The 70,145-nt window shown below is 53.5% G+C and overlaps 1 protein-coding gene across 3 annotated transcripts; it reads left to right on the top strand.

Moving 5' to 3' along the window:
• Nucleotides 1–23,813: 23,813 nt before the first annotated feature.
• Nucleotides 23,814–43,779, top strand: EPHB3 (EPH receptor B3). Of its 3 annotated transcripts, XM_004424637.2 has the most exons (16): nt 23,814–24,363; nt 32,977–33,041; nt 34,218–34,890; nt 37,233–37,388; nt 38,168–38,518; nt 38,685–38,809; nt 38,989–39,148; nt 39,226–39,334; nt 39,721–39,773; nt 40,836–40,958; nt 41,080–41,327; nt 41,783–41,998; nt 42,110–42,259; nt 42,350–42,543; nt 42,644–42,799; nt 42,906–43,779. In XM_004424637.2, the coding sequence occupies exons 1-16, from the start codon at nt 24,249–24,251 to the stop codon at nt 43,012–43,014; spliced, it is 3,003 nt and encodes a 1,000-aa protein (XP_004424694.2). In that variant the 5' UTR covers nt 23,814–24,248; the 3' UTR covers nt 43,015–43,779. The 3 variants fall into 3 exon arrangements, with proteins under 3 accessions (XP_004424694.2, XP_087296033.1, XP_087296032.1); XM_087439907.1 differs by lacking the exon at nt 38,168–38,518; XM_087439906.1 differs by having other exon boundaries at nt 41,783–42,259.
• The last annotated feature ends 26,366 nt before the right edge of the window (nt 43,780–70,145 follow it).

Below are 70,145 nucleotides of genomic sequence, written 5' to 3'. Positions count from 1 at the left end.
TAACATAAAAAAACTCTCCTTTGTGCAGTAGTTAATGTTTGCTGCTATAATTGATGAATCCCCAAATCCCACTGTCTTTGGGCTCCAAAAATGGAGCCCAAAATGGATGCTCATGATTTGTAGTCAGTTCTTCTTCAAGTAGTGATTTAAATATGTATTGTGGCCTCCACCGTTTCCATAGCCTGGCTTCCAAAGTCTTTACACTTGTCTGCATCAAGCCAGCCGCAGAGATTGTGCATGGGAGTGAAACCAAGCACGAAGAAGTTAAGAAATCTTCCTTGGGCTAGAAGAGAGCAAAAACTTGGAGCTAAGCTTTGCTAACTGCAGCTGTGCATATTCAGCATAATCAACTGTTATTCAAAACTAACCAGGTCTTTCTGTCCCTCCTTAGTATACGAGTGAGCTGTCTGTCCCAGGAAATCAAGGTCTAGATATGAAGATTCAGCCTCACAAGGTCAAATGCAGGTTGAAGATGAAAACTAACCAGAGAAGTCCAGACAGTCAAGGGAAAAGAAATTCAGTCTTCAAGGCCAAATGCAAGCTGGTGGGAAGATGCCAACCAGCGTGGCCACATGCTCCCCTTCCCCTACCTAAAACGCCAGATAAAAACCACTACCTTTTTCTCTTCGAGGAGGTGGATCTGAGTTCTAACTCCCGTCTGGCTGCCTTTCAATAATAGTAAACCTCTTTCCTTGCCACAAGGCTAGTGTTTTAGTTTTTTTCTTTATTGGCCCTATTATGTGGTGGGGTAAATGAACCTGTGTTTGGGTTTGGTGACAGGAGGGTTCTACAGGCCAGGCCTGGTAGGGCACCCATTGCTTCTGCTCTCATTCTGTTGGCTTGAATTTCACTTGGCTACATCTAACTGAAAGGGAGGCTGATAATTGTAGTCTAGCCAGGAGCCCTAGAAGAAGATGAAAAGGATTTGATAATAAGTTAGTAGTCTCTGTCACACAGTGCTATTAAAATCTCATATTAGCTAACAAGTGTTAAATATTTACTATTCACTAGCAACTGTTCTAGAGCTTTATGTTAATCTTCAACAACTCTTTGAGGTACATACTATTTAATCTCTATTTTATAAGTGAGGAAACAAAGATAGAGAGAAATTAAGTGAGTTGTCCAAGTCATACAGCTCGTAAGAGGTGGAGCCTGGGTTTGAACTCGGGCAGCCTAAGACCAGAGCAGGTGGCCATAACCATTACTCTCTGCTGCATCCATCTAGAGATTGCATAATATTCCAAATCTTTGGATGAGACAAATTTTATTTAACCATTTTCATATAGTGAGAGATTTAGATCATATATCAATTGAGGCTCCATAAATAATGCATAGCTGAACATCTTAAAGTTTTTTCCCCCTGCATAATGGATTGATTCCTTAGGATTAAATCTTTTTTATTTTTAAAATTTGCTAAATTAGGCAGACAAGACTCTGCTTCCTCTCTGAATTATGCACTGCATACAAATGACCTCATTATTGACAAGACATTCATCACTGGATATTAAATGCTTTGGTTCAGCTCTCTCCGTTTGCAATTATTCTCTACAAAATATTAATCTACTTTTGTTGATATTTGGCCCTGAAGATACTTGAGCAGACAGAGTTCCTCACTTTATACAACAGAGTCACGAATTTTTCATTGGAAAAGATCTCACAGCTTATCTGGTCCAATTCCTTAGCTGATGGAGAAAGACAGTTCTAAAAATGGCGGGACAAAAATAGAAGTTTTATAAATTGAATTGCATTTTTTACTTACTAATGGAGCTTGCTCTCAAAGAGAGTCTATGAGAAAAGCTTCAGTAAGTGAAAATTTAGCTTGTGAACAATTAGTGGCCGTTAAAGTCAAGATGCAAAAAAGGGACAAACCTGTGAGCTGATAAATTGGACCTCGGCTTTGGAAGTGACTGGGCTGTTACAAAATAGTAGTTAACATTCACTGAGTGCTTACTGTACACAGACACCTCATGTAGGTCGTTGCATTTAATCCTTGCAGCAAACCTATGGGGCATGTATTATTAATGTCGCAGTCGTACAAATGAGGAACCTGGGGCTGGGCGAGGTTAAATACAACATCACTTTTAAAAGCAGAAAATCACCTCCAACAAAACTCATGAAACCCCATTAACATCCTTTGTATCTTTTTAGATTCTTCGTTTGCCAGGGTTGGGGGTGGAGTGGGGATTCCACTCAGGTAGATAATTCTGAAATCCTAAAATTCTCTTAGTTTCTCAGGTAAAACAATGGAATAGGATAGAAAGTTAACTAGTATGGTGAAATCTAACCTTTCTTGAAAGCCCAGTGCGGGGGATGGGCTTCATAATGTTGATTGATTGATTGACTGATGACCTTTCAAGAAGGGACGACCCATGGGGAAGTCTACTGTGGAGTTTCTATTCTCTGTCGCTTGCTCTCCCACCAGGTGACTGGGGATCCCTCCCTCCTGCTTTCTCTTCCTTCACCTTCTCCCACAGCCTCCTCCCAGCCTCTCCTGGGCTCAGCCTTCCCTGCCTATCTCGGTCCTTCCTTGTCATTCAAGCCACAAACACATGGAACCTTCTTGAACTTCTCAGAAGGGAGAGAATGGCTTCCAACAGGCTCCATCTGTTTAAATGAGAAGTTCCTTCCAGGATCCCAACCCTTATCCTAAGGCTCCCTTTCCTCGTGTGGAACAGACGTGTGTCACGGGGGTTGTCTATTCCCCTGACGATGGTCCTTCAGTCTCAGGTACCACAGGAGGCTGAGCTCCCGCTCCGAGGGGGGTCAATGGGGGAGGCAGATTCCAGGATAAGGATGGGTGGGTTCTTTCTGGTCCTCCTGTGGGCGCTGCATGGAGCTGAAGACAGCCAGATAGTGGATGAGAACTTGGCGTAAGGATAAGGTCCTACATTTGGGGCCCCATGGTCTCTGGTGTCCCCACCTAGATTGTGGCAGCCTTCTCTGGGGCAGGGGAGAAGATTCCAGGGAAGACAGTGTCAGAGTGATTGTGCAGTGGGGTGGGGGCTGTGTGGAAAGGGGCCTTGCTTCCGGCCAATTGAGCCAAAGCCCGTGCAGCCCAGCCAAGGCCACTGGGACATTAGCTCTTGGGGCCGGCACTGGCTGAGGTGCTGGGAGGCCCACAGGAGGTATCACATGGGCTGCTTTCCTCAGGGAGCTCATAGACGCATATGTGCGGGCTTGCTAACGCACACCATATTCTCACACATAAGGCATAAATGACATGAAGACACCCAAGCACCGTAAAGAATTGGCTGACTCAAGTGCCACCGTGACTCAATGAGCTTGGCTGGTACTTGTGGATGGAAGATGGTGGGCACGTGTGGGCGGATTTCTGGGGTGGCCTTGGAGTAGTGGTTCAGGCGAACTAGTTACGGGACCTGGATTCAGTCCGTGGTAATGTGACTGTCTTGTTGGGTGACCTTAGCCAAAATGCTTAACCACAGTTTCCATATCTGAAAAGTGGGTGTTTTCTTGTTTTGTTTTATTTTTGGTAATTAAAAGAGAAGATATGTGTGAAAGAACCTGGCATGCAGTAAGCACTCCAGAACGTTAGATGAGCCTGAATCTGGCACATTCTAGGAGGCCTCCTGGTTTGTCCAGTGAACTGCCTGGCTCTGCAGAGCTCCTGTCAGGAATATTTCAGTTACCACACCAGGAACTGGTGACCCAGCTGCCTCCCGGGAACAGAAATGGTTACTGGGGACAAGGGAGGGAGGGCCATTTATTTTTCAAACTGTGTCCATATACATTTATTTCTTGTTTCAAAAAATAAGTAAAATTTAAAGTTTTCAAAAAGAACATTCTATATCGTATTAGTGTTTTACGGTTATCAAAGCATCCATATAGAGATGGTTTTAATTCAGACTTCAAAACAATCTTGAGAAGTAAGTAATATCTTCATTTTATAGATGAAGAAATAGAGGATCAGAGAGGTCAACTGACTTAAGAGCCCATAGCTGGTTAAAGAGGCAGAGTCGACCCCTGAGCACAGGGCCCTGTAAGCCACATGGCTTCTAGTGTGACAATTAAGAGCCTGAGACTGCATCCCAGGACTTCCATGGCTTGATCTGTGTTCCTCTGTGAGTCCTGGGGTGGGGAGGGGAGGGCTCTCTGTGCCTCAGTTTCCCTCTGTGTCAACTGCCCTGATGCTTCATGAAGAAAGACGTGGGATAAACTAGCTTCCACCACATTTCAGTCATGTAAGCCCCTCCTCTGTGCTGGCGAGGGAGAGCCCAGAGGTGAACCGATCAGCTCTGCTTGTCCGTTATGGGAGGATGGGGTCTTTGACCTGCCACCTGCAGCAGTATCACCTGGGAGCCTTCTGTGCCCCCTGAGGGCCCCACGCTTAGCCTGGAGTGGGCTGGGCCTGGCATCATTTAGATGCCATTGTGCAGCCAGGGTTGAAGGCCACTGGGTTGGAGGATTGTAGTTGGGCTGCTGGGCAGCACTGGGGCCCACCTGAAGTGAGGGTCGACAACTCCACCTTTGCCTGCATATGGTGGTGTGCTGTGAACGTTAACAAGGGGCTCTGGTGGGGGGAGCCTGGTGGGCTCTGGTTCCAGCACACCACTGGCTGCACTAGTGTAGGTCCTCATCAAAGCTCGAAAAATGATGACTAAGCTCACCTCATTCCCCCTCCTTAGATGGAAACTGAGTCACAGAGAAAGCCTGAGGCTCTTGCTTAGGACCACAAACGCAACTGAGGAGAGACTGAGACTGAATCCAAGTCATTCAGCTTGGAAGGTCCTGGGTTCAGGTCCAGCCTCTGGTCAGCTGTATGACCTTAAAGAAGTCAACTAAGATCTCTGCGCCTTTTGATGAGATAAGGATGATAACACCCATTTCTCAAGATTGTTTTGAGGCTTGGTTTGACTATAAAAATCTACCTGGGGGTACTTTGAAAATCTTAGAACCCTAATACAACATAAGGTATTCTTAAAGAAAAAAAGAAAAAAGAAAGGAAGGAAGGAAACACCTGTCCCTCCACGCCCTCAATTTAGTACTAGTCAAGCTCATTAACTTACTCTTGGACTTGCAAAGAGACTTCTTCACTTGGCTTGTCCTGGGTTGAGGTTGATTCGCTCTCCCTCTCTCCCTGGTTCCTGGAGTTTCCATACCTCCACTCTCTGTAACTAGGAAAAAAGAAACACTCAGTCTGCCCCCATTGGCGTTTCTCCACTTTGGTGGGTCATTTGACCCCAAAGGATATAACTGTTCAACCAGGGTTAACTGCCACCTGGGTTATGAACCTCTCTGATTCTTATGATTTCCTCTCTGATTCCTCTTATGAGCCTCTGTGATTTCACTGGCATCCTAGAAGGTTGGAGTTCAGGGGAGTACCTAGACGTATAACCTAGATGGAGCTTAGAAAGGGGAATCAAGCTGTCAGGTCCATCTGTAACCTCCATCTCTGCACTGTGGCTGTTGTGCCCATCGTGCCGGCACTGGGGTGCCCAATGACCAAGGCCAGCTGATGTCAGTTGGCTAGGTCATTTTATCTACTTCGTTGTTCATGCCTCTTCCGTAGTAGTTGCTCTCTGGTGGGTGTTAACATGTGATACAGAGATCTTCACACTTTGGCCCACTCTTGGATGTCCACTCACATCCTCTGCCCCAGTACTCCTGGTCCTCATCTTCCAGTCTTTTTCTTTCCAGGCCCCTGACCATTCAGCCATGCCATTAGCCACTGCCCATGCATTGTACACATTTTAACTTCAGGACACTTCTCTTTCTACACAAAGAGGACAATGAGATGCACCATCTGAAACTCTGCCTATTTACTGGAGGGTTTTCTTCCTGTTTTCTCAAGGCCACCTCTGAACGAGGCTGCAGTGCAGCTACCATCATTTGCAGTTTGCACATTCATAGGTAGCAGACCCATCTGTAACCCAAACTCAGGCTTTCTCCTCCTCCTTCAGCTGATTGGACAGGAAGGCAGACGGCCATGGGCATGAGCTGAGGGAGAGGCACTGGGACAATAGTGGAGGGGACAACTGTGCCTTCTGGTCCTGCTCATGCTCAGTCCTGGCTGTACCATCTCCATCTTGCAGTGGACTGATGCTGGGCCTGCCAGACCTTACAACTTGGAAGGTCTGACAAGACCCAGCTCACGATGGGCAGTTCTGGCTGCACAGTCACTTTGTGCCCCCAAGGAAGTTTGTTTTGTCTTGTTGGCTGGTGCATAGTTCTCTGCTGAAGATGGCATGACCTTGCTGGAGAACCCGGAGGTCTCACTGTGAGTCTCCTGTGGGAGATTGCCCCCAACCCCACAAGGCAACTTTTCCCACTACTGAAACTTCAGCACCATCATGTTGGCTGGGTCCTATGGCTCCGGTGACAGAGCTGCTTGCCTCCCAGGTGACACAGGGCCACTTGCAGACATTAGAGTGGTGCAGCCTGAGTGGGGGCTTCCTCTTCCTTCTCAGGTGAAGCTCTGCAAACTAAATGTGTTAAGTTCTTAGAAAGAGAGACAGAGACAGAGAAAGAAAATGAAGTTGCTCTTTGCCAGCCTGTCTTCTGTTATTTTGGATCTTTTTATGTACATATCTCCCAACTGACTGTGAGTTCCTTTGGGGCAGAATTAGAATCACAGCTCCTCTGCCTACATAGCTCTGTGATCCTGGGCAAGCCACCTCTGAGCCTCGGTGTCCCCTTCTGTAAAATGGGGATAATGTTGGAGCCCATGGCACAGTGGTGCTGTGAGCATTGATAGAGAGAAGGCACACACAGGCCCCTGGCACTGTGTCTGCCCATAGCACTCCTTAAAGGCTGGCTACCAAAAACAGTAGGGAGATTTCTCAAAAAATTAAAAATGGAAATACCATATGATCCAGCTATCCCACTACTGGGTATGAAATCAACAATCCAAAGAGATTCATGCACCCCTATATTCATTGCAGCATTAGTCACAATAGCCAAGACATGGAAGCAACCCAAGTGTCCATCGGCTGATGAATGGATAAAGATGTGGTATATATACAATGGAATACTACTCAGCCATAAAAAAAGACAAAATTCTCCCCTTTGCAACAACATGGATGGACCTTGAGGGTATAATGTTAAGTGAAATAAGCCAGACCAAGAAAGACAAATACTGCATGGTTTCACTCATATGTGGAAGATAAACTAACACAGAGACAGAAGGAATAGATTAGTGGTTACCAGAGGGTAACCAGTGGTTACCAGAGGGGAAGGGGGTTGGGGGGTGGGCGAAAGGGGTAAAGGGGCACATGTATATGGTGACGGATAAAAATTAGACTACTGGTTGTGAGCACGATGCAGTATATACAGAAATTGATATATAATAATGTACACCTGAAATTACACAGTTATAAACCATTATGATCTCAATAAAATAATTTAAAAAAAGAAAAAGGCTGGCTATCATTCTTATCCCCTGTGACCCTCTGACAAAAGATCCCCTACCCCAACCCCAGCACTCAGTAAGTCTGTGCTGATGTGTAAGTGGGTGTCGATGAGTTCATGTAACCCTTGAGTCACATGTGGTTAACATGTGTGCATTTAATAGGCTCCCTTACAGTGACGCTAATGATGTGTGGATTGTCTGGGGGCTGTGAGGGTTGTTTTCTCAAGTTGTAAACTCACCACTGCTGTGCTCCACCTTCTCCTCGGGGTCTCTAGCCTAGCTCCTCTGCAGGGGCTCTGCCCACAGCCGCTTCCTCACAGGCGCCCAAAGCCCAGGACTGCAGGGTGTGTCTATGTGGTTTGTGGGGTGTGTGCATATGTGTATGCGTGCTGTTTGTGTGTATGATGTGTGTATGTATGTGTGTCATTTATGTGTTGTGTGTATGTGTGTGTCCTATAGTTACATCCCCAGAAGCAGGAAAAAGTCACAGACTGACCCTGCCTGGGTGCCACCTCTTCACCTACCTCCTCATGGGCTCCCCACTCACCTCCCACCTCGTGGGCTCTGACCCCCAACCCTGCTCCCCCAACTTGACTGTGGGCGGTACCTGTGCCCTGTATCTCAGCATTTAACCCAAGGCTTTGGGTAAACAGGTGCTCAATACAATAGTACTTTGCTAATTGAATGTGAAAAAGCAGTCCTGAGATGGTCTTTTCCGGGCGGTGCTGCGCTGCCCTCTAGTGGATTTTCTCTGAACTTCTCAAGGTTTGTGGTTACGCTAGTCCTTGGACGGTAAAGCTCAGAAGACTGTCCTGGGAATCCTGGCTGGCTTGGCCTCCCCTTGCAGTTACGCTCCTGTCTTGTAGAGAAAGTGGCTCAGTAGGAGCTGAGGCTGTGTGGGGGCGAGGTTGGGGTCAGGCTGGGGAGAAGGTTGATGTCACCAGACCAGATCTGAGCCTTGGTGGCACAGAAAGGCAGGGTAGCAGGGGAAAGTCAGACCTCTCACTTTCTCCCCATCCCTCTCTTCCCTTCTTTTCTTCTCAGGCAGAAACGACTCAACAGATGTCCTGATTCTGTCTACTGAAAAAAAAAAAAGATTCCTGGGCCAGCCTGCTGGCGTAGCAGTTAAGTTCGAGCACTCCACTTTGGCAGCCTGGGGTTTGCAGGTTTGGATCCCTGGTGCGGACTGACACACCGCTTGTCAAGCCATGCTCTGGTGGCATCCCATATAAAGTGGAGGAAGATGGGCACAGATGTTAGCCCAGGGCCGATCTTCCTCAGCAAAAAGAGGAGGATTGGCAGCAGATGTTAGCTCAGGGCTAATCTTCCTCACCAAAAAAAAAAAAAAAAAAAAGAAAAAGAAATTCCTAAAACAAGATGACACATAAAGGTCAAAATTCTTTTCTATCAGGCTAATGCTTGCACAGTCACATCTAATCCATCAGCAAGTCTTGTTGGGTGTGGATGCAAAACACATTCCAAATCCATCCTCACCGCCAGACCGGTGCCCAAGCCATCCTCAGCTCCCATTTGAATTATCCCAATAGCCTCCCAGCCCACCCCCCGTGTTCTACTCTTACTCCACTACAATCCAGACTCCATACAGTACCAGAAAGTTCTTTGAAAATCATAAGTCAGATCATATTGCCACCCCCCCGTTTGCTTCATTTGTCCCTCATTTCACTTAAAATAAAATCCAGACTTCTTCGTGTGGCCTATAAGACCCTATGTGTGGAATGAAAGAATGATGGCATTCCAGACGGCAGAACCAGGACCAAATGATAGGAGTTTCAGAGCGTGAACTTCGACCCAAGGCAGGGAGGGATTTTCTAAGAGTCAAAGCTGTCCAGGCTGTCTGCCCAAGGAGGGGTATGGTCTCCCATGGAGCGTGCAGAGCTGCTGCTGAGAGGATTTCTGCTCGGGGTTGGCTGGAGGCTGGAGTAGGTGAACTCCTCTTTGCCTTCCTGCACCCGAATTCTGTGTTTCTAGGAATAAGAAATGTGAGGAAGAAATTCCCACTTTATTGGTAGTGGCGAGGTAAACAAATAGAATCTGGACATAGGCAGTAGCTCTTTAGGAAGTGTCAGCCTCTGCTCCTTCTGGAACACATCTTACAGCGAGGAGCTTAGTACTCGATGGGCAGCATTTTCGGTTGGTGGACACTTCAAATGTCACCCAGGCCATGTCTGTGTGTCTCCTGAAACCTCCTCTTCTTGGTCTCAGGTCTTCCTTCTTGCAGAGTTCTGAGCGCTCCTTTAAAAGCGTGCCGGAGATTGGGCTGCATGTTGAGGTCCTAAAGAAGGAAGGTGCAAACTCTGCTGTCAAGTTCATGGACTAGGTGGGCAGGGCTTGGACTGGTGGGGTAAGTGTGGGGGCAGAGTGTGCAGGAACTGCAGTGTGTGAGACCTCAACTCTGGCTGGGCATCAGCATCACCCAGGGAGCCATGTGGTTGTGGTAACCCAAGATTGCAAGGGGGGCCCAGGCTTTGGTGGTTTTTAAAGATCCCCAGGTGGTTCCAAGGTGACTAAGTTTGTGGACCCCCGGCGTAGCTGGGAAGAGTTTCATCTTTGAGACACCTGGATTAGCATCCCAGTTTTACCGCTTGACAGCTGTGTGACTCTGGCATCTCCCTCTCCAGTCCTGTGAATGAGCAGGAGGAGGACCAGGAAGGAGGGAGGGAGAGAGAGGGAGACAAGGAGAGATTTCTTGAGCCAGAGGACACCAGGGCAGAGGCGGGGTGTTTTTGCAAATGGGCACATTACACAGACCCAGCTGCACCCCAGGCAACGGGTACAGTCGCGGGCACCTGCTCAGCCCAGTTTCCATTTCTGGAACACCTGCTATCAGGGTTTATTGCAAAAGGAGCCAAGACGGCACCTTTATGTATGTAGGGAACACAATAAATCCTTATAAAACATTATGAAAGAATTTTCACAGCCACACTATGAGGTGCGTACTACGAGTCCCCCACTCCAGAGAAGGAAATGGGTGCACTGAGAGGTTAAGTCATGTGTCTAAGGCACCTGAAGGTAAGTACTGGACTGGAATTAGAATGCAGACCTGTCTCAGGCAAAAGACTAGAGTGAGTCTTGTTTACCCACCAACCAGCTTAAGAAATAAAGTATTACAGACCCAGTTGAAGCCTCTGTATTCCCCTCCTGATCCCCTTCCCTCTTTCCCCTCCCACCACTGTCCTGAATTTGGTGTCTATCATTCTCATGCATCTTTATATACCTTTACCATATATGCAAGAATTCATAAACAGTACATAGTATCCTAGCGCATGTTTAGACCCAGAGCGTCAGAGTCAAGAAATCCTCCTGCAACTTGCTGTTTTCTCTTAAAATTGTTTTTGACATTTATCCATGTTGATACATATATCTCTAAGTTATGTATTATCATCACTGTTTATTTTTTATTTATTTGCTTATTTATTTTTTGTTGAGATATAATTGACATATAACATTGTATTAGTTTTATGTGTAGAACATAATGATTTGATATGTGTATATTTTGTGAAATGATCACCACAATAAGTTTAGTTAACATCCATCACCACACATAGCTGCAATTTTTTTTCTCGTGATGAGAACTTTTAAGATCTACTCTCTTAGCAACTTTCAAATATACAACACTGTATTGTTAGCTATAGTCACCATGCTGTACAGTACATCCCCAGGACTTATTTATCTTATAACTGGAAGTTTGTATCTTTGACTCCCTTCACCCATTTCGCTCCCCCCACCTATGGCAACCACTAATATGTTTTCTGTATCTATGAGTTTGGTTTTTTTTAGACTCCACATATAAGTGAGATCATACAGTATTTGTCTTTTTTTATCTGACTTATTTCACTTAGCATAATGTCCTCAGAGCCCTTCCATGTTGTCATAAATGGCAGGATTTCCTTCTTTTTATGGCTGAATAATATTCTTGTGTATATATACACCACATCCACTTTATCTATTCATCCATCAATGGACATTTATGTTGTTTCCATGTCTTGGCAATTGTAAATAAAGCTTCCATGAACATAGGGATGCAGCTATCTTTTCAAGATAGTGATTCTGTTTCCTTTGGATAGATACCCAGAAGTGGAATTGCTGGATCATATGGCAGACCTTTTTTTAGCTTTTTTAGGATCCTCCATACCGTTTTCCATAGTGGCTGCACCAACTTACATTACCACCAACAGTACACAAGGGTTCCCTTTTCTCCACATCCTTGCCAACATTTGTTACTTCTTGTATTTTTGATAATAGCCATTTTAACAGGCGAGAGATGATATCTCATTGCGGTTCTGATTTGTATTACCCTGATGATTAGTGATGTTGAACACCTTTTCATACACCTGTTGTCCATCTGTATGTCTTCTTTGGAAAAATATCTATTCAGATCCTCTGCCCATTTTTTAATTGGGTTATTTGTTTTTGTCATCACTTTTTAAAATCCACGACTGTTGATGGACCTTTATGTTGCTCTCAATTTTTTACTATTATAGACAATGCTGCTACAAACATTTTTGTTCAGGTATCCTGCACACACATGAGAGTTTCACATGGGTGTATACCCAGGAGGGGAATTACTGGGCTGAGGGCATTTTGCTCTTCAAGTTCACTGCACAGTTCACCCTCATGCCAGCAGTGTGCCAGCGTTTCTGTTGCTCTGTGCCCTCACCCACACTTGGCATTGCCAGATCTCACATGGAAAAGCACACCTTCTTATTCTGTGCTTCATAGCCTTTTGTGGTAAAAACAACAGAAGCCTAGTTACCCAGGGAATGCATCTAGACTGTGTGCTTGGCTAGTGAGTCCTCAGCAAAGTCTGGATGGAGGTCGCTAAGGCAAGCTGTGCCATTATTAATTCAGAATATCCTGCTATTAAACATGGAGTGAGAGACATGAAGCACACTAGGAATTTGGACAGACTTGTTGGCCATCTCCACTGACAATCTGCTTCAAGGCATCATTCTTTTGTCTTGACCTTTTGTTCAAAGGAATAAATAGGGAGCCCACACTTCTAGGTTTGCCTGGGCTGGTCCCAGTTCTTGCCAGTTGTCCCAGCACCTCCTCTGACTCTTCAAAGTGTTTAGGTCTGAAAGATAAATTATATAGTCACCCTAGCTATAAGAGTGGCAATTCAGATCAATTTCCTATCCACAGATTTCTGACACTCCGCTGTGGTCAATGTGGATATGATTGAGGGCTAAGAGCCTGTGTGTTTCAAATTATAGGGGAAGAGTTGCAATTGTTGCTGCAACAACAAGGTTTAAGGTGGAAGTAGGAGCTCTCGGAACCTTTCAGAGAGGGAGCTGACCACAGCCCAGAAGTCCTTTCGTGGAGCCCTGGCCACGCTTCTTGGTCACTGCCCAGGGGACAGCCAGCTTCAGGGGCAGGTGGTGCCAGGTGGCCTGGCGGGTGTTCCCCCTCCCAGTCTCGTCAAGATCCAAATCCGTCCCAGGCCACCAGACAGCGCTCCCTGCCAGCCCTTTCATGAAAACGGTTCCTGGATGTGCTCCGTGAGTTGTGGCCAAGCTCTTGTGACAACACCTCCTGGAATAACAAAGGGATCCTTTGTGGGCAGCCGGCTCCAGCTAACAGCTTGTGGATGGCTGGACTCCCTTTGGCACTTTCTTTTCTAGACAGCTCCCCGACTCCCATCCATTCAGTTCAAGACAATCTGGGATCCCAGATAGATAATTGGGCCATTTGATCAACCTGAAGAGGTAGGTCAGGGCGGCCTTCCAACATTGAAACTTCCAGAGGAAATGACAGAACACAATGGGAGATCTGTGGTGGGAGACAGTTCAGGGCATCAGCATTCAGTGGTTGCCTTCCAGTATTGTGTCACCTCCTGAGTGAAGGCCTCCAGCTCAGCAGCATGCTCGTGTGACAAAGGCTTATCCTTAGAAATAAGTCCACAAAGCATTTCCAACTGAGAAGCCTCGGCAGCCTAGCCTCTTACCTTGAAGAGTAGACCCATTGAGGATCACTCCTACCAGTGGCATTTCAAGATTCCTCTGGGGGTCACCACCTCCACGAAGTCTTTGTTGAGCTGCCCCCACCCCCGCCTTGGCCCAGATGATAGTGTACCCTCTCGCTTTTGTGTCTCCTCCATTATCCACTATGAGTGTGTGTGTGTGTGTACACACATACATGCCAATCACAGCACCATTACTCCCTCAAAGACAATGACAATATCTTACTTATTTCTGCATTCCCCTTCATGCACTAGGAACTCAATAAAAGTTTGTTAAATGAGGAAATGAGTCAATCCTTCACCTGGAGGGGTTCAGTCCCAGAAGCACACTGGACAGAGGAACTCAAATGATATTGTCAAGTCTCTTTTTGCCCTCTGCGTTTCTTCTCTGTCTCATTTTCTGTTATGCAGACAGATTGTCTTCATCTCCAGACTGTTTGGCGACGTGGGTCACCAGCAAGCCCCAATTCACAGCATTTCAGCTCTGGGAAATGAAGGCAGCTCCATGGTCTCCCCTTAGTCCCTTGATCACCCCTGGGGCCATGGAGTGGGGTCCACTGGCTGGAGGGTCCACTAGAATCACATGATTGGACTGGGAGAGAAGCAGTTCCCCAAAGTGGGGGGATTGAGGTGATCCTGAAGAGATGAAAATAACAGACATCCAGAGCAATAGCACTGAAGCTTGAGGAATTCCCTGGCAGACAGATTCAGAGCTGGAGACCAGGACTGCTCCTGGGAGGGATGACTCTGGCACCTCTAGGGACCACAGCCAAGGAGCTTAGGCCCGGCCAGGATTTATAAGGACCATCCCCTCCTCAAGAACGACAAGTGGTTATATCTGCAGGCTCTGAACATCAGTCAACAGTAAGTGGGTGTTTATTGAGGACCTACTAAATGCCAGGCACCAGGTAGGCCTAGGGGGATCAGCGGTCAGCAAACCAGATATAATCCGTGCCCTCACGTGACTTGTCATGTACTGGATGCCCATGGTCCACTGAAAGGTCCCCACTGAGTCTCACCTCCCAACAGGCTTTGGTTCCAGGACAACTGGGCCGGGTGGCCATCATTCCAACAGCTAACATTCTTGGAACTGGGCTTGACGGGCACGGCCCCATTTCATCCTGGCAACAGTGCTATTTTGTAGATTTTAGAATTTAGGGTCAGAAACAGGCCCTAACTTAAGCAGAGAAAGAGAGAGAGGGAGAGAGGAGGTAGGTAGAGAGAGGGAAAGAAAGATTGGATAGTTCACAGAATTGAAGGAAAAGATGAACGGCCAGGCTTTGGGATGGGCTGGGACAGGACCAGGGCTTGCCATGGCTGTGTATGGACTCTGTCTAGAGGGCGCTGCTCCACTGGCTCAGCACCAGCTACCTCAGTCCTTGGGAATTCTCTCAAGAGTCCATTTCCTAGACTCCGACTGGCTGACCTGGGCCAATGCCCACCCCTATGATGAGGGATCAGCTTCTGTGATTGGCAACCTCACCATGTGGAGTGGAGGAGGGGCGTGTCACCCAAAGGTAGGGGGAGAAGGAGGAAGTATATTGGGGGCAGACAAAAACAACAGACTTGTACCATCAAGGTGCTGTCATTACCTCCATTTTCCAGGTGAGGAGACTGAGGCTTACAGAGGTTACATGGCTTGCTCAAGGTCACACTGAGGGTGCATGACAGGACTTAAACCCAACCTGCTCGATGGCAGAGCCCACACTCTCAATCTCTATACCAGGGACGGGTGATTGGTGGGGGCACCTCGCTGGATCACAAACAGAAATTTAACAGAATAACAGTGGATAAGAGTTTGGGGACCAGTTAGAAGCTTAACTGCAATCAAACAGGCAGCAGAGGAAGGACTAACTTATACCAAGGCAACAGCTAAGATAGATCAGAGGACATGAACGACTAAAGAGCATGAAAAGAAATGTTAAGTGGCTAAAGTCTGTCATGATTGATAAATAAGAGGATGTATGAAGGAAGGGAGGAGAGGAGTCTACACAGACACTCAGGTTCCTGTTGTGGGCACCTGGGGGATGGAACTGTCCTTCGCTGAGATACAGAACCCGGAGGGAGGAAGTGGTGGGGCTGGGGGTGGAAGGGAGAGGAGTATGATTTTGGACATGTTGGACTGAGGTGCCTGAATGACACCCAAGAGGAGACGTCCAGGAGCCAGTGGACAGACGGGGTCTGGAGCATGGGACAGAGCTGGTGTCCCCCAAGGGCACTGTGTGGTATGAGACTGACCAAGGCCTACGGATTTAACCTGGGGAGCACACATCTAGGGGTCGTTCGGTATACTTCCTGGGTTCTGCAATTTCGTAAGAAAATATTGGGAAGGTATCTCATTCATTACAGAGCATCAGTGCGATTCTTTCTGCCTATTCCTGCCCCGCCCCCTCTGCCCCGCCCTCCCCTTCCCCCCACTCTGGATAAGTCAGTCTTAACACTCCAGCGTCCACAGCATTTCCGGAGCACAGCCTTGCCTGGCTTCCGGAGTGGGCTTTATAACATCCTACATTTCTTCTGCATAGTACTTATTATATACATTGTAATAACTTAATCAGTAATTATTTTCCTTGCTAGACTGGAAGCTCCTTGAAGGCAGGGACCATGCCATTCTCGTTCATTGTTGTATGCCTGTAGGAGGTGAAGAACCTCCCCTCCCAGCCCTTTTCCTTGCCCCTCTTTTCTAGGGGTGCTGATTTACTTGGTCAGTTTCCAAGGCACAGACAGGGACAGGGTCACAGTGTATTAAAACTCACCCACATTCCCGTGACCCTTCTTCTGCTTTCTTTGCCTGTGCCACTGCATCAGTAGGACAGGCTGGGCTCTCTCCTGCTGGCTGGCGTCTTCTCCTCCCCCATCTTTCCACACGAGCACCTGGGCACTTGGAAGGGCTCCTCATCTGGGCTAGTAGTCCCCAGTAAGGCCCCGGTCTGCGCTGTACGGCTGAAGGAAGTGCCCCTCTGCTCAGAGAGAAGCCTGCCTTGGGGGAGGCGTGCCCTCACCAGCTAATACTAAAGTGGTGCGTTGCTTTCTCATTTATTTTTATCCTCACAGCCTTAGGAACTTTATGGAAAGAGGGATGACTGGAGGGCAAGATTTGGCCATTGCTGGGTCCTCTGGTCAAATTCCATCGACTAGACCCTTCAACTCATTTAACTCCTGCTCAGTGAATGAAGGAAAGAAGGAAGGAAGAAATGCACAAAAGAAAGCGGGCTCCTACCCTATAGTCTTGACCATTTGTGAAGATTTGTCCCTGGGAGGATCTGTCTGAGAGCGTTCAAATACAATGCAAACCCTGGGCTTTGCTCCGTGTACATAATCCACACACTGTGTGCCAGATGCTGGTGATGTTATGACAGTTCCTGGGCTTCATCCTGATGCATTTCGAAAGGCCCCTGTCAATCTGCCAGCAAGTAGTGGTGTAAACCTCCATAACCGAGTGGGATGGAAGGTCTGAAGGCCTATTAGGTATTCAGCATTTTCTTGGCCTGTGAGTAACAGTCTCTCAAACTGCCTGCGTGCTGCATTCACAGCAACTCTACAAGCTGTGTGTCACATCTCTTTATTCTACAAAAGGGGACACTAAAACTCAACAAAATTCTGTAATTTAGCATAGCACCCAGCACTAGTAATAATAATAATTAACATTAATTAATAATAGCAAATGGCACTACCATTTATTGAAGACCTACTGTGTGTTAGGTATTCCATTGAGGCTTTTACATATTTTTCTCATTTAATGCTCACAACTGTCCCATGAGGTTGGTGTTGTTATTTTAGAAATACGGAAATGGAGAATCAGAGAGATGAAGTGACTTGCTCAAGGTCACAAGCTAAGAGAGGTGGGGTCAGGTTTCTAACATGTTCTGTCCCACTTGGAAGCCCTTCTTTCTTTCTCTGTGCTTTCTCCTTCCAGCTGGGAGCAGGAGGTACATTGAGGATTCTGTGCGTTGCCATAGGGACCCAGACAGGCCTGACAAAATGCATTCTAAGAAGGAAAGAGCCGTTAGGTGTAACTCCAGAGTGGTAGCTTCAGAAAACAGGGAGAAGAAAATGCCTCACTTGGACCATGCCTGCTGGAACCCTGGGGAGATCTGGGGCCATTTCTGGCTGGGCTGGGAGAGACGCCCAGGATGAAATTGGCCAGAGCCAGGACCTGGGTAGATGCTGGGGAGCAGGGACAAGGGAAGAGAAGGGGCCGGGCATTCCCAAGACCCTTCCCCACCTGAGGCAGCTACAAGTGACCCACACTGCCCAGAGACCGGAGGCAGGGCCTGGTGAAGGCCTCTAGCTCTTCAGGGGAAAGCCCCCAGCAGGTCCCATTGACCCTGGTGGTCCTGAGTGGGCTTCTCTAGGGATCCTTCCTCATCAGGCGGGGCGGGGGGGGGGGGAGCGGAATGCTAGACTAAGAGGCATTGTTTTAATAGCAAATGTGACTGACTTACTCCTCTGCTTGAAACCTTAAAGCCCATCAGGGGCTTCCTATCTCCCTTGGGCTGAACTCCAAACTCCTTAACACGGCTGGTGAAGCCTTCTGCAAGGTGGCCACTGCTGATCCCACCACTGACTCCTGGATTGTCCCCTGCCCCCGCCCCCCCATACTTTATGATCCAGTAGTTCTCCCTACCTACCCCCAGCATAAGACCCACCTGGGGAGCTTTTAAAACACATCAGTGCCCAGGCCCTGCCTCAGGCCAGGATCTCTGGGGGCGGGCATCCTTCATTATTAGAAACTCCTCCGGTGATTTCAATGTGAGTCTATGGCCGAGAACCCCTCTGTGTCCTCTCCTGGCCAATACCTCTTATTTTCCAGGCCTCAGCCCTGTCTCAGCTCTGTGTCTGCCTCCTCAAGAAACCTTCCATGACTACTGTTGTGGAGTTCTTCTTGGCGGGGGGGCTGGGTGCCCATCCATGCCTATGCCCCATGGTGTCTTGGGCTTGCTTGACATTCGCCTTCCTCGTCCTCTGACTGTGACCTCCCTGAGGACAGGGGCCTTGTCTATTGGCTTACCGTTGTCCCCCCACACCTGGCACACAGTAACTGTTCAGTAAATGGGCTGAAATGTCAAATATCAAGTTAAAATCTGTCTCCCTAAAAATTTCCCTTAGTCCCTGCTATTCCCTCCTTCCTAATTAAACATGAAAGCCACAGTCTTTCCGTTTTGTAACTTTCCCCAAATGTGTATGGGCATTGGTCCTTAATGAGCACTTTTGGATCCTTCTGGGTCCTCGCTGTCCTCTGGAACAGGGAGCTGGCTCTCTGTTCCCGCAAACATTAGTGTTTCCCCAAATAGCTCCTAGAAAAGGAAGAGCTGCTTCTCCACAAGAGAAGACAGTTTGCAAACAAGGGCTGCACAGGCAGGCTCAAAGGCAGCAGGAGCGTCTTCCTCTCAGGGAGATGTTTAAAGCACCTCCACTTAAGATCACAGAGAGGTTTAGTCAATACTCCTCCACTTCCTCCTTCACCTTTCCTCAAGGGAAGCCAGAATCAAGCTCTCGTCAGAGGGTACCGCTGCAGAATAGCTTCCAGAGAATGGAGGGAATGATCCAGGTTGGATCGGAAGAAGATGAAGGCGAAAAGCTGCCAACAGGGCATTAATTGGCTTTGGAACAGCTAAGAGCCTTGCCTTGGCCCAGGCAACCCAAGGCGAAAGCAACTGTGGAGGAAGAGGCCCGCACCTTTCTCACCTCCTTTGAATGGGCGGCTCAGAAGTGGGGGAAGGAGCCAGGAATCCATAGGGCATGCTTATCCTGCCAAGTGCCCAGGGCCTGGAGGGAAGCCAGGCTGCCCACCTCCTGGGGCTTGGGAATGTGGCCGATTGGAAGGAAGCTGCAGCCTCCCCATCAGAGAGGAGGTGCTGACAGCGGCGAGTGCCCAGGCCCCGCGGGGATCCAGGGGGGAGGAATGGCTGCTGCCAAAGCACTGGGTGTGGACAACTAGTCTTTGTTGGATTTCTGGCTCCATTGACTTTCCTTCTCTGGGCTCAGTTTCCTCATCTGAAAACGAGGGTTTTGTTGGACCAGCTGTCAAAGGTCCCCTCTAGCCTCCCCTCCTGGGGCTGGTGAGAAAAAGGGGAAAACAGAGGGAGAGAAAAGTGCAGGACGGGGTGTGACTCAAGAGAAAGACGGGAACGCAGCCCCCAGTCTGGGGGGATCTGGCATGCCTGCACGTGGCATCAGGTTCCAGACTGGAGGCCCAGCCCATAAAGGAGGGGTGGAAGGGCTCCCCTACATCCTGGATGAGACATTGGATGAGGAAACTGAGGCCCAAGGAGATTTAAAAGACTCACACAGGTCACACGAGTAGCAAGCAGGGGACCTTGGCCACTACAGGGATGGCAGGTCGGTTGAACTTCATGGGCCAGCTCTGATGGATTGACAAGCGCTGTCTGCAGCATCACATTGAGGAAAGTCCATAATCAAGAAGCAATGTCTGCCCCAGGCTGGGGAAGAGGAAGTGGCAGCATGAATACCATACATTTGCTGTGCTTACGGATTCATTTAGTATCATTTAGTAAATTGTTACCGAGAGGCTACTTCTTGCAGGGCTCTGGTCCTTACACTGGGGATTCAGTTGTAAATAAGACAAACCCTCACCCTCAGGGAGCTTACATTCTAGAAGAGGAAACAGACAATATACATGTAAACAAATTACTAAATAATATAATCTCAGCTAGTGCTAAGTAGTAGAAGGAAAATAAAATAGTGCAATACGATAGACAGTGATGATGTTGGGGAGGAGGGAAGAGGCCAAAGTGCTCAAGGAGGTGACATTTAAGTGGAGACCTAAATTCTGAGAGGAGGCAGCTCTGTAAAAGCTGGAGGAAGGGCTTCCAGGTAGAGGGAACAGCCAGTGCAAAGGTCCTGAGGTGGGGCCTCCAAAGGACAGAGAAAGATGCAAATTGAGGCTGATTAGATGGCAAGGGAGGGGGTCAGTGGAGGAGGTGGGAGTGGCTGACAGACCTCCCAAACTTAGCCAGTCCCCAATGACACCCTTAGTCCCCAATCTGCTTCCCCCAAACAAATTGCTCCTTCCCAAGCCTTTCCCTCTCTTCCCATAAATGACCAGCCACCCTATTGCTCAGACCACTGCTATAATCCCAGCCCTGTCACCATCAAGTCTTGCCTGTGGCCTCCTCGCTGGTCTCCTTGCCTCCACCCCGGTCCTTGATTGAAGCCCAAAAAGCACTCATCAAACCAATCCCACCATCATTTACTGCCCCAAAGCTCTCTTCTCCCAGTTTTGTCTTTCTTGCAACTATCCCCAACCACAAACCAAGGGACACATATTTATTATCTTTTTAAAAGAGAATCTGGAGTTCGTCACAGCCATGAGGGCATGAAGTCCCAATTCAATTCACACACATTCCTGTAGTCCCCAAACTGACAGTGTTTCCAGAGTGGTTCTGGGGACCAGGCATTAATTATCACAGGGACCATTTATCAGGCACCTGCAGTGCTCCTGGCCCTGTGGCCAGAGCATCACAATCGCCCTGCAGGGGAGCCGTGATTATCATTCCACCTTCATTCCTATGGGTACTTGGACTCTGAAAGGTTCACTTTGTCATAAGTCCCCCAGCTAGTCTCTGTGATGCCAAATGCCAGGCTCTTGTTTCTACATTGAGCTTCCTCCTAGACTCACATGGGCAAAGGATGACGGGCTTGGAGAGAGGCACCTTGACCTCAGTCTGCACATCTTCCCTTCATTCTGAATCAAAGATCAGAGCCTGCTTCCTAGGTTCCTTGGCACATCCTCAGCCTGGAAAGATAAGAGGGTTAGGACCTTCCGCCCACCTAGTCCTGAAGAGATGGATGTGTCCCAGCCCTCCTTATCTGGCCTGGCTTTCAGTGCCCATCCTTCCACCTGCTCCCCTCTCACGTCCATTCTGTTGCCAGGTGGTCACCTTCTTGCCCCGGGCTGGTGTAGCCAGTCCCCGGGGCCCTCCAGCCTGTCGGCCTCTTGATCGGACAGCATTCCCGTGGGAATCATGGTGTCAACATCCGGCGAGGACGGGCCCTCCGTTACTTGCTGGCCCTGCCGCCTCTGCTATCAGTCCCAAGAACAAAGGAGCTCGGTGCCTGCCGCCCGGCAGTCTGTGTTTGTCCAGGGCGAGGCCTAGCCTGGCACAGATGCTGAGCAAACAGGAGTGCCGGCCTCACAGATCCGCCTTACAACGAGCAGGGCTTCAGCTGGGAAGTGTTGCTGCCAGGCCACCTGCTGAAATATTACCCTGCCCAACTCCAACCAGCACCCCAGGACAGAGGGGACTGGAGGGCAAGCAGTCCCATCTCTGGGCCTTGGGCTTTCCAGCTCTACAATGGGAGAGTTGCACAGGATGATCTCCAAGATACCTGCTGTGGTCTAGAGCCTCGAATGATGTTACTGGAAGTCTCTAGGGCTTGAGAACAGATCTGGAGGCAGACATGCCTGGAGGGTGGGGGTGGAATCTGGGCCTCTGTCTCAAGGCATCCCCACCCCCACTCCAGCCCCATGTACCCACCTATACCTCTGTCTGTGGCCAGGACTGACCTCTCTCAGAGCAATGTGCTCGAGCACTGGATCCATGGCTTCATTTACCCTAATGGTGCTTCCAGGACTGGAACTAGGGTACTTCATGATCAGAGGAGTAAGTGTGACCATTTTGCTTCTGAGGCCACCTAGAATCTTGTCTCTCACTCTCTGCCCCCGGTAATCCTGGGGTAGCTGGGGAAGGCTCCGGGGGACCACGGAGGGATGTTTCTCCAGTTAGGACAGTGAGAGGCTGCACAGTGACAGTGATTCTCAGACTTCAGTGTGCATCAGCACCACCTGGAATGCTTATTGAAAATGCAGCATCCGGGGCCCTGTACCCCAGAGACTCTGAGTCCCAAGATCCAATGTGGAGTGGGTGGTTCAGGATTCTGACTTTTTAACTAGCACCTAGGTGATCCTTAGGTCTCTGATGAAGAGGAATTGGTGAGTCTAAAAGCCACACAACCCTGGATTCAAATCCCACCCCTGCCACTTATTAGCACTGTGACTTGGGGCAAGTCACTAAGTCTTTCCAGATGTCAGTTTTGTTTGTAAAATAAGGCTGTAATAACATCTACCTCTTAATAAACAAGACCTATTGTTTCAGAGTGTTTATTGCACTTTGTAAACGTTTGTTGAGCAAACGGGGTAGAAGTCCATTTGCCCAATCCAGAAACCTGGGGTTCTCCTTGATGTCTCCGTCTACCACATATCTCTCAACCACTCAATCACAAATCCTGTGAACTCTACCTCCTAAAATATCTTAGACCTGCCGACTTCTCTCCACCCCCACAGCCACCACCCTGGTCCAGCCACTGTCTTCCTCTACCTGACCACTGCATAGCTTCCTCTCTGTTCTCTCTATTTCCACCCTTGCCTCCTCCCCTTCTTCCCTCCAAGAGCAGCCATGCTAATCTGATAAGGTAATGCCTCTGCTTCAAACACTCTCTCTCTGGAAGGCCTCATGAGTCTAAAAAGAATTCTTCTGGTCCCCCACACCTACTTCTAAGCCTCCTTCAGCCCCTCTCAGCCTCTCTTCTACACTCAAGATGTTCTGAACCTCTTTCAGATTCCCCCAATGAATACCAGTTTTTCCTGCCCTTGGGACTTCACACAAACTGTGTTGGCTCTTCCTGAAACGGCCACCTCCCCTCCCCAAACGCACATCCTTCACCTACTACTCATCTTTCATATCTCAGCTTGAATGTCATTTCCTCAGGACCAGACATAGCCGTCCCCCTCCCATGTGCTCTGGCGACTTTGTCCTTCCTCCAGACTGATACCTGTCAGGCTCTGCTCTGATGACTTCACACCTGTCTCCAGCACTAAACGAGCTCCGAGAGAACACAAGCCTCTGTCTTACCCATGGCTGTAGCGCACGCAGTTGCTAGAGTCTTTGGCTCCAAGAAAGATGAAATACACGGCTGAACGAATGAACGAGTAAATAAACGAGCGAGAAGGGCCTGGTCGCAGGATATGTCACGGTGGGCTCCCGCTGGTAGCGCCTAAGCTGAGTTTAGGGTCTGGAGGTACCTGGAGAAAAAGACAGCCGCCTGGGGGCGTCCCTGGGCTCGTACAGGCCACAGGGGGGCGCCTCCGGCTCGTTGTATGTGGATGGCACCTCCTCGGACTTAGGTTCAGTTAACTAATCGCCAATGGGCGACAGGGGGCGGGGTTCTCCCTCTGATGGACAGTATCGCTCCGCCCAATGTAATTCATCTTTTCCTTGGCCCCGCCCACTCCAGACCTCGAAGAGCCTGAGGGTGGGCCTGATGGAGGCGCCACCAACTGAACGCCAGCAGAGTGCTCTCAAAGCCGAACCAACTAGCCTGGCGGTCTGTGAGTGGGCGGCCGGGGGCTGGGGGCGGGGCCGAGCCGTTGACAGGCAGGCGGCCGATCCCGCCCCTCTCGCCCAGAGCGGCCGCGCCAGCGCTGGGGGCAGCAGAAGTGAGTACGTGAGCGGCGAAGCAAGAAACCTGCTTGGACCCCGGACGCCGCCCGCACCCAGAGCCCCGGATCCGAGTCAGGCCCGCGGCGGACCGCCGGATTACTGTGCACTGCGAACTACGACCACTTGCGCCCTCCCGCCCCAGCCCGCCTCCCCGAGTCCTCCCGCTCCGAGCTCTCCAGCGCCCGGGATCCTCCTGGACCGGTCCGTCCAGATTCCCGCGGGACCGACCTGCCCGCATCCCCTAGCATCGTCCGGCTCGGGGCGCCGCCTCGGTCCCGGAGCCGCCCGCCTGGATTGCACCCTTTCCTTGCCCAGATCTCCTGGGACCGTGCGCGAGCCTTCCTCGGAGCTCCCAGAGCGGACCCTCCCCCGGGTGCCCGCAGCCCCGCCGGCGCGGCCCGGCGCGGCCCGGCTCGGGGTCCCGGAGCCCGCCCCGGCCATGGCCCGAGCCCGCCCGCCGCCGCCGCCGCCGCCGCCGCCGGGGATCCTGCCGCTGCTCCCCCCGCTGCTGCTCCTGCCGCTACTGCTGCCCGCCGGCTGCCGGGCGTTGGAAGGTGAGTGGCGTCGGGGGCGCGTCCAAGGGTTAAGGTGGCCGGGGTCGCCGGAGCGTGGCCGGAGAGGTCCCGTGGTGCGGGTCCGATACTGGCTGGGCGCACGTCGGAGGAGGCTGCGCCACCGGCACCCTCTCCAGGGTTCGGAGGATGGTGTGGGGAGGACGCCCCCGGAGCCACCTCCGAGGAGCTGGCTCCGCGGCCAGCGGTCCGCGGGTTGCGGGATCGCGGGCAGCTCGACTCGGATTGAGCGTCCCCGAAAGTAGTCATGGCCCTGCCGTGAGCTTCTGTGGCGGTACCCCGCACTCACGGCAGAGAAGCGGGGTGCTCGGCACCTCCCGGAGGCGAGGAAGTGTGGGCGACCCACCAGGCAAGGCGGGGGCTCTGAGGCTGCTGCGGGGCTGTGGTGGGGGGCGCGAAGCGAGGCTCCCCAGTTTGGGGGGCGGCGTTGGTTAGGAACTCGTTGGAGTTAACTGTGAGAATGTGAGTGCCTGCACCCCGCTTTGTCCGGGGATGGCTGCCGGGGTGGAGAGGCAGGGGCCTGTTATTGTTTATGGTATACCGAGCGCCAACTACACACGAGTGCTGTGTGCACGGGCTTTGCACACTGCTGCACGGCTCCCCCTCCGCCTTATGGCACGACACCTCGAGTACTCGGGTCTCCATTGAACCCCTGAAGTTGTGGGGTTTGCGCCAAGGAGCAAGGTGCCTTACCCATTAGCCAGTGGGAAAAGGCGGGGTTCTCAGTGGGTTGGGTGAAACCTGCCAAGACTGCTGCTGAGGGGGTAGCTCCAACTTCCAAATGACTGTACTTGGATGAACAGCCGGAGTGTTGTTGGCCCTGGTGGGAGAGCTCTCACACTTGCTGCTTGACACAGCCTGCAGGGGTCTGAGGCACTGAGACCGGTCACAAACAATAGACACACACACACAGTTTCCAAAAATTTTGGAGCCATTAAATGAGGGAAGCAAAACCTTCCTTAATGTGGAGAGAAGGACACCACAGAAATCTGGGGGAAACTGGGATACAGGCAGTACTTATTTTTGGCGTCTTTAGCAGATCCAGTCACTTTCTTCCTTCAGAACAAAAAAACGGGAATTCTGTGTAACTTGGTTTGTTCCTATGTTCACAATCGGTAAACTTAAAGGTTGGAAGGAAAAAAAGAACACAGTTTCCAGAGAAAGGCATCTTCTGGTGCTTTCTGATTTTCTCCAAGGGAAAAAGGTTCCTATGAACTGCCACCCCTTTAATCTCTGAGCCCATTGGTGCTGACAGACCGATTCACACGGGTGGACACATGCAAATCCAGACAGACACACCGAGGTCGCGCCCACACTTGCGCACACTCACCCACATGTGTGTGATAGGATCACAGGCGTGGGAAACCGGTGTGGGGCTTTATTGTTGATTGCCTCAAGGGTGTGAGCCAGGGAGCCTGTTGGAGTTCCCAGGTCTGTGCCTATGTTTTAGCCCAAGGATTAGAGGCGACACAGACACACAGGCTTATGGGGCGGTGTGTGCCGGGCTCCAGGGCCCTCGTTGTGTGGTGTGGTGGGTACTGGTGCTGAGAGTGGGGTGTGGGGGTGTGGTTGGGTCAGGTAAGCAAGGGCTACCTGAGGAGTCTCACCCCTTCCTCTCTCCCTCCCTTCGGTCTTCCCTCCCTTTCTTTCTCCTTTTCATCCCTCTCAGTCGCTGGGAGCTGGCTTCCAGGCTTCCAGGCCAAGGTGCTGAGGGGCTGACCATGAAGCAGGGCCCTGATGAGCTGTAGCAGCCTGGGAAAGAGAGGGCAGCAGGGCCATTGCCCTCTACCCTGTCCTGCCCCTCCCCCTCAGCTGTGAGGTGGGATCTAGGGCTGCTCCCTGGCTGGGAGGCCAGGCCAGTGTGGGTGCTCCTAGGAAGTAGTAGTGCCTCCCAAATGTGGCTTCACCAGCTCCTCCACTTTTGCCAACCTCAGATCTTCAGAGTCTTCTGTCTGTGTGAGTGAGAATGAAAGGAGAAAGAGAGCTGCCTCAGGGCGCTGACCCTGCCCAGAGATGCACCTACCCACCCTCCGGTTCTCCCTCACTGGGAGAGGGGATAGTCTAGAGCCCACCTCCTAGGGTTGTCCTGAGGATTGAATCCTTAATGTGTGTAAAGTGCTTAGCACATAGCCGTTGTTATTCAAGGATTAGATGTTATTGTTCTTACCCTAGGGTCTGCTCCTTGGGGAGCGATGGAGTGAAACTGGTGTGTGCCCTTACCCTGCTGGAGGGAGGTTAGAGGAAGGAGTGATGGGGGCAGGGAAGGTGGTCTGGGGAGGAAGAAGTTGTCGTGTCGTGCCCCGCCCCCCAATCTCCCTTCAGCCCCGGGAAGGAAGGGATGGGATGGGAAGAGAGCTGGCTCTGACTCCTGCCTGTCCCCCACCCCTGTTCTGGAGCTTGTAGGGTGGGGTGGGTAGACTTGGAGGTTGTGGGTGTGACCAGAGGACAGGGCTAGGTGGGACTCCCAGCATTGGAGATCTCATCAGCCCCCAAGCTTTACAGGCAGGAGATCTAGCCTCCTTGCTCCAGCATTCCATTTGGGTTTGCCAGGATTTGGTTTGCCCTTGGCCTATGGGAGCCTTTTGGTTCCTTGCATCTGGGGGTCATTATATTTAGGCCCAGGGTCCCAAAGCTGAGGGTGCCCCATGGACCCCCTGGTTAGATGCTGTCTAGCATCTGGTTTCTCTTCCCTGCCTGCACACTTGGGGTTCACCAAGACTGCATCCGAGGATCTCATCAATTTAAGGATGGAGCCAGGGTCCTTGCTTGTCCTCTCTGGTTGAAGAAATATCCCTCCTTTTACCTTCTGAATGATTACCCTCCCCCACTCCCTCCCCCAGTTGCCCTCAGATTTACCATCAGTCACAGGGAAATAGGGCCACCTCCTTGCTCACTCCTTTGAGTGATGTTCCCCAATCCCCCAAACCAAGATCATTCTCCCTCTCAGGACCACGAGTGGGTACGGGAGTGGGGTCCAGTAGGTGAGCAGACAGGAACAGGGTGTGGGATGAGGAATGGTGTCTGGACCATAGGGCCCTTACACCTGACATAGGCTGGGGAGGTCCCTGCTGGGAACAACCCTTTTGAGAAGAGAGAATCAGTTACCAGATCGTAAGAGGTGGGGACTGGCACAGCCCTCTCTCAGCCAAGCCTTGTTGGCTGAGTTGCTGCTGCAGTGGAACCGGTCCCTGAGGGAAGGAGGCAGTGTGGGAGTCCATCTCTTTCTCAGAGGCAGCAGCAGTGACCACTGAGTAGGTGGTAGCTGAGAGGGGACAGTGGGCCAGGATTTCTGTGGCTTGCTCACTTGTCTGAGTTGCCTCTGGCGCCCCCGACCCCATCCCTGTTTGTCATGAGCTGGCACTTCAGAGCTGCCGATAAGGGACAGCAGCAGGTATTTGGGGGAACCAGTTTGCCCATTGCTGCCTTCCCTTTAGCCAGAATGGCTGCCGCTGTCGCCACTGTGGCCTCAGCGGCAGCCAGCTAAAGCCAAAGCTGCCGTGGGCAAGGCCTCCGCCACCCGGCCTTGCACTAATTAAACAGCATGAAGAGGCTGAATCACCAGGCCTGCATAGTTTGAAAATTGTAGCCCTGCCTGTTGTGCTGAGTCAAACTGGTTTGTCGGGATTGGGCAGCTGGGGGGGTGGGGGAGGGAGCCTGGGTACAGCTGGGCACCTGATGGGGTGGGAGAGGCCCCCTGGCCCAAGGGCTGGCCCTGGCACCCCATCTCATATTGCCCTCTGCCCCCAGACTCCTGGCCAGACCCTCTGTGGCCAGATCCCAGGGAAGGGCTTAGAGGCCCCACGTGAGGCCTTCTGTCCTCTGGCTGGCTGGCAGGACCAGGACTGGTGTGGGGGGCATGGATGAGGACTGAGGCATCCGGGCTCCCTACCCTGTGCTGCTTCCTTCCTTCTCCTCCCTCTCAGGTTTATTTAATTATAAATCCCCATGATCTGAGGGGAAGAATGAAAAACAAAATGTGTTCCCTGTTCTGGGATGCTCCCCTCCCCTCCATCCTAGACTGGAGGGCCGAGGGGCCATGGCAGGGGAGGAAGGGTGGCCCTGGGTGAGTTAGGTCATCCAGGTCCCATGGCAGGGTCCCCCCAGGACCCCTTTCTTCTTGTGCTGACCAGCCTGAGTGTGCAGGTTGGTACATGCACACATACAGTGACACACAAGGGAGGGGCGGGAAGGGAGAAGAGAGGACAGGTCCCTCAGGTTGGTTGGCTAAGGTAGAGACCCCATGGAGGAGGAGGGGGACCAACTCAGGGGTGGCATGGAATTTCTCTCTGTCATTGCAGGCAGGGCTCCAGGGTTCTCCTTCTTGTTCAGACACTGCTCATCTGTCCTCCTGCCCCTGCACTGCTGGCCCAGCCCTGGAGTGTGACCTTTCCTGCCACCTCGAAGTCCCTGGTCTGCAGTTTGCACTGGAGGTTCTTGCTTCTGTCTCTAGATGCTTTTGGTTCCCTGGGTCTCACTGAGACCCCTGTTCCTAGGGTGGGGTGCTCTGGGTGACTTGGGGCCTAGAGAGGCTGTGGGGTCTGGCAGCTGCATAAAATTGTGTGCACCTGGCCCTTCCCCAGGGCAAGTGGCAAGATCCCAGCTGGTGCCTCTGCACCAGGGTGGCCCAGTGAGGCCCTCAGACACAGGCTAGGTATGCATGATGTTCTCCTCATGCTGGGCCCCCAACTTATGTGTGGAAGTGTTGCCTGAAGCTCCTGGGGCTAAATCTCTTCATGATGCCACCCCCTCCCCAAGAGCTCAGGAGTCCTTGGGACAGGGCCATTGTACTGTCAGGGAAGTGGCCTGCTGCTTGGGCAGGGGCTGTACCTGGGGAGGCCGCACCCAGCCACACCCAGACTCATCTTCATGCCCTGGCTCCACCCCAAGCCTCATTACCTGTGACAGCTCCAGCCTGTGCCAGGGCCAGAGGGAGCAGGTCCGGGGCTTGCTCCTCCCCTGGTCGAGGCTACCCCAGTACCTCTGCTTTCTTAGTAGACGCTGCCCTCTCCCACCTCTTCCTCTACCCCCCCGAAGACTCATCCCATAGAAAGAACATGCTTGTAGTGTGTACACGTGTGTGTGTGTGTGTGTCTGTGTGTGTGTGTGTCTGTGTGTTGCACGTGCATGGAGGATGCACCTCAGAGACTTTACACAAACTCTACTGATACCTACACTGTGTGTGCATGCTCTTGGGGCGTGTTTCAGTGCAAATGGGCGTCTGTGTGTGTGCAGCTGATGCCGGTTGTGTGTGACCATGTCACTGTCTCTGTACAGAGAAACTGGTGTTTGTGTTTGCACTCAACTACACTCAAGACTGTGACTTGTGGCTGGCAGTAGTGTGCGCAGTTGGGTGTGTAAGGAGAATGTACTTTTGGGTGTGTGTGCCCTCTGTGTATGCATATGTCTTAGGAAATCAGCACATATGAAGACTGAAAGAGCGAGTCTTTGCCTAAGGCGAGGCAAATCTGTGTGGAGGAAAGATTCACTCTATACGGATGTCGGAGGAAGACTAATCTGTTTGTACCGTGTGCGTCTGTGTGTCTGAGGAAGACAGACCGTGGCTGTGTGGAGCCATGTGTGTGTTTGCAGGCGGCTGTGGCTGTGTGTGTTTTTGTCCGCCATATGTGTTGACTTGTCGCTCTTTGGCCCCAGTGGTGGGGAATGAGAACTGGGGAGTGCGTGTGCACGTGTGTGTTTGTGCACAGGCGAGGGCCATGCCTCTGCTGCCACGTGGCTGTTCTCCGTGGCCCGGCGGAAACCTGAAAGGGGTGTTGCTTCACTTCTGAGCATGGAAGCCCCGGTCCCAGAAAGCCCCCAGGCCTGGTGTCCACTTCCCTACTTGCTACTGGGGGGCTGTTGGGGTTCCCTGCCTGGCAGAGCCCTGTATCTGGGAGTAGCCAGCCGCTCTCTGGTCTCCCTCCTGCAGCCACATGGTGGGACAGCGGAGAGTGGGGGCAGCTCGGGAGTTTGGAGATCGCTCATTCATTCCTGTTTTGTCCTTACCCCCATAGCTCATATCCTTCACCCTAGCATGTGTACGCACACATACACACACACAAGCCACACACATAGCAGAGAAAAGGTGGGTGCTGTTGGGTTGAGTCTCTCCCTTCCACTGCCACAGACAAATTCTAGGACCAGCCCCCCATGTCCTTCCTGAGGCTCTGATACCAACATCTCAGGGTCTCTCTCTTGTTGAAGGGAGCAGTCCCCTCCTCTCCCCCGCCCCAGACGTCGGGAACCGAGAGCAAGCCCCCCTCCCCACCAGGGTGACCGGAGCCCTTCCTCAGGCACACATGACTCGAAATCCAAGTCCTCTCCTCATTAATGGGAAAAATGTGCCGAGATTGAGCGATGGCCAAGGCTGAGCGATGGCCAAGGGCCGATCCCCTCCCTCTCTCGCTCCCCAGAAATTAAACAGAAATGAAGAACCTACCCCCTCCCGCCCGCCTCCCACCTCTCCACGTCCCCTCCCTCCTCTCCCTCCTCTCAGATCCAGCGCAGGGCTTGTTTTAAACTGTGGAGGAATCTGGCTGGAGGGGGGAGGGGGCTGAATATTTGGGTTTAAACAGTTCCAGATGGGTTTGGCACAGGCTGAGCAGAAGGAAGTGAGGGAGAGGGAGGAGGGAGGCAGCGCTAGAGGAGTGGTGGGAGCCCTTGCCTGCTCGGGCAGCAGCGGGCAGGGCAGCGGGCAGACAAGCGGGCGGACTGGCTGGCTGGCTGGGGGAAGGGGGTGTGCTTGGCTGGGCTGGCTCCCAGGGACAGGAATACTCAGGGCTGCTGGCTGGGGAAGAGGCCACTTGGCAACCTCCCTCTCTGTCTCTGTCTCCTTGGGCCTCCTTGTCTCTCCATCTCCCTGTCTTTTGTAGTCTGCCGCTGGCCATCCCAGCTGTCTGGTCCTAGCCAGCCGGCTCTGCACATCCCTCCAGCTCTGTGCTGTCCACCATCCGCCTCAGCGAGGCCCCTGCTCCGCCTGCCTCTCTCTCTCTCCTTTCTCTGGGCCCCACTTCTGCCCATCTCTGCTTCCCTCCCGTACCCCCCTGCCGAATGTCTGTGTCTATCTGTCTGTCTGCCAGAGAGGCCCGTCAGGCCACCGACGACGAGGCTGGGATAGCTCACCCTGCAGCCGGGCCCTCCAGGGACCAGCCTCTGCTGCAGGAAGAGGAGGGAACCTCACTCCGCACAGTGAATGGCTACTGCCTGCTGCCCCCTCTGCCTCATGTGGGGGCCCCGGGCTGCAGCTGCCTTATTCACCATCCTCGGCTCAGACCCAGACTCCAGGAAACACGAAGGCCGCAAGCCTGGAGCCTGTGGGGTTTGAGTCTTTGCTCTCCTGGGCACCCTCAACCTGCCCCTCTGTTGATGTAGAGGCCTCCAGAAGTTCTGGGGCAGCTCTGTCCCATTCCTGCTCAGAGTTGAGGGGGAACTACTGGCTGCCCCGTCTCCCAGACTGTGAGAAAGGAGTTGGCACCCCTTTCCTCTCTTTCCTGCTCCCAGGTCTGATCTTGAGGTCACACTGTCAGAGAGCAGGGTTGTCCAGCCAGAACACAGAACCAGGTTCCCAGGGGAGCGAGTTTATATCAGAAACATTAATGGGCCGCTCCTGTGGCCGGGCAAGGGGAAACAGACAAGAAACCGCAGCTCAGAGCAGGGTTGGTGCTGTGACAAAGCCCCTGGCCCTAGATGCACAGAGGAAGGCATCTAACCCTGACTTGAAGGTTCAGGGAAGGCTTCCTGGAGGAGGTGACAGCTTAGTTGGGACCTAAAAGATACACAGGAACTTTCCAGGCTTTCTCTGTCCCCCATTTACAGAGAGGCATATTGCAGTCAGAGTGCCCTGGTTAAGGGGTTAGTTATGGAATCAGGTAGACCTGAATTTGAGCTGCTTTTCAACCCTTCACCCCAAGTCCTAGCAGTTTTACCTTAGGCTGTGTATTTACTTTGTCTGGGCTTCGCTTTCCCATCTGTAAAAGGGGTACACCGATAATACCTTTATCCAAGGATTGCAGGAAGAACTGAACTAGCTCTCTAGGAGCTGGTCTGGGTCTTGGTGGCCTCCACTCCACCCTCAGAGAGCATTTCTGCCCCATCCCCCAGAGGTGGTTGAGTGGGAGGCTGGGGGGAGCAGGCTCTGGCCTGTAACTGCCCTCCCCTTCCCCTGGGTGTGTGTGGGGCTGGGCCTTTGTGTTGGGGATGGAGTCTGGGGAGGCCTGGGCAGCAGGGTCTGAAGCACACAGCCCTTTGTTCCAGGAGAAAGGCCCCCCCCGGCCCCTTTGTGTGGAGATTAGCAGAGTCTGTAGGTGTGTGAACTGGCCCTGGCTCCTGCCTCATTAACCCAGGCCTGGGGTCAGCAGGAGACACCCACCCCCAGCTGGCCAGACCCAACATCTTTGGGCTGTGACATCTCTGGGGATGGCCGCAGGGCCTCCTCCGGGGCAGGGGAGCTGAGGGCTTTGGGGACTTGGGGGTGGGGAGGTACCTGGTGGGAATTGGTCTCTGGTGTCCTGGCTCTTCCTGGGCGACCTCCTCACCACCTTCTCTTTCTCCCCATCCTGAGCTTGGCCCCTGACCTTTCTCCTTCTGTTGCTTCCCCAGAGACCCTCATGGACACAAAATGGGTGACATCTGAGTTGGCGTGGACATCTCATCCAGAAAGTGGGGTAAGACTCCCTGCCGTCTCTCCTGAGTGTTGGTGGCCAATCAGGACACTCTTCCCTCCAGCGTCCATCCCGCTCAGGCTGGACAAGGGCTGCTTCTGCCCCCGGCTTGTCAGTCTCACCTCCTGCAGCATCCCTATCCTGTTCACCTGTCCCCTTCCTTTTTTGACTGATGGTCTTTCTCTGTGGGTGTTTTCATTTCGCACCCTTCAGCATGCCTGTGTGCCCCCTCTTCTTACCTACCACCTTTGTCCCATTCTCCCTCTGCCCACCCCTCAGCCTGTCCTCAGCCTAGTCCCATCCCTCTCCTGCCCGACAGCCCTTTGCATGTCTGTCCCAACCATCTCCATCCTTCCTGGATTCTGGGAAGAGCACTGGCTTGGGAACCAGGAATCCTTGGTTCCATATCTCTAACTTATTGTGCGACCTTGAGCAAGGCAATTTACATTTCTGGGCCTCGTTTCTTGACTGTTAAATTCTTGTAGTCCTGACATCTCTAAAATATTCTAATTAACCTCCGTAGGTGGCCTTCACAGCTGCCTAAGCTCTGGAACACTGGGGTTGGGTAGCACTACAGTCTTCAGTCACCAGGCCTGACTTTGTGACCTTGGGCAAGTCCCTACCTTTTGTGAGTTTTGGCTTCCTCTTTTCTAAAGTGGGGACAACAGATGCACCTCCTCATGGACTTGTTGCGGAGGTTAATTGTGATAGCAACAGTGACGGCTAATGTTTATTGAATGCTTGCTCTGTGTCAGGCACCGTCACAAGCCCATGACATGTATTAAACTGACTTAATTCCTAACAGCTTCATTTTTTCCAATCAGCCCCATTTTATACACAACGAAACTTAAGCATAAAGAGAATAAAATTTATAGCTAATACTCATCGAGTACTTATCAAGTGGCCTGTTCTAAGTACTTTATTCATTTAAAGTCATTTATTCCTTACACATCTTTTTTCTTGCAGTGTTACAAATAGGGAAATGGAGGCATAGGGAGGTTAAGTGACTTACCCATAGTCGCACAGCAAGCAGAGTGGTGGGATTTGAACCCATGTCTGTGTGCTCAGCCACTACCCCACAGAAGCATCTCTGTGAAGTAAATATGGCAGCTCTGGGCATGTGGGAAGCACCTGGAAAATGTTGGCGCTCACTCTGTTTTTCACTCGGTCCATGTACAGTGGGAAGAGGTGAGTGGCTACGATGAGGCCATGAACCCCATCCGCACGTACCAGGTCTGTAACGTGCGCGAGTCAAGCCAGAACAACTGGCTTCGCACGGGGTTCATCTGGCGGCGGGACGTGCAGCGGGTCTACGTGGAACTCAAGTTCACCGTGCGCGACTGTAACAGCATCCCCAACATCCCTGGCTCCTGCAAGGAGACCTTCAACCTCTTCTACTATGAGGCTGACGGGGATGTGGCCTCGGCCTCGTCCCCCTTCTGGATGGAGAACCCCTACGTGAAGGTGGACACCATCGCGCCTGATGAGAGCTTCTCGCGGCTCGATGCCGGCCGTGTCAACACCAAGGTGCGCAGCTTTGGGCCGCTCTCCAAGGCCGGCTTCTACTTGGCCTTCCAGGACCAGGGCGCCTGCATGTCGCTCATCTCTGTGCGTGCCTTCTACAAGAAGTGTGCATCCACCACCGCGGGCTTCGCCCTCTTCCCTGAGACCCTCACTGGGGCCGAGCCCACCTCACTGGTCATTGCCCCCGGCACCTGCATCGCTAATGCTGTGGAGGTGTCGGTGCCACTCAAGCTTTACTGCAACGGTGATGGAGAGTGGATGGTGCCTGTGGGCGCCTGCACCTGTGCCACCGGCCACGAGCCAGCTGCCAAGGAGTCCCAGTGCCGCCGTGAGTGGGGACGGGCCTCAGGCAGAGAGGCACGGGAGGGGAGGGCTCAGGCCACGGCCACCTACTGCCCCCTACCCACCACTTCCTACCTGCTGGGTGGGAGGTCTGGCATCAGGTCCAGGATGGAGGGAGGGAAGGGAAGAGGGGTAGCAGGTGCAGAGAATGTGGTGCAAGGAAGGAGGTGAGAGAAAATGAGGAGAGACACCAGGATAATAAGAGAAAAAAATGAAGCTAAAGAGAGAGGAAGAGAGACATGGAGACTCTTTGACAAGGAGGCACCTGAGGAACCTAGTCCGAGACCCAGGAGGCTGGCAGAGGAGCCCGCTGTGTCCCACCGCAAGTGTATGCTTCACCCTGAAAGTACTAGATGGGCCCCAGAGCTGTGGGGACGGGCTGTGGGCACCTCGTGCATGGCCCTTTTTCCTTGGGGCCTCGTCCTTGAGAGGCAGTATTTCCAGCACAGGACACAGTCCCTGAGGTCCTGAGTCCTCTGCCACTTACCACCTGTGAGACTTAACTCTGTGAACCTCGGTTTCCTTATGCAAAATGGGGATGATGGTAGTGATTCCTTCATAGAGGGGTCGTGGGGCTTACGTGAGTCAATGCACGTGAAGCTCTTGGAACGGTGCCTGGCACACGGCAAGCACCACACCACCTGTTAGCCGCGACTCCCAGAGCCCTGGGAGGATGGGGGACGTGCATTATTCGTCCTTATTTCATACATGAGGAGCTTAGGACGCTTGTCCCTGGTGGCTTGCCAAGACTGTAAGAGCTTACCATATAAAACCTATTCACATAGGGCTGTCTCATTTGAGCCTCACCACAACCTTGTCAGGTCGATTCCATTTATCTCCCCTATTTTGCCAATAAGGAAACTGAGTTTCAGAGAGGTTCCGCGCTCGCGGCCTCACAGCTAGGAATGTGGGAACTGGGATGATGGCCTCCACCAGTGCTCTGCCGTGCAGGACAACGTGCTGAGGGCCTTGCCTTCTGTCCCCTCTCCCCAAATCTCTCCCCTGGCACTTGCAGCCTGTAGCCCTGAGGAGTGGGAGCTGGCTCTTGGCACAGACCGAGGTGTGAGGGGCCTGGTGGCCCGAGCAGGCTGTGAGGCCCGGTGTTGGGTGTTGTCGTGGGAAGGTGAACAGTGCCTTGCCCGGCCCCTCCACTTCTCTATGGGAACCTGCCCCCAGACTTCCTCTTCCCAAGTGGAGAAAGGGGGTGGGGGTGATGAGCCTGACAGCCTGAAGAGGGGCTAACACTCTGCAGGTCCCTGGCAGGAAATGCATGCTGGTTCCCATAGCAACCAGGCTGGCCTGGCCTCTGACCCCTCCCCCACTGGCTCAAAAGAGCTTGGACGGAATATCACCTTAATGAGAGGAGATTAAACCCCAGAGAAGGCCATAGCCCCAACTCTGGGCCTTCTACACTCTGGATGACCTCCCAGAGGTGGTCATATATGAGTAGGATGACCATATGCTGTAGTGTGTCCAGGGCAGTCCTGGTTTGTGCCCATTATCCTAACATGATGATTACTAGTGCCCACTTTCACTCTCCACGTATTCCAGTTTGAATAATAAATTATATGGCATTGTAGAGATGGGGAATCTGCAGACCCCAGGTCCAGGGGCCCGAGCGTAGATGGCAGGAGAGGAGATGGAAGAGGAGGGAGGTTGAGGCACCGAGCTCTGGGCTCACTTTGGGGCCTGGGGTTGCCCTTGTGGAAGCTTTGAGGCCTCTGAACTCCAGGTGACCCCAGCCTTCCTGCCTGCTCTCTTTCTCTCTTTTTCTCACCCTTCTTCAGCCCCCACCCCTGCCCAAGGGCAGAAAGGAGCTGCTGCCCTACTCCTAGTGGGTGGGGACAGAGGTTAGCTGTGAAACTCGGAGGCCCCACTTCCTGGCTGTTCTGAGGTGTCCTTAAGGGTCCGCAGGAATGATTTTCCTCAAGCTTCAGGGAGGGGTGGGGGCATCCCAGCAGAGGACAGGGTGCCGCCAGCCCGCGTAGGGGTCTCTTCCCATCCCCCTCCTCTTCCTCCTCCTCTCTCTCTTCCCTGCCTCGACAAGCCCAGGCTGTCCAGGTGATGGGGCTGACGTCGTCCATGAGGCCTCGGGGTTGGGGTGGGGGGGCAGGGGCGGGGAGGAATCCGCTGACGTGGGGTTTCCACGGGGCAAAAGGGCCTTTTGTAGCTGCAGCGGGAGTTGGGCAATCCCAGCCTGGCCCCCACAGTCTAGGAGGTGGAGGGGCCAAGACCTGTGCTAGGGAAGGGCCAGATTCCCACGGGGTGTGGAGGGTTGGCGTCTGCAGGGCAGGGAGGTAAGCACGTCCATCCCCTTCTCCCCCGCAGCCTGTCCGCCTGGGAGCTACAAGGCGAAGCAGGGAGAGGGGCCCTGCCTCCCCTGCCCCCCCAATAGCCGCACCACCTCGCCAGCCGCCAGCATCTGCACCTGCCACAATAACTTCTACCGCGCAGATTCGGACTCTGCAGACAGTGCCTGCACCAGTGAGTGAACTCTCTGCTCCAGGGCTGCCCTCTGCGGGCCAGCCTAGGAGGGCCTACACCGTCACTGTGAATATCTCCATTTTCCAGATGGGGAGACTGAGGCTCAGAGAGGTTAGATGTTGTGCTCAACATGGCACAGCTAGGAAGTGTCCGGCCCTGAACCAGAATCCAGGTCAGCTGGCTCAGCCCTTCTACCAACATTTAATAAGCACCTCCCAGCTCCTAGCCAGGCATCGGGAACCAGCTGGGGCCCTCCAGTCCATCTTCCTCTGTAGAACTGCTGCTCTCCTGGCTCAACTCTAACCACAGAGTGGGACTCACATCCCTGGGGCAGCCTGGTGTCTTGCTTTCTCTCTGCTCTGGCCTTTGGTGTGCCAGGCATTGCACCAGGCGCCAGGGATGTGGAGAAGAATAAGATACAGTCACTGTCCTAGTGGAGCTCGCAGCCTGGTGGGAGAAACAGATGAGAAAACAGATAATGACCATTTAATGTGCTAAGTGCTGGGCTGGAGGAGATGCCCAGGAATTCTGTTATGGGAGTGCAGAGGACAAGGAGAGGATGATTTAAGGAAGGCTTCCAAGAGGAGGTGACATCTCAAGTTGAGCCTTGAAGATGAGATGGGAGCCTGCACAGTGAAGAAGTGTAGGAAAGGTATTCTGCTTTTAAGCAGAGGCAAAGGCAAGGAGGTAGGAAGCAGCTTGGCGGGGGCAGGAAGTCTGGGCAGAAGGGCGTCCCAGGGCCTTAGCTCACTGCCCTCTGGCCTCCACCTTCCCCACAGCGGTGCCATCTCCACCCCGGGGTGTGATCTCCAATGTGAATGAGACCTCGCTGATCCTCGAGTGGAGTGAGCCCCGGGACCTGGGTGGCCGGGACGACCTCCTCTACAACGTCATCTGCAAGAAGTGCCATGGGGGCCCCGGGGCCGGGGGCGCCTTGGCCTGCTCCCGCTGTGATGACAACGTGGAGTTTGTGCCTCGGCAGCTGGGCCTGACGGAGCGCCGGGTGCACATCAGCCATCTGCTGGCCCACACGCGCTACACCTTTGAGGTGCAGGCAGTCAACGGTGTCTCGGGCAAGAGCCCTCTGCCCCCCCGCTATGCTGCTGTGAACATTACCACCAACCAGGCTGGTGAGGAGGGGCACAGGAGGATAGGGCCTGGGTCGTCTTCCCCCACACAGAGCTGACATTGCCGAGGGCCTGCCAATGGACTGCAGGAGTCCCATGGGTATTTGGTCCCTTGGGGAGGTTGCCAGGGCCCGAGGTGCCCATGGTGAGCCCTCCACTCTTCCCCTAGCCCCATCCGAAGTGCCTACATTACACCTGCACAGCAGCTCAGGGAGCAGCCTGACCCTGTCCTGGGCACCCCCGGAGCGGCCCAACGGAGTCATCCTGGACTACGAGATGAAGTACTTTGAGAAGGTCAGAGCCCCAACGGGCAGGAGGAGGCCTTGGGACAGGAAGATTACACCCAGATAGTGTCAAGGGCTCTTGGGAGCAAGGCCTTGGGTACCGAGGGGGCCAGGGGGCCGGCCTGGGGATGGGCAGGGCTGATTGGCCTCACGACCTGCTTGAGACACCTTCTTCCTCTGGTGTTGCAGAGTGAGGGCATTGCCTCCACGGTGACCAGCCAGAAGAACTCTGTGCAGCTGGATGGGCTGCGGCCCGACGCCCGCTATGTGGTCCAGGTCCGTGCCCGCACGGTAGCTGGCTATGGGCAGTACAGCCGCCCAGTGGAGTTTGAGACCACAAGTGAGAGAGGTACACACCCCCTGAGCCTGTCCCTGCCTCAGCCTGCACCATCTCTCCCTCCACTCACCGTCCCCTACTGTCTCCAGGCTCCGGTACCCAGCAGCTCCAGGAGCAGCTTCCCCTCATAGTGGGTTCTGCCACGGCTGGGCTTGTCTTCGTGGTGGCTGTCGTAGTCATTGCTGTCGTCTGCCTCAGGTACTCCCAGGCCCATGCTTGCTCCCGTTGGCTGACTAGAGCTTCCCTTTAGCACCCTAGAGCCGTCATGCCACATAGGTGAACCCTCACCCACATCAAACCCAGAGCCACAGCCTTCCCGGGCCCAGGCTGTCTTTGCTGGAAAGCCCCTCTCCAGGCCACATCCATGTCCTCATCCAGTCCCCCAAATCTACTGGCAGATCCCCTCAGGGACTGAGTCCACTCAGCCCCTTGCCCGGAGACCCACTGGCTGCTCTAACCACCAACCGTGGGACCAGGCGGCGGGCCATCCCCTGTGCGCTCTGCCCCTCCTGGGAGCCTAGGGGTCCTCTGGACAGAGGGAGCTGTCGGACTTGTCTCAGCCACCCCCCTCCTGCCCCCTCCAGGAAGCAGCGGCACGGCTCTGACTCGGAGTACACGGAGAAGCTGCAGCAATACAGTGAGTTTGTCTTCTCTTCCCGACCTCCCAGCACTTCCTTGGTCCCTGCAGGGCTTGGAGACACCCTTGTCGCTGCCTGGGACTTCATTCCTTGTACTCCTACTCTGGGCGCCCCCTCCTACTTCTAATCAAGTGCCATTTCCTGAGCCCCTACCTCACCACTGCCAGCCCCAGAGATGAATGAGACGCAACCCCTGTCCTCAAAGGCAGTTAGTTAGTCCCGTGAGAAAAACAAGATACATACACAGAGGAAACGATGAGAGAACAATTAAGTGTTAAGCTGGGTGTTCCTGTTATAAGGGGCAGTAAGAGTTCAGAGAAGAGGAAGGCTTCCTGGAGGAGGTGGCCTTGGGCTGAGCTGAGCCAGGAGGGATGAGCAAGGTTTAGAGAGGTAGGGGAGAGCATTCTTGGCTAGAGGAGCCTTTGGAAGGTGGTGGGTGGGGTGGGGAGAGTGCCCAACTGTGGGGGCAGTGAGAAGACTGGTTTGACAGCTAGTGGGAAGCCAGGCTGGGTAGTCGTGGCCAGTCCTTGGAGGGTCGTGAAAGGCAGGCAGAGGAGTTTGGACTTGACTCCACCACAGGTAATCCAAAAGGCTCCCAAGCTGGGGAGAAATACAATGCAAGTATTGTCTTAGGAAGACAGGTATGCAGGACAGATTGGTGGGAAAAGTCTAGAGGCAGAGAGCCCAGCTGGGAGGCTACTGCAAGAGTCTGAGTGTTGAAGGCCTGGACAGGGTCAGGGCAGTGGGAATGAGGGGAGGGACGAATCTGAGAGAGGCTTTGACATGATGAGAGATGAGAGAGAAAGAAGAATCCTAGGTGTCTAGCCTTTATGGTCACTAACTCTCTCGGAGGGGTTGGTGGTGGGGTGGGGAGGGGGGCAGGTGGGGCTTCAATGGGGAGGAATATGAAGCAGGCTTAGCAGGAAGGTTGGGAATGTGCTCCCACTGGGGGTGAGAGCCAGGGCAGGATCCTGGGCCTGAGGGTGCAGCCTGAGGAGTTCCCTCACCCTCCCCAGCCTGAAGATCTGACCCTCTCTCATGCTCACCTTTTCTTCCTCTAGTTGCTCCGGGAATGAAGGTTTATATCGACCCTTTTACCTATGAGGACCCTAATGAAGCTGTGCGGGAGTTTGCCAAGGAGATCGATGTGTCCTGTGTCAAGATCGAGGAGGTGATTGGAGCTGGTGAGTTCTTGGGGCACAGTGGGGAAGAGAGGCCGGGGCTTACCTCAGGGGAGGACTGAGGCGGGCTGGGTATAGAAGTGACCCCAGGAATAGCTTACTCCCTGTGCCCTGTGCCCTGCAGGGGAGTTTGGGGAAGTGTGTCGGGGTCGGCTGAAACAGCCTGGCCGCCGGGAGGTGTTTGTGGCCATCAAGACGCTGAAGGTGGGCTACACGGAGAGGCAGAGGCGGGACTTCCTGAGCGAGGCCTCCATCATGGGTCAGTTTGACCACCCCAACATCATCCGGCTGGAGGGTGTGGTCACCAAAAGTCGGCCCGTCATGATCCTCACCGAGTTCATGGAGAACTGCGCCCTGGACTCCTTCCTCCGGGTAAGAGCCAGCCCCCAGTTCCTCCCCTCCTCCTCCCCCAGAGAGCTGGGTTGGGCAAACCACCCCTCCCACAAGTCAGACAGACCCTATTCAAGTCCACAAATACTTACTGAGGTGGCGTGGTGCAGGGAAACAGCCCGGCCTTCCCGGCCAGAAAGACCGGAGTTCTCATGTCCACTTTGCCCCCCTACCGCCTGTGTGACCTTAGGCTTTACTTAACCTCTCTGAGTCTCAGCTGCCTTGGTTGTAAATGGGAGTGGGAAGAGCTATTGGGTTCTCACGGGAGTTAATTGGGATCTTGTACACCGATGCCTGCCACACAGTAGGGCAGTTTACTTACTCTCAGTGCACTCTGGACACGGTCTTGGAGGACTTGAGAGGGTGGGCAGGCCGCGGGCAGGCCCTGGGCCAAGAGGGAGGTGATGAGCCCACCTGAGCCTGCTCATTGCCTCCAGCTCAACGACGGACAGTTCACGGTCATCCAGCTGGTGGGCATGTTGCGGGGCATTGCTGCTGGCATGAAGTACCTGTCCGAGATGAACTACGTGCACCGAGACCTGGCTGCCCGCAACATCCTTGTCAACAGCAACCTGGTCTGCAAAGTCTCAGACTTCGGCCTCTCCCGCTTCCTGGAGGATGATCCCTCCGACCCTACCTACACTAGCTCCCTGGTACAGGAAGCAGCCGGGAGGGAGACTGGGGGCGGGGCCAACCAGGCAGGGGCTCTGGGCTGGGGAGCAGCCCCGAGTCATAGGGTGAAGGGCGTGTGCCCCCCCCACCAGGGCGGGAAGATCCCCATCCGCTGGACTGCCCCAGAGGCCATAGCCTATCGGAAGTTCACCTCTGCGAGTGACGTCTGGAGCTATGGAATCGTCATGTGGGAGGTCATGAGCTATGGAGAGCGACCCTACTGGGACATGAGCAACCAGGATGTGAGTGGGGCCAGCCAGAGTGGGCGGGTGGGTGGAAGGTGGCCTGGAGCAGAGTGTGGCTTACTCCAGATGTCCCCGCTCCCGGCCCAGGTCATCAATGCCGTGGAGCAGGATTACCGGCTGCCCCCACCCATGGACTGCCCCACAGCGCTGCACCAGCTCATGCTGGACTGCTGGGTGCGGGACCGGAACCTCAGGCCCAAATTCTCCCAGATCGTCAACACCCTGGACAAGCTCATCCGCAACGCCGCTAGCCTCAAGGTCATCGCCAGTGCCCAGTCTGGGTCAGTACTCTGCCTCTGCTCCCACCCTGCTCTCCAGCCAGCAGCCCTACCTCTGCTTCCCCTGCCATCAGGACTCACCAAATCCCTCCTCTCCCCACAGCATGTCACAGCCCCTCTTGGACCGCACGGTCCCAGATTACACCACCTTCACGACAGTTGGTGACTGGCTGGACGCCATCAAGATGGGGCGGTACAAGGAGAGCTTCATCAGCGCTGGGTTTGCATCTTTTGACCTGGTGGCCCAGATGACTGCAGAGTGAGTGTGCCTCAGATTTGGAGGGGCAGGGCAGGGGGGCTCTGTGCTGGGCCCAGGGTTGTGGGCAAGAGGGCAGGGACTGACTCTGCCCTCGGTCCCTCTGCAGAGACCTGCTCCGGATCGGGGTCACCTTGGCTGGCCATCAGAAGAAGATCCTCAGCAGTATCCAGGACATGCGGCTGCAGATGAACCAGACGCTGCCCGTGCAGGTCTGACACCCGACTCCCACTGGGTGGGTGCCCCCCAAGGACTGCACACAGACTCCAACCAGCCGGCTGGACTTTTGGACTTTTGGATGCCTGGCCGTAGGCTGTGGCCCAGAAGATGGAAGTTTGGGGAGGGCCCAAGCTGGGACTTCTCCTCCAGGCCTGTGCTCCCTCCCCAGGAAATGTGCCCCAAACCTCTTCATATTGAAGATGGATTAGGAGAGGGGGTGATGACCCCTCCCCAAGCCCCTCAGGGCCCAGGCCTTCCTACTCTCCAGTGGGGGATCCCTACCACCTCAGACTTGGCTGTTCTTCAGTGCTAGAGGTCCTTGTAGGGTCAGGTAGGAGATAAGCCTGGGTTCCACAGGGCCCAGCCTTGGCGGGGGTCTGGCCCCCCAGGTAGGCAGAGAGCAGTCCCTCCCTCAGGAACTGGAGGAGGGGACTCCAGGAATGGGGAAATGTGACGCCCCCATCCCGAAGCCATCTGGCACCTCCAGTTTGCACAGGGACTTGTTCTGGGGGCTGAGGGCTCTGCCCCACCCCCGCCCTTGGTGCTGTCATAAAAGGGCAGGCAGGGGCAGGCTGAGGAGCAGCCCCTTGCCCCCCAGAGACTGACTCTCAGAGCCAGAGATCGGATGTGTGTGTGAGTGTGTTTGTGTCTGTGTGTGCACGCACTGGCCTGCACAGAGAGCATGAATGAGTGTGTAAAAGCATGGCCCTGTGCCCTGCAGTGGGGCCAGCTGGGCCGTCAGCGGAATAAAGGCAATAAGATGATTCTCTCTTGTCCCTTCTCATTCCACCTCCCAAGGCAGGATTCCCTGATGCCCTCAAGTTCACAATCCCTCAGCACCTTCAGAATTCCCTGGAGTCATTGGGAGACCAGATCCAGGCCTGTCCAGGCTCAACTTCTCTTTTGTGCTTTGGCCTCATTGCTTCTAACTTCTTGGAAGTGGAGCAATAACAGTAGAAAGCAAACTGCCCCAGAGCTCCTTCCTCCTAAGGCTCCAGCGTTCCTGGGGTGGGGGCAGACACTTGTGTCTGGACGGTGTTTCACAGACAGAGTCCTTTCACACCCATTGTCTCCAAGGGATCTGAGGGTAGAGGGGGTTGGTCAGCTCCCAGGATCATGTGGCCGCGGACAAAGGGGAGGAGAGCCCACTGGTGTTCAGATTGGGAGGCCAGCTCCTTTGAGCCAACATCAGCCCAGAAGCGTGGCTACTCTTGACCGAGTGCCTACGGTGTTCCAGGCACTGGGCTAAAATGCTCCATTTATACATGGATCTTATTTAATCTCACAACATCCCAGCCAGAGAAGGAAGTATTTTTATCTCCTTTTTACAGAGGAGGAATGGGGAAGGTTAAGTAACTTGCCGAAAGTCGAAAGTCGCTGAGCCAGTAAGTGAGGCCCTGGGCTGGGAGTCCCACCCAGAGACTGCCTGTGCACTTGAAAGGTTCAAAGGATAAATAACAAGAACCAGGGAGAGGGTTAGGAAAACAGCTTCTGGAAATGTCAAAGGAGAAAACGTGGGGGGCGCCCAGAGGCCCCTAGGATGCAGAAACAGGGTGGGGGAGGGGGACAGGTGCAGTCTTCTTCCCAGTGTCAGAAGAGGTCCTTGGGTACTAAACCTTTGCGGGACATGGAACAGGTTTCCAAGGTGCATATCCTAAATTAGAGAGTCGTTGGCTGGACCCGGTAGGGGGAGGGGCATGGACAAAGCCTCATAGATCTCCGGTTCACGTGTCGCGGCCCCGCACATCTCCAGACGTTTCCAGGCAGGGCAGAGCTCTGTAGGGGAATTCCAAGTGGGGGAGGTACCTAGGGGCAGCGATGCTGCAGGCCTGCGGCACCGGGCAGCTATTTCGGGTGCACGGGACCAGACCCCGAGAGAGAGGCATGCCGGCCGGGGAGGGCGGCGGCGGTCCGCGTCGGAGGTGGCGGGCTTCGTCCGGCGCCCTCCGGGCGGCGACTGCCCGGCTGGGAGAAGGGGCAGGGGGGTCGCCGTGGCGCGGCGCAGGCTCCGGGCCCTCCCGCCTCTCCGCTGCGCGCTCCCGCGCTCGGGCTGCTCCCGCGGCGCCGCTCCTTAGTATTCCCCCCACGGAGCCAAGCGCCGCGCTGCAGGAGCTGGTCCCGCGGGAGGGGCGCCCCGCACGGCTCCAGCCCTCGGCTCCCCCGGCAGGCGAGGGGGCGGGGGACAGGGCCCCTCCGCCGAGGCCTCCTTTCTTCCCTGGATGGGGACTCTGTCGAGGGCGGGGAATGGGAGTGACGATGCGGGGGCCGGAGGTCGCCTTGGGCCCAGGCGCCGGAGCTGTCAACGGCGCAAGGTGTCGCGGGCGGCCGGGGGAGGGGACGCGGTGCTGAGTGGGGTCCTGCCCATCCCGCGCCGCATTCCGGGGCTGAGGAGTCAGATAAAGGGGAGGGGGCGCTCCAAGCTTCTGCTCTAGTGTCCACTTCCTACTCCTGAGGCTCCGGGATAGGGGGGCTCCGTGGCCCATGTCTCCTGGAGTGACCCCTCACCGCCCTATCCCGTCAGTCTAACCATCTTAGCGGGAGTCTGGGATGGGGGCTCCAACACGTCGCCCCCTACTGGGTCCGCAGGCAGGGCGGGATGGTGGACATTGAGCGCCAAGGGAGGAGCTGGGGCCAGGAGCCGCACAATGAGGGGGATACTTGGCGTGTGCGCCCCAGGCCGAAGATTTCGAGGGACGACTTGAAATCAGAAATGCGGGGTGCATAACGTACTCAGGATATGCCCTGTACAGCACATCGCACATACCTCTCTCCACGTGCGTCCGGATCTGTACACGTGCATGTACTGCATGCACACCTCTTTCCTTCCACTTATCCACGGGAAGCAGTGGACAGGGGCACACTACACTTACCAAAGCCACAGGCACATCATGTCCCCAAGTCACCTCCCTTGCTCAGGTTCACACGTCCTCAGTTACAAGACCCTCCCTGGTCCCACCTCCCAACCCACACACCCTAAGAGCTACCGGAAACAGAGAAGAGGTGGGGGAAGGGAAGCAAAGAAGGAAGGACAGAAGCCACCCCCTTCCTGGAAGGTGCTTCCCGGCAGTGCATTTCTACCTGGGCCGCCTAACCCAGCTAACCTGTGTCTCAGACCCCTGAGCAGGGAGATTCAAGGAGAGGTGGGGACGTGACTGGGGCAGAGGAAGAGTGAGAGTACTCAGGAGGGGTCTGGCTTTCCTGGGGACAGATAAGGAGTGAGAGAGAGTGATGTCTTAATCTGCCCAGTCTTTGTTAATTACACTCTCCTGGGGGCAGAAAATTAGATCTCTCAAGTTAGTGCTTAAAAAGAGAAGGAGTGGGGGTAGGCTGGGGGAGGGGCAGCTCCCCTTTACCTCCCTCATCTCATCTGCCTCTGAGGGGCAATTGCAGCCCCAAATGACCTATTTTGTGCCCCTCTCTATGCCTGAACTCTGACAGTAGAGACAGGTAGGGAGAGTAGGGTGCTTTAAGCTGTGTTCAGCCCCCAATTCTATTCTCCTCTCCAGGGTGGTCACAGGGAGAGGGGCATGGACGGCAGCTCTTAGATCCAAGCCTGGGTGGCCAGACCCTGGATTAGAGCCTGGAAAATCTGGGGCAACTGGGGTAGTACAGTGGGAGGGGCTGCAGATTTGGAGTGTATAGGCAGAGCTGGGGTCAAAGGCCAGCTTCCTAGTCTGTGACCTTGGGCAAGTTGACCTCTCTGTGCCTCATGCCCTTGTCTCTAAAAAGGTGTAGTAATCATTCCTACCTCATGGGATTGCTGCAAACACTAAATTAGTGAATACATGTAAAGTATGTGCCGGCATCATAGTAAGCACGCAAAAATGTCAGCTACTATTTTTATTAGAATAAAGTTTAAATAAAATATAAGAACAGATAGAAGAATGCTGAATAGTGCTTGGCGCATAGCAGGGGTGGAATAAACCAAGGCGCTTGGGGAAATCCACCAACCCCATTCCACCCATGGTGATGCTGGACATCTTGCTGCAGGCTTAGCCCAGGCCCTGGCTCACTTCCTGGGGTAGGGCTGCTGGGGCCTGGGTGGTTGGAAGGCAATGAGGGTACATAAGCTCAGTAAGGGGGAGAGACAGCAGCAAGTTGCTGAGGGAGTGTGGTTTCTGCATTTCTCCCCTTAGGACACTGATCCTGAGTCTGGTTGGGGCAGTGCGGCTCCTTCTCTCCAATATTCATTCATTCTTCAAATGTTTACTGGATGTCCACTATGTGCCAGGCACCGTGCTGGGCGTGAGGGATGTTGTGACGAGCAAGGACAGAGGGAGCTGCTGCTTAGTCCACTAGGGACATGGGTGCTATTCAAATAATCATACAAAGAAACATATATAATTACAAGTCAAGGTAAATGTTACAGGTGCGGAACCGAATCACAGCTCTAGGGACCTGAGCTACTCTTGGGTAAGGCTGGGGGTCCTCTAACCAGTTATCTGATGCCCAGCAGAGGGAGCTGGGGCCCCCATTACCATCCATGTCCTTTTAACCTTTTGGGGTCCGACCCTGGGTATATCTTCATTCACTCACTTCCTCCTTCCCTCATTCATTCTTTATTCAACATACCTTCAATGGGCCCTTCCATATGCCAGTCCCAGTGTATGGAGCTGGGGATGTGGGGGTGAACTGGCTACAGCTTCCATTCCCTGGAGGTATGCACAGCTCAGAGGGGGACGCTGATATATAAATCAACTAACACAATGTGGTGAGGTAAGTGCTACAGCTAGGTAAACACCAGGTACCAAAAGGAAGGGACTCAGGCTGGGAATTCTGTCAAAGAAGGCTGCCCAAGATGGAGGCTTGAATTAAGCCTTGGAGGCTGTTTGCAGTTAGCGAGAGGGGCGAAGGGAGCAGTATATGCAAAGATTCTGGAGCAGGTAAGAGCAGGGCAGTCTAGAGGCACACAGGCCATTCCAAGTCAGAGGATGAGGAAGGAACAAGGTGATGGACATATGATATTGACCAAGCCTCCCCTTCCACATAATTCATCCCCAGCTGGGCCATCCGCTTCTCACAGCCCAGAGGGCCAGTTCTATAACCCCACAGTATTCCTTGGGCACTCTCTGTTGCTACTTCCGTAGCTCTCTGCTCTCCCTCTTCCCCGCTGCAAGGTGTATCTGTCCACGAGCGTTTCTGAGTACAGGATGCATTCTATCCCTTTTTCTACAGAAGAGCTTGGAGAGATTACATGGCGGGCCTGAAGTCACAGAGCCAGGCGATGGCAAGGCCAAGATCTGAATCAGACCTAACCTCTCTATGATTCTGTGTTCTTCCCACTACATCAGGATACCTTGGAAGGGGGTGTAGGAGAACCTAGAAGTGCTGCACCTGAGTCACCTCAGAGTGACACTCTCCCCCCCAAGAGGGGGCTCTGCACACATGGGCGAGGGCTGCCTCAGCTTTCCTTTTTCAAAGAGGAGAGGGAAGAGAGAGGAGGAGAGCTGGGCCCCCGGGTGCTGAGGTTGCTTATCAGGAGTACCGTCCAGGAATGGAACAGGGTTACAGCTTGGGGGTGGGGGCACAGGTCTGACAGGTGAGCAGCTCTGTCCCTCCACATTGCCTCCCTGCCCCTCTGTTTCTTTTCTTTTTTCTGAGGAAGATCAGCCCTGTGCCAACATCTGCCAATCCTCCTCTTTTTTTGCTGAGGAAGTCTGGCCCTGGGCTAACATCCATGCCCATCATCCTCCTCCACTTTATATGGGAAGCCACCACAGCATGGCTTGCCAAGCGGTGCGTCCGTGGGCGCCCAGGATCTGAACCGGCGAACCCCAGGCCACCGCAGCGGAGCGCGTGCACCCAACCGCTTGCGCCACTGGGCCGGCCCCTGCCCCTCTGTTTCTTATTAATTATTCCCATCTCATGGAGCAGGAATGAAAACAGACTCAGGAGCTGGCTGGAGGCCTGCTGTGACATCAGCCCAGAGGTGGCTGCCTTGACCCTGACGATTGGGGGCTGGGGAAGCCCTTCCCCACTTTGTCCTGGCTTGATAGGGAGAAGGAAAGAGGCGGGGGACAACTCTCCCTAAACCTCTCTCCCTTCTCTGGGCACTGAACTTGGGGCAGGTGAGAGAGGTGGTACTCGCCTGAGGGGACCAGGAAAGGGTGTGTGCGCAGGAATGTAGGGGGTACTGGAGCTGGCTACCCCAGACACCACTGCCTCCCACACACCCTGCCACTCCTTCCCCACAGCCACCCCAGCACCACTCCCAGGCATTGTTCTCCCAGCATCCTCTCCATTTACTTTCAAAGCCACCTCCACTATTGAAATCTTCCCTTATACTATCTTCTGCCCATCCTCACCTCCCTTGACCTTTCTGAGCCTCAGGTTCACAGTCGGGCTTCTTCTGGGACTTGGTACCTGGCCAGACCGGACACTTCCTGCCTCCAGCCTCTTGGCTTTCACACCCAGATGTTGACCTCTTACCTCCAGTGACCTCCTCCCTCATTCCCAGTTGACCTCCAACAGCACACTGGGCTACACTTTGACCCTGGTTAGCACTTAGCCATCTCCTCCAAGGTTGCAAGGCTGATGTCTCAAGCTCCCACCACTTCCTCCTGTCTGCCTGGTTTCAAAATTTCTGGTCCCTAAACTCCTTCTCCCCACCTGGGAGCCTTCTGGGGTGCACTTCTCTCCCCTAGTCCCACACCCAAACACTCCCACCATGATCTCTCTTAGCAATCTTTTTCTTGTTTTGCTAATTTCCAACACAATTCCCTCCACAGCAGCTGATGCAGACTTTTCTACATGACTCAAGCCCCCAAATGCACCTTCTTCCATCCTCACCTCCTACTTTACTAGCATAATCCATCTTCTCAACAAACACTTGCTGAGGCTTCCTCTTTGCCAGGCACTGAGCCTCAGGCAATGGACATCCGTAAGCCACCCTCAAGAAGCCTACAGTCCAGGGGAGGAGAAAGATAACTGACAAGGTAATATAGGAATATTCCAGGTGTCACTGATGGATTTTGAAGAGGAGAGGGACATTATGAGAACAGCGTTTTGGGAAGTGGGGTGAGGCAGTCATGCGAGGGATTGGAGGACATAGAGATGGTGGCAGGAAGGCAGGAGAGAAGGCCACGGTCTAGGTGAAGAGTAATAAGGTCCATGGAGATGGGGTGAGGAGGAAGGGCTGTAGAGATGACGAGGAGGAGACAGGTGTGAAGAATCCTGCACGGGTAGGTAGCAATGTGCTTGGTGACTGATAGGATGTGGGAGGGGAGAGATAGTAGATGTTTGAGCCTGGACGCCTCTAAGGACTGGGCGATTGGGTGTACTTTGGCGCCATTTGTGGATTCAGAATGTACAGGAAGAAGAGCAGTATGTGTGAAGGAGAACAATGGGCTCAGTTTGAAGCATTCAAGGAGAGATGCCCGGTAAGCCAGTGAATATGTGGACCTGGAGCTCAGGAGTGAGGTCTGAGCTAGACTGCCAAGTACAGCATGGAAGCCAGGGATGAAGTTAAGATAGTGGGTACGATTGCTCAGGAGAGCTGTAGAGAGAAGAGAAGAGGCAAAAGTAGGTATATGGGGAATGCCCCCTCACTGCTCCTACAGGCATCCTCCATGCTTCTCTGAGAGCTCTTATCACACTGCGTTGTAAATGTTCCTGTTTGTCTTCTCTGCCTGGATGTGCACTCCTTGAAGGAGTCAACACGTCTCTGTGACGCATGTTTCCCAGGAAGATGTGCTTGGGTCTGGCACAAGATAGGGGCTCAGTAATGCAAGGGATGGATGGATGATAATAGCAATGTGTTGAGGGCTTGCTATGTGGCAGACACCATTCTAAGTGTTTTCCATTTAGTAATTCATTAATCTTCAGGACAACTCTACATTTCCAACTCTCAATAGAAATGTACTCTTACCATTTCCATTTTACAGATGGGAAAGCTCTGCTAAGAGAAGTTAAGTAACTTGTCCAAGGTCACAGAATTAGTAAGTGGTGGAGCTAAGATTTGAGTGCAGGTAGTCTAGCTCCAGATTTGATGCTTTTTACTCCCACACTATTCTGCCTCTCAAATAAAATCTTAGAATAAGAACAACTACTGTGATTACCATTATTGAATGCTTACTGTGCCAAGCACTGTGTTAAGAACTTTATTAGATTTTTTTTTTTGGTGAGGAAAATTGGCCCTGAGCTAACATCTGTTGCCAATCTTCCTTTTTTTTGCTTGAGGAAGATGGTCCCTGAAATAACATCTGTGCCAGTCTTCCTCTACTTTGTATATGGGACTCTGCCACAGCATGGCTTGATGAGCGGTGTGTAGGTCCATGCCAGGGATCTGAGCCCATGAACCTCGAGTCGCTGAAGCAGAGCACACAAATTTAACCACTATGCCACTGGCCGGCCCCATAGATTATTTAATTTAATTCTATATAAATTAGTTAATAGATGAATGTATTGATGGATGGAGTAAAATATTTATGTATGTATGTATATATGGACAAGTGAATGAATGGATGGGTGAATGAATGAATGGGTAAATGAGAAAGTAAATGGAAGAATGGATAGAGGGACAGATGGATAGACAAGTAAATGTATGTATGAATGAAGAATACTTGGAGGAATGGATGAGGGGTAGGTGAATGGATAGATGAATGGATATGTGGATGGATGGGTGGATGCATGAATGGTAGAATGGATGAAATAACAGGCAAACAGGGGTGTAGATGAGACAATGCATGAATGGATGGATGAATACGTGAATAGATGGAAGAATAAGTGAATGGATGAGTGGATAGAAGGATAGATGGAGGGATGGAAAGACGAATGGATACATAAGCATAGATGAGAAGATGGATAAGTAGATGAATGGGTGAATGGATGGATGAGCAGATAAATGGGCAGATGGAAAGATGGATGACTGGATAGACAATGGGTGTATGGATGAAAGGATGAATGAATGGACAGATAATTAGATGATTAGATGGCTGGATGATTGGATGGAATGGATGGTTGGATGGATGAGTGGATGTTTAGATAGTTGGATGGATAAAGGAATGAATTTCTACATTTAGGACTGGAAGAGAGAATAAGAAAAGCCACAAATTACAGCCCCTACCCTTTCCCCTAGACATATCTATGCCTTCTCTCAGCCATTTCTTCCACACTGGTATATAGAATCTGTCCTGCCCTGCCACCCCCGCTGACAAACCCACAAGCAGGCACCAAAGCTTGGTCCTCACCCACCCACCCTCACTTCAAGAACAGAGACATCCTGGAACAGATTCCAGCCATCCTGATTCCTTTCCTGCTCTTCCGCCTTGGTGTCCATGCAAAGTACCTTCCAAACAACCAGCCTACAAAGAAGGCAAGTGGGGATTGTAAGGGCTCCTCCCTCTGTCCCCTGTCATAGTGTCTTTAATAGGACTAACTCTGGAGCCCCAGGACCCAAGCAGATGCCAGGGTTGGAAGGTTGTGATTAGAATGGGAAACTAATAGTGTCACAGAGTGTTAGGGGCACAGTGTCAGGGGAGAGGGATGTTCTGTGGGGCTGGCAGGACAACCACACCTACTCTCAGGTAGTGAAGGGGTTTTAGGAAGTGGCATTCAGGCAGACAGGAAGGAATGAGGCCTTGCTGAGTTAGGAGGCAGGATCCACCTCTGAAGGCATCTAATTGTAACTCCTCAGCTCTATTACATGAGAGCTGTTTGACCTTGGACAACTCACTTAGCCTTTCTGAATTTCCTTATTGGTCAAATGAACTAACAAGATCCCCCTCACAGGGTCACTGAGACAATGAAACAAGATGATGCAAAGAAAGCTTGTGGCACATAGTAGGCCATTAACAAATGTTTTCAAGAAGTAATAAAGTATGTAGATTTCATTTTCTTCTGGGAGAAGGTAAACTAAGGAACCTCCACTCAGCGTCTGTTTAGGAAGAAGTATGGGTCGGGGGGATGATGACATCATGGGTCTAGGGTCCCCAGGGCCTCTGGGTACCAGCACAGCCTCATGGGAACCTCCTTGAGAAGCCCTCTCCTGCTTCCTGCCCCCACAAGCTCAGGGGCTTGGAAATTTCCAAGGCCTGAGCAGAAAGAAGTAGCATCCGGCTGCAGATGGGAGTGGGAGCTAGCCTTGGAACCCCTGAGGAAGCCAGACCCTCCCCACAGCCCTGACCCTCCCTCTTTGGGCCAGGCGCCAGTGGGCAGGGCACCCAGCTCTGTGCTTAACAAAAAAGAGCCGCTTGTTGAGGAGGATGAGTCATGGAGACCCTAGAAGGGCCCTGGGAGGAAAGAGGGGGAGTGGGTTCCTCCCCCTACCCAGGAATGGGCTTCTCCCACAGCCAGACTACAGTGTGGAGCATTCAGAATAAAGGAAGCCAGAAACTAGGACTTGTCCCTTCTTCCTTCTCCACTGCTTTCTTTCACCTCTCTCATCTTATTTTATCTCCACTATGTTTCCATGCTTTCAGATGGAAGAACAGAGGCTGGGAATCTTGCCTTGTGTTTCACAGATATCTACATGTAATATTAAATAGCTGGACTTTTGATTCTGCTGGGGGCACTTGTTCCTCCTAAATTGGGCTTGTACTGGGTTTGGACACAGGATACACGAAGGGAGGAGAAGAGAATGGCTATGTCTTGTACTAGACTTTCTACATACTTTCATCCCCATAGCAGTCCTGTGAGGTTGTGAGGAAGACGTTGTTACCCCATTTTACAGATAAAGAAACTGAGGCTCAGGGAAGTAACTTACCAAGGTCACATGCCTCATAAAGGTTAGAGCCTGTATTTGAACCCAGCATGTCCGACATTTGACAAGAGTGGTAATTTAGAGAGGGGGCCTTGAGGACAGGGACCCCACAGGGGTCTGGAGGAGGAGGTGCAAGGCTCTAGCGGCACGGGGAGGACTGGGGTGCTATTCTGTTTGACTCGGCGCCAGGGATCCTGGATCCACATGCAGCTCTGCGCCAGGAGCCCAGTTCTGCGTGTGCAAAATAAGGATGCTGAACTGGTGCCAACAGGGCCATACCTAACCCCAGCCCCTGCCCGAGGGCTCAGGAAATGACACACCTGAACTGCAGAACAGATTGTTGAACCCGTCTCCAGGATCACCTCCCAGGGGAGGGGTTTGTAGATGGTTGCTTAGAAGCCCCTAGGAGGGAGAAGGGCCAGGCGTCCTGGGCGGAGGAGTGCCCTCCAGGCTGACCCAGACCCGACAGTGTGGGGCGGTGGACATATCAGTTTGCAGGTCAAGTGGCTGGGGCTCGAGTCCTGCTGTGTGACCTTAGACAATCTGCTAAGTATCTCTGGGCCTCATACCTATCTTTTGTAATCAAAGGGAGAAATTTTTTTCTGCCTACCTTCTGGGCATGGGGCCTAGAGGAAGAGACCTCCTAGCCCATGGGGTCTGACGCTGGGTCAAAACACAGTCTCCGGAAAGAGGTGGGGGAACGGGGTCTCTGCCTGATCTTGCTGGTGGTAAGGAGTGTTAGGAAGCATGAAACAGCACCCTGGGGGCTGCCTGTAATTTTTTCACAAGTCTGGCTGTGCATAAGGGGCAGCTTCCTTTTGATGCCCTTGCTGTGGTATCTGAAACACAGAACTTTTCCTTCTCCTGGGGCTAGAGACTATGCTCGGGGCAGGCAGGCTGGGATAGCTAGCAGGATGGGGATTTGCTCTCATTGACAACTAACCTCTACTGTGGGCAGGGCTGGGCTCTGGGCTCAATTCTAGAACATCATCTGCTCCTGGCACAGGTAGGGTGACTGAGGCCCCAGAGGGGACAGCCAGCAGGGCCCAAGCTCCCACAATCTCAGGCCTGACCCAGAGCTCTGAGTGGCCAGCCTGCAGGGCCTCCTCTTGGGGTTGTAAGCCATGTGGAGGCCAGGAATGCCCATGGGGATGGGGGTGGCCAGTGTCATTTCAAGTGGGGGGGTCATCCCTTCTCCTTCCACACAAGCATTGGCTAAGGCCACAGCACAGGCAGAAAGGAGGCTGGGGGAGGGGAAGGGAGAGCTTTGCAAAGGAAGAGGCAGGAATTCTGGTTGGAAATCATTCAAATGAGGCTATGAAACCAGAACCCTGTCTCAGAACAAATTGGCCAGATTTGGCCTGGGGGGAGGGGGGTTATGAGGGAAGTGTAGGAGGTTGGGGCCTGGCTAAGGGGGGAGGGGCTGGACAGGACTCCACTGTGTGTTCCCAAGAGGAGCCCAGGCCTGAGCTGTGAGGGGTAGAAGGGGGCAGCCATCACCTGGACTGCCTGCTGTGATATAGGAGGGAGAAGCCAGGTGCCACAGCCAGCCATCTGGCCTTCCTGGAGGCACCGTGTCTAGTCCATCACTGACACTATCTAGGACTGGCCAGCTGTGACCCTGCCACATCCCTGCCCCTGGCCTCTGACAGAGGAGCCCCTCTGACTCTCCATCTTACCAAGTATTCATTCAAAATTTCTGTTTCCCTTTTAAGTCCTCTGCTCTGTGCTAAGCCCGGTGGTACAAGGATGAACTCGGCTGAGGGCTAGGTGGGGAGGAGTCGATTCCTGAGGCTTTTAGGTGTGACTTAAAACATGCATTCTCTTTCCTTGTCCTAACTGGGGAGGTGTCTGGGGGGTGCCTCTCACAGAGCAGAGCTGCCCTGGGTGGCCGGAGAATGCCTCTCCTCCCCAGTCAGAGCTAGGGATAGGCACGGATCAGAAGGAGGGGAGGGCTGAGCAACGAGGGGTTCACTGTGGGGCCAGGCAGGGGCATGCAGCGAGGAAAACCAGGGCCTTCAGAGACTCATCAAAGGAGCTGCTGTGTGAAAGGGGCAACCTTGGAGGGGTCACGGGGTTCACACTGCCTGGAGAGGGATGAAGGCCTAGTCTGATGGGGGGCGGGGGAGGCGGCTAGAGGCCGGGCTGAGAGGGAGTGGCAAGGACAGCGGGCTCCTCGTCCAGCACTGGCTTCCTGTCCAGCTGGCTGGCCAGCTACAGGCGGAGTCTGGGGAGCTCTTTTCTAGAGAGAGGCTCTGTTATTCTGCCTGCCGTGGTTTGGGTGTCTAGGCCCCTTCTCAGGGAGGAAGCAAGGTTCCTCAGCCACCCCACCCCCATACCTCTGTTCTAGATTCAAGGGCCCAAATCAACTCTCAGAGCCAGACGGAAGCAGGACTCAGACACAAGACATGACCCACCTTCCTGCCCTGACCCTTCCCTACCCTGACCCCAGCCCTGGGGTCTTCTGGTTTTCTGCTTCTCCAACACCACCCGCAATGAGCGGGACTCTGCCTTTGTCCCGCTTTCTGTCCCTTTCTCCTCCCTTATGACTCAAGTCCTACCCTGTGGAGAGGGAACCAGAGACTAATTGGGACCCTCTTTCCCACTCTTCCCTGAGCCCACTAACCATCTGGAGATCTTACTCCCCCCTCACTTCCAGTGTAGGGGTCTCAGAGGCCTCTCTGCCCTTCCCCCTCCCAGAGCGAACAGAAGATCCCAGAATCCTCTCTGCCTTCAGTGTGGATTCCCAGAGTCTTCATTGACCTGCCCCCTCAGAGTGTGGGCCTTGAGTCTCCTTTACCACTCTTGACACCCCTGCCCCCCCAACTCAGAGATCTCTCAGAATTCTTTCCGTCCTCCCCCACCCCAGTGTGGACTTCCAAAGTCCTCCCCTGTGCACTCCCCAATGGCAGCCCTAGAAGAAAGGTACTTCTGAGGGAATGAAGGGGGGGCAGCCATCATTCATGATGGGAGGGACCTGGGGTTCTGGCCCCTCCTTGGGGATCAGGCTGGGCCTGGACCTCTCCTCTCAACCCCTCCTCTCAACTGAGGGGGCCACTGTGGCGTGTGAGTGAGCTGGAGGGGGTGGGAGGGGCAAGGGAGGTGGGGGAACTGGTCTTGTGTTGTTCTTGGCGTGGCGCCCCCAGCCCCAGGGAAATCCTGACTCTGTGGAAAACTGAGCAGGCAGTCAGGCAGGGGAGGAGGAGTTGGAAGAGGAAGAGGAGGAGAAGGGGGAGGAGGAGCAAGGGCTCAGGGTGAGGTGGGGGTAGGGGCCCCTCTCATAAATCAATCCCACCAGCTCTCAGGCCTGACAAAAACCAGAGACCCGGGGTCCCTTAGGGGCTGGGGCCGGGGAGTGGGGCACAGACCATCCGATGGGCTGCGGGGGAGGAAAGTCTGAAATGAGGGGCAGCATCCTGCTCAGAGGGCCCAGCCTCAAGCCCCCCAAAACAACAGGTGTGTGTGTGTGGTGGGGGAGGAGTCTGAGAAAACAATTTCACAACTACGGGAGCTGAACCAGGGTGGCTGTGACAGATTGATGGGCAAGGGGGCCCACTGGTCAGCATTCAGAACATTTTTCTGGCCAGGTTCAGCTCCTGAGGAGCTGTGTGACTTCAGACGAGTTGTTTCACCTCTCCAGCCTCAGTCTCCTCAGATGTTTGAGGGTGTGGGATCGGTCCAGTCCCACTCTGGTGACCCTGATGCTACTCCACAGCCCTCTGAGTGCTTGCCAGATGAAAGACTATTGCTCTGAGCTGGCAGGACAACAGTTAAGAGTCTAGGCTCTGCCATTTAACAACTGTGGCCTTGGGTGGGGCACATGACCTCTCAGATCCTCTGTTCTGCATCTGTCAAATGGGCGTCATAATGCCTCCCTGGCAGGGCTGTTATGCCAGTGAGTGAGAGCACGGCAGGTTCTTAAGTCAAAGGCCGTTGTTTATTTTGTGTCCACCTCTTGGGTGTTTTCGAGTCTCTCAGCCTTCCAAGATGGCCTCTTTCTTTAATACTCAAGTATTAATAACAATCAGGTGGTCCCAGCTTCCAAACCAGTGACCTAGAAACCCTCACCCCCCCCCACCCCACCCCTGCCTCAGTATTTCCAAGGTCTCTGGAGATGTCTCTGCTTCTGCTCCACTTGCCCCTCCTGCCAGGGCTGGTGTCCTCCTGCACTGCTGCCCCACTTGGCCACTGCCCCACTCGGGACACATGAACTCTGGCTTGTGCCTCGTGGGCCACCACCAGTGGTCTGGGCTGTGAAAGGAGGGCGCAGCCAGCACAGCGCAGCTGACCACGTGCCCTTGAACATCAGCGGCCGCTGTCCTAACCCCCGGTCTTGCCAGCACTGGCCTCTTCCTGCAGAGGTTCTCATGGCCATTTCTCAGCCCTTCCCCTCCAGATACTCCTCCCAATGTCCTGTTCCTGCCCCTCACTCCATCCCCATCCAGATTCCCGTGGCTATTGATAGAGCCCCTCAGCACCTCTTTGTGCTGCCCTCCAGTCCCTGCTGGACCTGGGCCTCACCCGGTTTCAACCAGATCCCCATTACAATACATTGAGATATTTCAACCAGCAAAAGGGGCTGACTTTTGAGGTACAGTCTGTGCCTCTGAGAGAATGCTGAAGGGCAGCGGTATGTTTATTTACCAGAAAATCTTTTCTTTGCAACTACATTGTATTGGTATTTCCCAGGAAAATAACTTTGACCAACCCATCCTCTGCTCTAAGCTCCCCTCCCCACCCCCCAGGCGTATCTTCTTCTCCAGGTCTCAGGACTCTTTCTTCAAGGGAAACCCCTAGAGTGTGTGTATGTGGGTGGTTAGGGAGCGGGGAGACAATGGCCAAGGCCACTCCAGGTCCCTACTCTTGAGTCTGAACAGACCCACTGGGCTGGACCATGCCAAGGGCACAGCTTGGAGCAAACTGGGAGGGGCTGGTCTGATCCCCCTTGAAGCCTCTCGCTGGGGTTCCCCTTTCCCAGGAGGCCTTGCTTTCCTCCAGGATTTCATACCCTCATACAGCTCCAAGGGTCTGTGCCCCAAGATGCAGGGGACAATGGAATCAGAGGCCTAAGGGGGCCTGGACTTGGCTGAGTGTCTCTTGTGGGGACCAGAGTCGTCGTTGTGTGAGGTGTGGGCTCCCCATGGTGAAGGAAGTGTGAGAAGCCTAGAGGAGAGGGGACAGCTGATAGGTTCCCAGATGGTACCTTTACAAATCTCAAGGATTTGTACCTTTACAGCCCCTCGAGGATGAGGTCAATACTTGTATGGGCCCCCTCTGGGCCCCCTGCTCTCGCAAGGCCTCATCTTCACTTGGGTCACCCCAGGGCTGTGAGGAGTCCAGCCTGGTCAGCTGGGAATGTCTAGAGAGACCATTTCTCAGACAGCAGTGTCCCCACTCTGTAACCTCCATGACAGGTGGGCATCCAGCCTCTGCTTGACCACTCCCAGGGATGGGGCACTCATTATCTCACAAGGCAGCCCCCTCTAGGTTGGGTAGCTGAGATGATTGAAAAGTCAGAAATAGAGAATCCAACAAGCATTTATTGCTGGTCCCTCTGTGGGAGTGAAGAGGGGGTCAGGGAGCACAGCTGTGGCTGTCTCTGTGAGGGAGGGAGGTGAGGCAGGGCTGCCTATTGAGGATGAGGCCCAGGATCCCAGGGAAAAGGCTCAGGTCTGGGAAGTAAGGGAGGAGGTTTGAGTCTTTGCTCTGCCATTTACTTACTGTGTGGCCTTGAGGGAGTCCCTCCCTTCCCTGGGCCTCAGTTTCCATAAGTGTAAACTTTATGGGCTGGACTTGGGGACTTCTAAGGGCCCTGACCCTGGCGATGGATGCTCATCCGTGAGTCTATGAATAGCTGGCACAGAGGGATCAGGTCTTGGTCCATGGGGGCCAGGCTGGCCCAAGAGTGCTCAGAGAATGGGCCCTGTGTGGGATGGGACAAGGTTCCCTTTCATTTCGTGAGGCCTTGGCAGCAGCCCAGGGCCCACAGACACTCTCTCTCGCCAAGGTCAACTTGACTCTGACCTGGGGGGCACAACTGCCTGGGGCAGTTGAGGTCAGAAGCTGGCAACTTGGGAGAAGGAGCCCAGCACGAGGTTCAGATGCCTGTCCTCTGGCTGGGGTGAGGGTCTGAGCGATTGCAGCTCCGTGTGCCTCGTGTTCCTGACAGTGACCCAGGGCTCCACCCCAGCCCCCATGCAGTCTTGGTGGGCCCTGGAAAGACTTCCACCGGCCTTGGCGTCAGAAAAGCCTAGTATGGAATCCAGACCTGTCACTTACTAGCCTAATGACCTTGGGCAAGTCACTGCCCCTCCTCATCTGGAAGTTGGGGACTTTAGATTCTACCTTGCACAGTTGCTGGGAAGATAAGGCTCATGAGTAAGCTTCCTGCCCACAGCATGCATTCCATGGAGCGTGGCTGTGATTATCAGAGGCCTAAGCAGAGGTGGCGACAAGGAACTGGCAGGAGACTGGACTCACTTCCTGCTGCCTCAGCCCTCTGTCTCTTGTCTGTTTGTCCATCAGGGCACTGGGGGCTTCCAATTCTCAGGCCCTAAAATCTGCACGATTTAAAGTAGTCAAAACAAATCCTCCACTCTATTTATGCCAAGAGGGAACTAGCTCCCGGCCAGGCCTAATGGGTTCCAGGTGTACTCTGTGCCCTGCGGCGGCTGAACTGGCAGTGGTGGCTGTGGCTGTGGCTGTGACTTGCCTTGCTGGCTGGGAAGGCTCAGTTGGGCCAGACCTCAGCCTGGCCCTCCAGCCTGTGAAGAGCGGAGAGCTGAGCCAGGCCCTACCCAGTCTGGCGGGACAGCCAGCCTTGTGCTCCGAGAGCCTGAGGTTCATAGCCAAGAGGCACTGTGCCTGCCCCAGCAACACATGTGGGGGTCTCTCAGACTCCCCCTCCCCACCTCTTCCCAGCTACCCCAGACAGTGCTGAGCACCTGCTGTGTGTCCTATCTTGACCTCAAGAGGTTCTGGGGGTGCTGGGACGATTTTCACAGGCCTGTAAAACTCCTTTTCACAGGAAGGCAACAAGGAGTGACCTCCCAGAGAGACTCAGGGAACAAGTGGGAGCCCAGAGGGCATGAGTGAGGTTTCTTTTATTACCATTATATATTAATTATCATGTTATATAATCAGAGTGACAGCTATCATTTATTAATGGCGACTCATAGGCCAGGTATGTATTCGGCGCTTTCCATGCACGAGCTCATCAAATCCTCACAGCCATACGTGGCAAAGGCTCTTATCTCAAAGAACAGAGAGGGGACAGGAGGCTCAGGGATATACCAAGAACCTGCCCGAGGTCAGGAACTGGGTGAGTGGGATGTGAGCCCAAGGCTGCGTGACTTCAAGGCAGGGCCTGTCCAGCTCTACACTTTTCCCAGGCTGGTCCAGACCTTCTCCCATAGGGTCAGGGAGAGTGCATGTGTGTAAGTGTGAGTGTGTATGGGAGGATCTGGTTAGAGGGCACAGCCGGGAAGGATTTCTCCCTGGAGTGATGCCAGAGGCTCATATACCCATCAGCTGGGCACACTGCCCCCTCCTCCAGACCCAGCCTATCCCTGCCAGTATTCCCAGTCTCATGCCTCAGCCCTGACTCGCTACCTGGGCCAACATCCTCTCTCCCAGCCTCCTCACCACCTCTGGACTAGGCCCTCCCCAGTCCTGAGCTGGGTAGCAGAGGGGACTGCTGGCATTGGGGCCACCATCTAACGACCTCACTCCCACCCATAATAACTGGGCCCTCCAGGACAGTCTGGGCAGTCACCGTTGGGGGAGGACTGGAGACCCCCCAGAACTACAGGTGGTGTGTGGGCATGACTGCAAGTGAGGGGGCGCCTCAGCTCTCCTGTTTGGGTAATTATTAGTAATAATCATTTTTAGCCTCTATTGTCTCAATAATCATTCCATACATCAAGGCTTCTTATTGTTATAATTCCTCAAAGCACCTCAATTCCCCAAAGCGCTTTCCTTCATAACACGAATTTGTAATTATAAATTTGTTTACATATCTATTTGGTTAATTCTGCCTTTCTGCTAGATTGCAACCTCCAAAAGGCAATCTGCTTTCTGCTGTATCCCTAGTCCCTGGCACAGTGTGGACACACAGTAGGTACTTGACAGATTTTGTTGAATGCATTTATGGGTGAATGAGTGAAATGAAGAGGTGAGACAGGACCACGGAAGGAGGCTGGGAAGGGGAGAGGTAGGAGGATGAAGCTTTTGGAGTCTGTCTATAAAGCTGGGTGTTGTTCACGGGTGGAACAGTTAAGCCGGAGGGCCTCTTCACCTGCCTGGAGCTGAACTGCATTGTCCCCCAGTAGGAAATTAGAGGGAGCCTGTGGATTAGGCCTCTCTTGCATCTCCAGACTCTTACAACTCACCAGGGCCACCAGCCAACTTTTTTTCCCCTCCCACTAGCATTCTCAAAAGGGAATTTGGGAAGGACCTCAGCATTTGGGGCATTTCAGGGAGGCCATGGAGAGCAGATCTAGACTAAAGTTGCAGGATGGGCCTTTTCCCAGCCAATGTCCCCCTCCCTTGTGTCTCCAGAGCTGCTGAAGGCATGACACTCTCTCCATCCCTCAATCTCTACTCCTTAGCTCCAATATTCTGGGGCATGGAAAGGGAAGTTGTTAGGAAGATCTGGGTTCAAAGTCAGCTCTACCACTTTCTAGCAGGGAGACCTTGGGCACACTTAGCTTCTCCAAGCCTCAGTTTCCTCATCTCTAGAATGGGGATGACAATCTCTCCCTTGTAGTGTTGCTGAGGGCTACGAGATCAGTGTGCAGAGCTCTTCCAGTGCAGGGCCTGAGGAGCCACTCAGTGAAGGGCTCTTCCTGGGCTCTCATTCCTGCTCTGCCACCGACTAGCTGTGTGATCTTGGGGAGGACGCCTCACCTCTCTGGGGCTCAGATTCATCTGTCAAACAAGAGGGTTGGCTCAGATCATCTCGAAGGCCCCTTCCAGCTCTGACTTGCTTGGTTCTATTCTGAGCAGGGAGCCCCACCTCTGGGGCAGGGGCAACATGAACATTCCTTCAGCTCAGATTCAACCCTGGCACATGCCTGCCCAGCCCCATCCCGCACGTTTACCCTGTAGCTGTTGCTACACTGGCCCCGCCCTTGGCACCATGCTGTTCCTCCCACCCCCATCCCACATGCCAGGGCCACAGGTGGGCGGCTCCGTTCTTGTGGGGCTGAAGGAGCCTGGGAGGATGGAGGAAGAGGATGGGAGAGAAGAGGGAAGCCTTGAGGGGCAGGCAGAGAGGAGCGAGGTGGGAAGGGCAGGGCAGGGCAGCGCCTTGAGCCCTGTGGAGTCCTAGCTCTGCCACTTTCTTGTGGTGTGTGTTCTTGGGCAAGCGGCTTTAACCTCATAGACGCCTGTTTCCTCATTTATGACTAATAATAACAATTTTTAAAACTCCATTAGATTGGTGTGAAGGATTAAATGAAAGAATATATATATATATATATATATACGTATATATATATATATATATATATATATATATATATATATATATATATATATATATATATGTCAAGTGCCTGGCATTCTAGAGTTTTCTTCTCTGGGGTTGGTGGGAACAAACACCCTTCCCTTAGCCCCCGGGGAGGTGGAGGCGCTTGGGCGACTTTCCCGCAGGCCTGCGGTCCTCACCCCGCAGCCGGAGCCCCCTCCCCGTGGGTTGGCAGCCGGGGGTCCTCGGCCGGGGAGCCCCAGCCCACAGAGCAGGGGAAGGCTGCGGCCGGAGCCAGCCCCCCGCCCCCACCCGCACCGCCTGTGCCTTTGTACTGGCGTCTTTGATCTGCAACCTTCAGGGGGATTAAGAGCCTGAGAGCCCCGCTCCCCGGGGTCCCCCGCTCCCCACCGCCCTCCCTCCGGGCTGACCTCCCAGTCGGCGGCCCGGGCTGGGGGCTGACTCCGCCGCCGGTGGTCCCCGCCGCTCCTGCCCGCCGCGCCTCCGGGCAGGCCACTTGGATTACAGGGGCAGCGGCCGCGGCGGGCGACTCCGGGGAGACGGAGTGCGGGAGGAGACGGCTGGGGGCGGGGGTCGGTTTGGGCCCGGCGCTCCCGGCCATTTTGGCCGGGGAATCTGTGCAAAGTGTTTAAAAAGAAAAACTCTCCGGAGGAGGACGTAACCTTTTCTTAACATCTGGGGCTCAATTAGCTAATGACAGCAAAGCCTTCTCCGGTGTCGCTGACCCCTGGGCAGCAGCCCCGCTCCCCCACCCCCGATATTTATACAGCTGCGGCCCCTCGCTGGGACGCGGGGCAGGGGGCTTGGCTGGGTTATCTCGGCGGAGATCCGCCGCCCACCCCAAAAAAGAGAAAGAAAAGGCTTAGCACACGGTCCCACCCCCCGGCCCGCAGCCCTCCGCGTCGCCGCTCACTCTCCCTCTGGCTCCCAGCTCCTCTCGCCGCCTCGCTTCCTCCCTTCCTCCCTCTGGTCTTCTCTGCTCTCCCTCTCCTTTCCTCCCCTCCTTCTACTCGCCTTCCTTTCTCCTCTTCTCCTCTCTTTTTTTGTTGCTTCCCCCTCTTTCCTCTTTCTCCCCTTTTTCTCTCCACTCTCGCCTTTGTCTCTTTTCCGCCCATCTTTCCCACTCTTCCACTCTCTCCCCGCTTCTGCTCTCTTTGTCTCCTCCTTTTGTTGCCCACCCACCCCCTTGCCTGTCTGTCGGTCTGTCTCTCTTTTCTCCCCTCTTTCTCCGTCTTTTCTCTCTCTCCCTAGCGGCTTCCCTTCTCTTTCTAACTCTGAATAGCTCCCTTGTTCCCACTCTGGGTTCCTGTCTCTCCCTCTTATTCTAGCGCTTCCTCCCACCTTTGTCTCTCCCGGTCTAATTCTGAATGCCTCTCTGTCTGTCCTCCTAGAGGTGCGTCCTGCCCTGGCTGCCAGGCAGATACCCCCGCGGGGAGCAGGCCCAGTTCTGGGCCAAGCATCCTTTCCACCGCGGAGCTGGGCAGGCCTGAGGCCGGGCACCGGCAGCCTCACCCATCCGCTGTGTGGGAAGTGGGGGAGAGCTGTGTTAAGGCACCAGCTCTTCACGGTTAGAGCCAGAGGGGATCCCCAGGGCTTACCTAGATGCCCTGCGCCTCCGCCCCCCGCCCCCGCCCCCCCGGTATTTTGAACCCAGGTGCAAGTGCAGACACACTTTCTTCTTTGTCTTCCTTCAGCACAAAGTAGGCTGGAGTCTTTTTTCAAAAAAAATTCACCAATACTAAGAAAAGAAGTGATAAGTGCGGAAACTATAAATAGCACAAAATAGTCATGTCCAAAGGCAGTGTAGAGAGTAGCAAAGAAGAGCACAGGATTTGGAATGAGAGGAGCTGTGTTCAACCGGAAAGTCCGTTGTTTAAACAATTCTGTAATCTTGGAGGAATCTCTTGAGCCTCAGTTCCCTCATCTATAAAATGGGGATAATAATAGTTATTAAACAATAATGAAATTTATTGCCTACAAGACCGCAGTCAGTGGAAAGTGAAGTTCTTTCATTAGTGCATTTGCTTTTTTTTTTTTTCCTGGAGAAGATCTTGGAGTCTATGATTTTTCCAGGAGAGCGCTGTGTTCCAAAATTCTACGTCTTATTCTTTCAAATACACTTGAAACTCTCGCACCCATTGCAGACTCCTTTGTATAAAAGTGAAGGCTTCAGATCCCGCAGATGGGTAACGTTTGCGAACAATGTGGGTAGGGGAGGTCCCAGAGCTCCTGAAGCCCTCGGGTTGACGCTGGGTAAGACCCTCGGCTCACTGCGGCGGGTGCGTCGCATACATGGTCATGCATCCTCACGAGGACCAAACGAAAAGGGTACTACTGCCCCTGAATTACACCTAGGGAAACGGAGAAGCAATTGTCCAAGTACCACAGCTATCTGGAGGCAGAAACGGGCCTGAAGCCCAGAGGTCTCGCCTCTAGAGCCTAGGAGGGTGTCTCCCCGCGGGTAAAGGGTAGAAGAGGGAACGGCTGCTCGGACACCTTCAGTAGCCCGAGCGGGGCAGAGGAGGGGCACAGCTGGGGAAGGTGGGCTCCACCCTCTGACCCCGAGCCCGCCCGACCCTCGGAGCAGGCGGGAGGGTACGGGGATGGAGGGTGGGGTGCTGAGTCTTCTGCAGCCGCGCCCGCGCCGGCCCCCTCCGCCGCCCCCAGGCCTGGCTCCCCGCGCGCCGGGCTTGCTGCCGGCACCGGATGGGGAGTCCTGAGAAGGCTTAATTCGCAGGAAGACATTCTCATCAGATCTCGTCTCCGGCAGCCGAGCGCTGCGGCCGGGGGTCGGACGGGGCTCCTCCCAGCACCGCTCCCCCGGGCCTCGGCCAGGCGAGGAACACGGATGGCGGAGCAGAAACTGGAGCCCCGGCGCCGCGGCGGCCGCCAGGGGCCGAGGCCTTCCAGGGCTGTGCTGCCTCTTGCCAAGGTCAATCAAACCCTCCCACGCAGGGAGGTGCGCGCTGCATGCTCCCGGCAGCCGCGGACCGAGGCCGGAGGCGGGCGTCCCGGGCGGGGCCGGCCCAGGGTGCGGCAGGGGCCTGGCCTCCGCGAACGCCTCCCGCCCCCTCTCGGGGCAGGTGCTTGGAGATTCCCGGGCCCGAGGGAGGATGCGGTGGGGGTGCGCGGGCCCGAGGCTGGGACCCAGGCAGCCGGGTCTGACCCACCCTGGCGGAAATGGAGACTAATTAGGGACGTCTTTATGCTAATATGCACCTGGCTGGGCTTTTCTAGGGCGGAGAAAGGGTGTAGAGTAGAAGGGAAGACGTTCCGGCGAGTCGGAAACTTCCGGAAGCATTTGATTCCATGATAAAAGACTACCCGGCTCTACTGCTCACCCGCTGTGTGGCCTTGGGGAAGTTACTTGGGGACGTTATGTGACTTCAGTTTTGGCCTCCGAAAAAGAGGGACCACGGGTCAAATTTCTTCCCGAGCTCAGACACTCAGCGAAGAGTTGGAGGTCTGGCCCTCAAGTTGCTCGCGGAGGATAGAGAGGGGACGGGCCGTAGGAGGTGTGAGGGGGAGATGTGAGTCAGAGGACAAAATCCTGACCTTTGCAGAGCATCCGGAGTCACAGAAGCCAGGAGCACGTTTGCAAGGCCCTGTAGCTGTCTCCACTGTTGCCCAGAGGTCAGAGTGAGGGGGATGGGGAGGGAGGTTGAACGAAGGTCCTTGATTGATGGCAGGAGGGTCAGAAGCAGGCAGGTTGGTGGTAGAAGGAGACTGGAGACGGGTGCAGAGCAGGCTAGAGAAGTGGGTGTTTATGGTGGGATCCACCTGAGCTTAATCATAAGGTTGCGGTGAAGGGGAGGGATGGGTTGAAGATGCCAGAGAGAGAAAAGGGAGATGACTGATGAGGGTCATGTCCTGAAGAAGGCTGAAGCTAGGGCACAGGTGGGAAGGAACAGGAGATACATTGGGATGGGGGGGGTGGGCGGGAGAGGGTATTTTGACCTGAAATGAGTACTCTTCATTGTCCTTTCTCAACTCCACTCAGTGTTGGAGGAGGATTCAGTCTTGGCACTGAGTGAGGAGTAAGAGTGGACCTGGGAAGAATCCACTAGGGACACCACACCAGGAGGAGGGTAGGGAGGCTGGAAGGGCTGATGAGCAAGGATGCAGCTGAGGTTGGATTACAGGAATTTGAAAGAAAAGTAAAAGAAACCTTTGTGGGGAGGGGAGAGGGCCGGCATTTCCTGAGATGGTCTTTCACCCTTCTATACATTGTTTCATTTAATTCCCACCACACAGTGTGGTCGGGGTTATGAATCTCATTTTATAGATGGGAAAATGGAGGCTCAGAGTGATGAGGAACCTTGCCCAAGGTCACTCAGCTGGGAAGAGATGGAGCCGTGATTTGAATCCAGGTCTCTCTGCCTTAGAATGGAGGCTGCTTCCATTGAGCTCCTCTGGGCCAGATTCCTGACCCTGGGGCCTCCGCAGTCCTTCCTTCCCCAGGTGTGGCCATCCTAGGGCACTGACCCATTTGGCTGGAAGGAAGAGGCTGGGCTTTGGACCCAGTGCAGCCTGTCCTGGGCCAGCCTGGACTTAGCAGGAAGCCTCCACCCAGCTGAAAGGAGGGGAGAAAGGGTGGGCTTCTTTTTTTCCTAAATGAGATCAAAATATATATATAGTTCTGCAACATGCCATTTTTCTCTTAACATTTCCATGCTTATATATATATGTGTGTCTGTATGTAATTTTTTAAAGTTGTATAGTACTCCTTTGTATAGATATTCCATTTATTATTTATCTGTTCCCCTATCACTGGACATTTATATTGTCTCCAACGTTTTGCAGTCACAAACAGTGCTTCTGTGCACATCCGTCCTTGTAAGAATAGCTTTGCATAGACAGAGGTATTTCTATGGGATAGATTCCTAGAAGCGGCATCAATGGGTCAAGGGCATGCTTGTTTTAAATTCTTATAGATAGTACTAAACTTCCCTGTGAAGAGGCTGCATCAATTTACACTCCCCCCATCAAAGTACGAGTGTGCCCATTCTTTCACGTCCTTGCCACCAGGCAACATATCACATATACATATTTGACAATCTAGTGAGAGAAGAAGTTTTTCACTTTGGTTTTCATTTCTAAAAATTTCCCTGAGTCTCTACAGCTCAGCCAAAGGCCCATTAACAGAAGAAAGCATTGTGAAATCCTGAAGAAGAATACAAGAATGAGTAGCAGCGATTTAGGGCAGCTCAGAAGAAGAACTTAATCAGGACCTAGATAAAGGAAACAGCAAAATTCCTTTCTCTGAGCATATTCCTATTCTCTGGGTGGATCAGCTCCCCCTGGAGCTCCGAGTGAGGGCTGGCTACCTAGGGTCTCCCGGCCAGCAGCCAGATACCCACTGGGTGAAGTCTGGCTATGCTGAGGTTACAGGAACAAGCTGACAGGCTGCATGGGGCAGAGGAGGGTAGTTCCAGGGAGGGCACAGGAATGAGTTCAGCTTCCTGAAAGAGCCAGGGAAGATGGGAGTCACCAGGCTCTGGGTGCTAAATGAAACTGGAAGATCCATAGTCTGAAGAAGTGAATGATAGGAAGAGAGTAGCAGTCCAAACTCTTAGCTTAGCAGAGTTGGGGGTGGGAGGAGATGGAGAGTGGTGGCAGTACACACCACCCCATATACACATTTGTCCCCAGCCTATTAATAATAATAACATACCTGGTATTTTTTGAGTGCTTGTTATATAAGACATTGCCCTAAGTGTTTCTATTTATTGAATGATTTTATCCTGCCACACTTCTATGAGATAGGTATAATTATTCTCCCCATTTTACAGATGAGAACATGGAGGCATAGAGTTAAGTAGCTTACCCAAGCTCACATAGCTAGAAGGTGGCTAGGCTGAGATTCAGGCTCAGGCCATAGAGCTTCAGAGTCCATGCTTCCAACCACCACACACGTGGCTTTTCACAGCCTTCCTTTGCCCGTGTAATAATAATAACTACCATTAGTGGAGAGCAGACCAGGCACACTATGTTTTTTGTCTCTAATGCTTATAACAAGCCTGTGTAATAGGAAGTGTTACTCTGAATTTAAAGATGAGAAAGTGAAGTTCAGAGAAGCTGAGTACCTTGGCTAAGATCACCCAGCAAAAAAGAATTTCAGCCAGAATTTGCGCTCAGATCCATCCGTATGAATCAAAAGCTCCTGCCCCTTCCACATCACCACAGGGCCTTTCACAACATGACGGGAAGAGAAACGACACAACCACAGGATGATCAGGGCTGGAAGGGACCTCTGAAGCCGTCGAATCTGAATTTCTCATTATAGGTGAAGAAGGAGTACAGAGAGGGTACTTGCCCAGGGTTACACAGCAAGTCTCAGAACAAGGACCATCTCCTGGGTGCCTGGTCTTCTTTCTCTGGAGATTAAATGCTTTGCCTCATCTCTGCAAGATGAGAGCACATGTGAATGCAACCTGGAGGGAGAATCTACACATATGTGTGTGTTGGGGAGGTGGGGCAGGGGGCTATATGCAGTGCTGGGCAGAGCCCTCCCTCATCAGCAGGGACGACTGGGGAGCAGAGTGGCAGTTTAGAAGGGGAACCTGGGGATGCCATCCTTTTCCTGTAACTGGAACCTGGAACCCTTCCCCTTTCCCCCTCTCCACCCTACCCCCCACCCCTCCTGCCACATACACGTATATCCACCCCCAAACGAGGTAAAGCAGGAGCTGGTGTCCTGGACAGAGCTTCTTTTGAAGGGTTCCAAGAGCCTCCCACCATCCTGGGTGAAACAAGGATTGCCATTTCACCTTATAGGGCCACCTGATAAGTTACCCATTATCCTTTCCAAGGGTACATGTAAAAATGCAAATTACCCTGGGACCTAGCAACACAGTGAAAAGGATATATCAATCATTCACCTTCCTGTGAATTTGTTAGCTAGGACAGTGTTTCTCAAGCTAGGATATCTGTCCTCAGAG

This window comes from Ceratotherium simum, chromosome 15, assembly GCF_057802395.1.
Source record: "Ceratotherium simum simum isolate JZ-2026a chromosome 15, ASM5780239v1, whole genome shotgun sequence".
Classification (NCBI taxonomy): Eukaryota; Metazoa; Chordata; class Mammalia; order Perissodactyla; family Rhinocerotidae; genus Ceratotherium; species Ceratotherium simum.
The sequence above is the reverse complement of the archived record's forward strand: the minus strand, read 5'-3'. Positions and strand labels throughout refer to the sequence as shown.

Coding starts and splice junctions, on each gene's coding strand:
- EPHB3 (XM_087439906.1), top strand. CDS start 24,249: ATGGCCCGAGCCCGCCCGCCGCCGCCGCCGCCGCCGCCGCCGGGGATC. Junction 33,042..34,217: donor CATCTCATCCAGAAAGTGGG/GTAAGACTCCCT, acceptor GTCCATGTACAG/TGGGAAGAGGTGAGTGGCTA. Junction 42,544..42,643: donor ATCGCCAGTGCCCAGTCTGG/GTCAGTACTCTG, acceptor CTCTCCCCACAG/CATGTCACAGCCCCTCTTGG.